Source organism: Salvia hispanica, chromosome 6 (assembly GCF_023119035.1).
Source record: "Salvia hispanica cultivar TCC Black 2014 chromosome 6, UniMelb_Shisp_WGS_1.0, whole genome shotgun sequence".
Classification (NCBI taxonomy): domain Eukaryota; kingdom Viridiplantae; phylum Streptophyta; class Magnoliopsida; order Lamiales; family Lamiaceae; genus Salvia; species Salvia hispanica.
The window spans coordinates 36,882,591-36,943,538 of record NC_062970.1 but is presented as its reverse complement, the minus strand read 5'-3'; the positions used below and the strand labels follow the sequence as shown (position 1 = coordinate 36,943,538).

General features: G+C 37.0%; 8 protein-coding genes, 1 long non-coding RNA gene and 1 other non-coding gene across 15 annotated transcripts; 6 read left to right on the top strand and 4 right to left on the bottom strand.

Moving 5' to 3' along the window:
• Positions 1-6,571: 6,571 nt before the first annotated feature.
• On the top strand, positions 6,572-8,703 carry LOC125191783. The gene is made up of 3 exons (XM_048089195.1): positions 6,572-6,648; positions 7,107-7,463; positions 7,947-8,703. Exons 2-3 carry the CDS (start codon positions 7,107-7,109, stop codon positions 8,523-8,525), a joined length of 936 nt encoding a protein of 311 aa, XP_047945152.1. The 5' UTR covers positions 6,572-6,648; the 3' UTR covers positions 8,526-8,703.
• A 1,007-nt stretch (positions 8,704-9,710) lies between these two features.
• Positions 9,711-12,262, top strand: LOC125196734 (probable polyol transporter 4). Its single transcript, XM_048095346.1, has 2 exons — positions 9,711-10,146; positions 10,627-12,262. Exons 1-2 carry the CDS (start codon positions 9,912-9,914, stop codon positions 11,991-11,993), a joined length of 1,602 nt encoding a protein of 533 aa, XP_047951303.1. The 5' UTR covers positions 9,711-9,911; the 3' UTR covers positions 11,994-12,262.
• Positions 12,263-12,341: 79 nt separating this feature from the next.
• On the bottom strand, positions 12,342-15,056 carry LOC125194111. Of its 4 annotated transcripts, none has more exons than XM_048092155.1 (7): positions 14,929-15,056; positions 14,197-14,263; positions 13,853-13,933; positions 13,385-13,428; positions 13,211-13,320; positions 13,086-13,138; positions 12,342-13,002 (listed from the first exon to the last, which is right to left on the bottom strand). In XM_048092155.1, exons 2-7 carry the CDS (start codon positions 14,252-14,254, stop codon positions 12,887-12,889), a joined length of 462 nt encoding a protein of 153 aa, XP_047948112.1. In that variant the 5' UTR covers positions 14,255-14,263; positions 14,929-15,056; the 3' UTR covers positions 12,342-12,886. The 4 variants fall into 4 exon arrangements, 3 of the variants coding, with proteins under 3 accessions (XP_047948112.1, XP_047948111.1, XP_047948110.1); XM_048092154.1 differs by having other exon boundaries at positions 14,197-14,276; positions 14,929-15,014; XM_048092153.1 differs by lacking the exon at positions 14,929-15,056 and adding an exon at positions 14,309-14,439 and having other exon boundaries at positions 14,197-14,230.
• LOC125194113 lies at positions 13,393-14,993 on the top strand. 3 transcript variants are annotated; one of them, XR_007171715.1, is made up of 7 exons: positions 13,393-13,534; positions 13,620-13,751; positions 13,826-13,944; positions 14,020-14,230; positions 14,309-14,545; positions 14,666-14,772; positions 14,856-14,993. It is a non-coding gene; the product is annotated as an uncharacterized LOC125194113 (long non-coding RNA). The 3 variants fall into 3 exon arrangements; XR_007171716.1 differs by having other exon boundaries at positions 14,867-14,897; XR_007171714.1 differs by having other exon boundaries at positions 14,309-14,772.
• Positions 15,057-15,156: 100 nt separating the features above from the next.
• LOC125194110 (lanC-like protein GCL2) lies at positions 15,157-18,208 on the bottom strand. The gene is made up of 6 exons (XM_048092152.1): positions 17,955-18,208; positions 17,041-17,219; positions 16,272-16,383; positions 16,070-16,186; positions 15,663-15,980; positions 15,157-15,600 (listed from the first exon to the last, which is right to left on the bottom strand). Exons 1-6 carry the CDS (start codon positions 18,159-18,161, stop codon positions 15,262-15,264), a joined length of 1,272 nt encoding a protein of 423 aa, XP_047948109.1. The 5' UTR covers positions 18,162-18,208; the 3' UTR covers positions 15,157-15,261.
• A 1,875-nt stretch (positions 18,209-20,083) lies between these two features.
• Positions 20,084-21,699, top strand: LOC125196695 (clathrin light chain 1-like). Its single transcript, XM_048095305.1, has 3 exons — positions 20,084-20,559; positions 20,916-21,069; positions 21,153-21,699. The coding sequence occupies exons 1-3, from the start codon at positions 20,228-20,230 to the stop codon at positions 21,576-21,578; spliced, it is 912 nt and encodes a 303-aa protein (XP_047951262.1). The 5' UTR covers positions 20,084-20,227; the 3' UTR covers positions 21,579-21,699.
• A 19,132-nt stretch (positions 21,700-40,831) lies between these two features.
• On the bottom strand, positions 40,832-43,334 carry LOC125193574 (expansin-B3-like). The gene is made up of 3 exons (XM_048091399.1): positions 42,772-43,334; positions 42,079-42,208; positions 40,832-41,422 (listed from the first exon to the last, which is right to left on the bottom strand). Exons 1-3 carry the CDS (start codon positions 43,209-43,211, stop codon positions 41,225-41,227), a joined length of 768 nt encoding a protein of 255 aa, XP_047947356.1. The 5' UTR covers positions 43,212-43,334; the 3' UTR covers positions 40,832-41,224.
• Positions 43,335-53,523: 10,189 nt separating this feature from the next.
• On the top strand, positions 53,524-57,064 carry LOC125192616. The gene is made up of 4 exons (XM_048090240.1): positions 53,524-53,679; positions 55,040-55,148; positions 55,224-55,361; positions 56,870-57,064. Exons 2-4 carry the CDS (start codon positions 55,058-55,060, stop codon positions 56,884-56,886), a joined length of 246 nt encoding a protein of 81 aa, XP_047946197.1. The 5' UTR covers positions 53,524-53,679; positions 55,040-55,057; the 3' UTR covers positions 56,887-57,064.
• Positions 57,065-57,396: 332 nt separating this feature from the next.
• LOC125191923 (tetraspanin-19-like) lies at positions 57,397-60,509 on the bottom strand. The gene is made up of 6 exons (XM_048089359.1): positions 60,113-60,509; positions 59,848-59,947; positions 58,937-59,017; positions 58,759-58,863; positions 58,334-58,516; positions 57,397-57,766 (listed from the first exon to the last, which is right to left on the bottom strand). The coding sequence occupies exons 1-6, from the start codon at positions 60,262-60,264 to the stop codon at positions 57,755-57,757; spliced, it is 633 nt and encodes a 210-aa protein (XP_047945316.1). The 5' UTR covers positions 60,265-60,509; the 3' UTR covers positions 57,397-57,754.
• A 74-nt stretch (positions 60,510-60,583) lies between these two features.
• TRNAV-UAC lies at positions 60,584-60,656 on the top strand. Its single transcript has one exon. It is a non-coding gene; the product is annotated as a tRNA-Val (tRNA).
• The last annotated feature ends 292 nt before the right edge of the window (positions 60,657-60,948 follow it).

Below are 60,948 nucleotides of genomic sequence, written 5' to 3'. Positions count from 1 at the left end.
AATTAAAAATACAAGGAAAAACACAAAATCAACAAGTAAACTACCTAAACATGCATTGAAAACAACAAATGAAAAGCTGAAAATTAAAGCACTTAACCATGATGAAAGAAGCTTAAAAAAACAACAACAATGGAGGATGAAATACAAGACAAGAAATTAAACAACAAACATTAAACTTAAAACATGCAAAACTAATTAATCTAGGTGATTTAAACTCTAAACAAGAACACAAGAACTACGAGTAAATGCTTTAACACTAGAGAAATTAATACACCAAAGCTCTTAAGATCAACCTCCAACAACCATTAACTAGAGAGTTAAGATGTTGGAAATAAGTTTCAACACAAGTGCTACAAAGAAACTAAAGCATTAAAGAAACTAAAATCTACTACAAATTTCAACCCATGGTGAACAATGATCTTCGCAGCCTTGAGTTCAAACCCTCTTCTTAAGGAAGAGAGTAAAAGCTTTCTAGAGAGAGTGTCAACTAAACTAAAACTAAAGCTAAAGTGATAAAGTTCCTAGTTGTTGGTGACTAAGTCTTTTTAATACATATCCAATAAAAGATATTCTCTTTCTTTTTTACTCTCCAAGGGCAGATATGGGCGTGTGTAGCAAGTGAGAGTTGTCCTTGATAAGTGTGTGGAAGTGACTTTAGTCATTTTCCCGTCAGGTTCAAACTGGCCAGTCCAACAGCTTGGGCAGTTTGGGTCTTTTTTGCCTTCTTTCTCCACTTTCTTCTATTCCTTGTCAGTTTGCCCTCTTTTTTGCATGTTTTCCTCTTGATGTCTTCATTAAGCAGCTGCCAAACTTAATGATGCATTCCCTGCCAAAAGAACATCTTTTTCATGCAAATATTCAACTAATAAGTGCGAAAAGTGATCAAATCCGAGTGACGAAAACTAGCCTATCAATGCTACTATCACCAGACCTGATATCACTTTTGCTGTGAATAAGGTAAGTCAGTATATGAGTGCTCCTCTTGATACACATTGGAGAGCAGTTAAACGAATCTTGAGGTATCTTTCTGGGACAATAGATCATGGCCTTCACATTACAAGATCAAACTACAGAATCACTTCTTTTTCTGATTCGGATTGGGCTGCTGATTTGGATGATAGACGTTCTACTAGTGGATATTGCACATTTCTGGGTGATAACTTGGTTTCATGGTGTGCCAAAAAGCAGTCAGTCGTTGCTCGTTCAAGTACTGAAGCAGAATACAGAAGCTTAGCTCATGTTGCCTCTGATGTCACTTGGTTTCATTCCTTGCTAAAGGATCTTGGAATTAAAAGAGAAGGTAGTACAGTTATTTGGGTTGACAATCTAAGCGCCATATCTTTAGCTTCTAATCCTGTACTACATGCTCGAACAAAGCACATTGAGATTGATGCTCATTTTGTTCGAGATAAAGTCTTAGCGAAAGAATTGGAGCTGAGACATGTTCCTACTATTGATCAAGTAGCTGACATTTTCACTAAACCTCTAAACCGGCAATCCTTTGTGAAGCTGCGTGCTAAACTCCGTTATAGCTCGATCTTCCCTCGGATTGAGGGGTGTATTAGAGAACATGTTCAAGATGTTGTAAATGCTACCCTTCAAATCAAAGCAGTGCATGATGTTAATGAGTCGTGTGAAGAAGATTATAAGTTGCCTGCACAAGAAGATGAGAAGTGAAAGAAATAATTATGGTGTCTTTTGCAATTCCTTTTGTTGTTAATTTGATATAATTACTTGTGTCTTTTGTGATCCTAGATCGATCAGCAGATGTGTATTTAAGCTATATCAGCTTCTTGACAAAATTGAATCAATACACTGTATTCAGCAGTTTACATATTCATATTTCTCTTCCAATGGTTCCCAAGCTTTTCTTTTAAAAAGCACATCGATTCATACATATAATCCAACAATAATATTCTTCAAGGTGTCCGGACCCTATAAGAGCATCCACAATAGGAGGACACTTTCTTCTGGACACTTCTCTATTTTTGTCCATAGCCAGTTCTGATTTGTCCACGGCCACAAAAAAAAGTTTCTGCAGCAATAGTGGACACTTTTGTTAGCCACATTTCACTTTATTTTTATTCTTTGTATATTTTAATTCATTAGAATTTATATTTTAATTCAATTAGAATTAAAATTATCGGACTAAAAATAATTAGAAAACGAGATAATAATAAAATTAAAAAAAGCGATGAGACCAAATATTCGTTGTATTAATGGATACCGGAAAATTGTACAACGAACATTTTATAAAAAAAAACATATAAAAACAAATAAAAACACCGCCACCATCTACTCGGTGGCGGAGTCGGAATCCTCTGCCTCTTCTTCGTCGCCCACTGCCGCCGCCGCCCCGCTTCCCCCGCGCACGGCGCCGCTGAACCAGACCACCCCAGGTCCTCTCTGATCCTACACATGAGCTCATAGTATATCGCCTTGGTGACCGGGTCGGTCACGGACTCGTAGAAACGACAATTTTCTTGCAGTTGTTTCATCAACTGCACATTCAGGTTCTTGTTCAAGACCACATGGGGACCAGTGCCCACGGACTGAGCTCCAGAAGGCGGCTGCGCGCTACGCGATCCAGACGCGGCCGCCGAGTAGCGGGAGGAACTTGCAGGCATTCTGGCGCTGCGGATACTGGCCTTTTGCCCCGGAGGGCGTGAGCGCCTAGTGTGTGTATCAGAGGGCTCCTCCGTTTGGACGTCGTTGAGGTCGATTGATTGTGAGCCGCTGCTGCTGCTAAGTTCCCGTCTCTGTTGCGTCTAGTGCGCTTCGCCCCTTGAGCTTCGGTCTCCTCCGCACAGATGGACTTGAATTTCGGGCAGTTCTCGAGAACGAGAAACTCCTCCCACTGGGTGAACTTAGGCTTCCATAGCGCGTTGTATTGGGACACAGACAGAGCCTTCATGTCGGCTTCGTTGCGGCCACTCTAAGCGTTGATAAGGTTGTTGCCATAGATGCCCGCGAACTTCCTGGTGGGTGTCAGAATCCTCCCAAACTTTTTTCGGATCTATTCCGCGTCACGCGGTTTGGCGCCTCTCGGCTTGAACTCATTGTAGGTCAACAAAACGCGCTTCAAAAAGCCCATCTCGGTCTGATCGGTGCCAACTACGGGGTCTGATGTGACGGCATCCCATGCCCTCGCCACAACAATCGACTCCTCTTTGGTGTAGTGCACGGACCGACTCACTACTGCCGACTGGCTACTGCCGCTGCCGCTGCCATCCTCGTCGCCGCCTCTCCCACCACCGCCGTCGCCGCTGCCTCTCCCACCCCCGCCGTCGCCGCCTCCGCCTCCTCTCCCACCGCCGTCGCCGGAACATCTCGTCGGCGGGGTGTCCGGTAGACCCGGACTCATCAGCCGCATCATCTGCTCCAATGTGAATCTATCGAAATCAGACAAAGGAGACTGGGTGCGCTGGAAAGAGTGAGAAGGGGTATCCGGATGCGGATGGTTGGTCGAGTCCATAGTGGGTCGATAATCCCCGAATGCCGATCGACCCAAATTCCTCTAATGCGAGGACTGACCCCGATATCGGGTTTGTTGCCACGACGGGGATGTCGGTGACCACGACTGGAATGGAGGGGGACGGGGACTCGATCCCCGGGGAGTGGGACTCGATACCCACAGCTGAGATGGCTGGGAAGAAGGATAGTATTCGTATCCCGATTCTTCAGTGCCGGGTGAATCTTCGTCTCTCCCGTGCATTTTGTATAAATTCTGTAGAGTGAAATTGGATGTGGAGTGAAAATGGGTGTGGAGTGAAAAACCCTAAAATGAAAATTGATGGGATATTTATAAAAATAAGCAAAAAAAAACAATTAAAAATTAGAAATTAAAAAAAATGGAAATCGGCGACCGCCGCGGCGGTTTCGCCGTGCAATAGATAGCCGCGGCGGCCGCCGCGTTTCTCTCTCCTGCGGCTCGTCCTCGGCGCATTCGGGGCGAAAGCCCTTCCGCCCCACAAAAGTTGTCCGCCTCCGGGGCGGCCTCTTCCGCCACAATACACAGCCGCGGCTTAGCCGCGATCGGGGCACCCGCCGCGACGCCCCTACTATGGATGCTCTAAGATTTTTTCACTGGATCTATGATAGGGACATGATATTCAATTTTATTCTATAAGAGAGCTGATATTCTCTTCGTATATTTATTTAGTTTATTTTATGTTTTAGTATTATTTAGTTGTTATGTTTTTATTTACTTTCCACTCTTCAATTTTCTGGTATTAACCCCGTGAGATGGATTTTTGATATTCAAGCATATTTTGACTATCATTTGTTCTCTGATTCCGATCGTCTGTTCTTTGTGAGGTTATTTTTTGACCATCCAGCATTCGTATGACTCCATAAGTATTGATGCTCGAGTCCTGATTGTTCATGGCAAGAATTCCCGGATGCTGTTTATCATAACTTTGTAGTTGACTCATCATCTTTTTTTGCAATAGTCTCGATGATAGAATCATATGTGACCTTCTTTTCAGCCATAGCCTCTTTTTTTGCTAAATATGTAACTGTCTCCATTATTTTGTTGAAAAGTTTATTAGTCCCAACGAAGTAAATGACCTCATTAAAGTTAATGATAAAACAACATCCAAAAATTCTTGCCACGAGCAATGAGCGTAGATACACGTGGAGCCATACAGATGCTGGACGGTCAAAAAATAACCTCACAAGAAAATAAACGAATCAGCATCAGATGATAATCAAAATATTCCTGAATATCCAAAATCCATCTCAGGGATTAACACCAGAAAACCGAGGAGGAGAGTTTGACAGCAAGACGAACATGGTGGGTAGAAAGTAAATCAATTGGAGGATGAGAACCTAACGAAAACACCAATTTGATAGGAATTAACGAGAGGTTAATTTATATGGAAGAAATTATTATTTGAGAAAATATTGATGAAGAGGAAAATAGCGTGACTTTGTAGAGAGAAAGACCCTAGTAGAGGTGATAGGGGGCGTTTCATGCCGAAAAAGAATGAGATTAATATTTTAATTCTTTTTAAATAAAAATAAAAGACTCCACACATATTTATAATATGTGGGATATAAAAAGATCTCTATAAATTAAGAAAGCAAATAAACTCCTAAAAAGTAAATCAAAACATAATAACTAAATAATAAAATATGTGGGAAAAAGATCTTATAAATTAGGAAAGCAAATAAAATCCTAAAAAGTAAATCAAAATATAATAACTAAATATTAAAATATAAATAAACTTAATAATTATATGGAGAGATTATCAGCTGCCTTCTGGAATAAAATAGAATATCAAGTCCCTATCAATATATCACGAATTACCTAAATATATACAACTATTATTATTCATCGTATTTCTCACAAATGACAAACCCACGTCATTTATGTGCTCTTACATCCTTTTTATTCAATATTTTTCTCATATACACATGCCGATCTATATTAATATTACAACTAATTATTCACAAAATAGTAAAATTTTACACAACACTAATTACTTATTATGCCAATTTGTTTCGACTAAATGTTGAGTATTATTACTCCTATTTCTGACATTAATGTTTTTTGCTTACAAATTAGTACACAATGTATATATATACCGTACTACTACCAATATCTCAGTTACTCCTATTTCAGCCTCGACGTCAAAATATGATTCCGCCACTGCATATCCATATCGTTTATGATGTAAATATTGATCCGTTGTTGGTGATTTTTCATTCTACTTGAAATTTTCATGTGCAAGTGACACGTAAGATTCTTGGTGAGAGTGGCATTTGAATTAGGTGTGAAGCTTTTGCAAGGGAGACGATGATGAGAATTACCGAGATGGAGATGAGAGTGGTTCCTATCATTCAAATTACTCCAATGTCGACGACGATTGCAGCAAGACTGATTCTTTGAATCCCACCTGCCCTCAAGGTTACAAGTAAAAGAAATTATCATACATTTTGCAATGACTAAATTTACAATTCACTTTTGTATAAAAGTATATTTAGGTTGGTATTGTTTGGAACTGATTGATGCACCATCCGATCATTTGTAAACAAATTATTCTTATTACATTAACTGATATAGAAAGTTAAGCACGGATATTGACTTAAATGAAGTTACTTCATTTGCACCTAATTTGCATATGCATGAATGTCCATTTGCCACAAGTAATTGGTAAATAAGAGTATAACTCATGATGTACTTTTTCCCATTCTTTTTGTCAATTCTTGTTTAGTCTCTTTCTCTAGTTTCTTTTCATAAACAATAGAATTTATGCTGATTTCACTTAGGCTGTGTTTGGGAGTATAGAATTGGGGCTATGGAATTGGAATTGGGGACTCTAATTCCAATTCTATTGTTTGGGGTTAAAAAATTATATAGAATTGGAATTGAATTATAATTCCAAATATTTCAATTCCATTCTTTCAATTCCATGATTTAACAAAAGAATTCGAATTCCAAATTTCAATTTCCGGGTCAGAACTTAAAAAGGCGCGGATCCTATTCGGGTCAAAATAGAAAAGCGGGTCATAGTTATTTTCTCCAATTCGTTCTGCTTCTTCTCTCCTCTCTCGCTCCTCTCTCGCGACGGTCTCTTTCTCCGCAGATTCGACGGTCTCTTTCTCTGCAGATTTACCTCTACCTCTGTTCAAACGATTATCAAGGTAATAATTCCCCATCTAAAATTCAAGTTTACTACCATCTTTTATGTTATGGCGTGTTTCTCTTGTTTTTGCATTTGAATTTGCAAAGTAGTTAAACTTCAAGTTTTTTAAAATCTGGCAAAAAAAATTCAGATCTCGATTGTATTTGTTAGCTAGGTTAATTGTGTTGAATTGGGTTTTTTCTTAGTCGACGTTTTTGGCTTTTGGATTTCTATCTAGGGTTATTTTTTTCTGATCTCAATTATAATTGTTAGCTAGGGTTAATATTTTCGTGTTTTTTAAAATCTGCCAAAGATTTGATTTGAGATTATTGCAGTAACACCCATTCTTCATCTTCGGCTTTTCTAATTCATCTTCTACTTAGTCTCACCAAAATCCCATTAATTTTCCATTTCGCCTCTTCTCCTAAACCCAAAGTATGCTTTCATATTGTTTTATTGCTTTCTTGTTTGTTGTAGATGACCGCTGAGCCACAAGCATTGAAAGAAAAATCAAAATATTTGACTTGGACTCCCGAGATGGATAAAATTCTTGGAGCCAGCTTTATAGAGCAAATTAATCAAGGAAACAAGCTTGATGGAAAATCGGCTTGGAAGTCTACCTCTTGGACAGCTGCCATAAATGCACTTCGGGTGAATCTAAACGTGAAGGTGGATAAGCCAAATATTCAAGCTCGTTTAAAGACTTGGGAGAAACACCACGATATCTTGCATCCATTGCTGATATCATGCAATTCTGGCAGTCCAATCACATGGGATTACACGATGGGTAGAATTTTGGTTCATGATGAAAATGTGTGGAATGAACGACTAAAGGTAAGTTCATTTCTGTATATTCTTGTCTTTGCGCTTGATAAGAGATTATTATCTTTAAGTTTTCAATTGATGATATTTAGTTTTTACTAAACTTTCTGAACTTAGTTTTTTACTTGCTGTTGTTATCTTTGCAAGTTTATATAATGACAATGATATAGTGTTTCTATGTCATTATTAAATTTCAAGAAATGGACTTTCTGATCTGTTCATTTCTCCTAGTGTTGTTAGTTGCTTTTAGTAGTATGATGAGAGGTTTAATATCTGTAACAGTGCAGAACTAGTTTGTTGCTCTACACTTATGTGATGTTGTTGAGAATAACTGATGGAGGTTAGATGAGAAAAAAATTGATTCATATACTTTTTTTCATCCATTGTTTAATTTATAGTAGTAAAATACACATGAAGTCGGTGAGACCTCGGAAATTTCTTGAACAATAAATTCAATTGAATGATTCGAATCTTGCATGCACTCTTGTTTTGTAGGCAAATCCAAAACTTGCACCTTATAGGAAACGAATTACTGTAGAGAATTGGCATGATATTTGCACTCTTTTCTCTCAAGATCGTGCTGATGGTCATGGTTCGAAAACATTTCAAGAAAATACTAATGAGGAGGTTGATATTGAGGTTGATTCTGCTACCGTTGGAGAATCACTCGATATGAGTGCTGAAGAAGCTAATGCTATGACAGATTTGGTGGCCCGAAAAAAACGAAAGGAGACAACATCTTCCTCAAATTCTCTAGGGTCAAAGAAGAAAGCGTCATCGACTAAGGTCATATCTGATTGTGTGCAACGAATGAGTACTGATTTTAGTGACTATCTAATGGTGGAAAAGAATAAGTATGAGCTTGTTGTGGAGCAGAAAAAACTTGATATAGAACAGAAAAAGCTTCTTATAGAAGAGAAAAAGCTTATTATAGAAAAGCAAAAAAAGATGAATCCCCAAGAAATATTAGCAGAGTTGAAGACGATTGATTTAGATGAGATGCAGTTGATCAAGGCTCTCGATTTGATGATGCACGATGGTATATTATTCGATACATTTGTGGGTAACCGGTAGAATTAAAGTACAAGTGGCTTAAAGCTCAACTTGATAAGTGACATTCAATTTGAACTTTATTTGAATTTGAATATGTTATATTTACTCTAGGATACTTTGTTTATGAAGAATAGCACCTTTGAATGTATAGTTGAAACCTTAGTATCTGTTTTGATATTGGTCTTTTACCACTTGAGCAGGATGCAAATACTACTTTAAAATCTCATAAATAGAAGCAAGATCATGATTTTTATATTACTATATTTATGTATAATATCTTAGATTTCAAAATTTATCATTTTGCTTCTGTTAATGTATATAATGTCACGTACTGATTTTATTTATATATTAGCTTTAGAAGATAAGAAAAAAAGTTTATTTATTTATTTAATTTAAATGTATGATATTATAGTATATGGATCTAATTGAATGTGATAGTAATTATCAAAAGATAGTGAATGTTATTTTAATAATATTTATACTAATTCCAAATATATGTCAATTTTTAAGTAACCAAACAATGGATTTGGAATTATAATACAATTCTACATTAATTCTGTAATATTGCCAAATAATGGATTTAGAATTGAATTGGAATTCAATTCCACTCAATTCAATTCCATAGAATTGCAATTCCAATTCAATTCCAATTTTGTGTTCAAATGCACCCTTATTTTCTAAGTCAAGCATCAGTATAAATCAACATACCACAAATATTTCAGCACATTTTAATACTCCATAAAAGATCAAAAGAAGTCTAGAAGAACCAATGACTCAATTTTAGGCCAAGTTAGCACATTCTATATAAAAGGGTCAAAAAGAGTCTAAAAGAATCTGCCGAATCAATTTCAGATTTCAGATTGAGTTTGACTGCATAATATTGGCCCTAGAAGTTTTCAGGGAGTATGTATTTAGGACTGACCTAGCCTGGATTTAATTTTATGCAATAGTTCGAAGTTCGAACCGGATTGAAATGTTGTGAACATGAATCAATTCATTTCTGTTTGTTAAAGATCAATGCTTAGATGAGTAACCTATATAGCTCAAGGGAATAACGCAGTAAAAGAAATTTACCATGCGGGTAAACAGACACATCTATATCTATTGCTTGGAAAGGTCCATCAAACCTTAGACAAGTAAAAAGTCAAGAACGTGTGACGGCATTTACAAACCTTAATAAAATACATAAGAAAGAATTAAAAAATTTGGATTTTTGACATGAACCAAAAAGAAACTCCCACTTGTAAATTAGTAAAAGTCTTCATCACTCCCGATTTCAGATCTGGGAACCAAGTATAACTCCCAATTCCTCTCCCCCAACCCCTATCACCTGTCTGCAGTTTCAAGAATATAGCTGAAATTCTTGAAAAAGATCCCTTTTTTCGGTTGGAATCGGCAGTTCTGGAGATGGGCTTGCCTAAAATCCAAGAAAATGGGAATATGGAGGTGGGTTTGTCGTTGGGAGCCAACAACAAGTATAGAAGAATGGATGATGATTCTGAGTTGAGAAACGGTGATGATTTTGGTGAGGATTATGATGCTGCACAGCATCACCGACAGATGGAGAGAAGTAAAACTACTAGGAAATATGTGTTTGCTTGCTCTGTTTTTGCCTCTCTCAACAGCGTGCTTCTTGGTTATGGTGAGAGAAATCTTGATTCTTGATCCCACATTTGCTATTTGTCAGCTGTTTTTGCCTCTTTCTCTTCAACAAGGATGATTCTTGCAGTTTCCACTTATCTCTTATGGGTCAAAGTCAAAATTTGATCTTGATTTATTGATTCACGATCCCACAATTTTTTTTGGTATCAATAATTCTTTACTTATCTTTCTTCAAATGGATGATTATTGCAGGTTCCTGTGATGGGTCGAAATCAAAATTTGATCTTGATTTATTGATTCTTGATCCCACATTTTGTTTCATATGGTCAAAGTCAGTCTTTATGTTCTTGATTTCTGAATCTTGGTTTGATTTTTGTAGGTTGATGTTGTTTGAGTGTTAATAATGTGTTGTTATGAATGTGGATTTCTAACATTTGTGTGTCTAAAATTATGATGATAGTGTAAGAAAGCTGTTGTTTGATAGGTAAAAACTGAGATTAATTAAGCTTTTGATTTTCAGATGTGGGAGTAATGAGCGGAGCAATCCTCTTCATTCAAGAAGATTTGAAGATAACAGAGGTGCAGCAGGAGGTTCTCATCGGAATCCTTAGCGTCATGTCCCTTTTAGGCAGCCTAGGCGGCGGCCGGACCTCCGACGCCATTGGCAGGAAATGGACTATGGGACTGGCCGCCATAGTCTTCCAGCTCGGTGCGGTCGTGATGACCATCGCCCCGACGTTCCGAGTCCTGATGATTGGGAGGATCTTGAGCGGCATTGGGATCGGATTCGGGGTCATGATTGCGCCCGTCTACATCGCGGAGATATCCCCAACTGTTGCACGAGGCTCGCTCACCTCGTTCCCGGAGATCTTCATCAACTTAGGTATCCTCCTCGGATATGTCTCCAACTACGTGTTTTCCGGGCTTCCTGCTCATTCGAACTGGAGAGTGATGCTTGCTGTTGGGATTCTCCCATCAATCTTCATTGTGTTCGCGTTGTACATCATCCCCGAGTCGCCTAGATGGCTCGTGCTGCAGAATCGGGTGGATGAAGCGCGGTCCGTGCTTCTGAAGACGAACGAGCACGAAGCAGAGGTCGAAGAGAGGCTTGCCGAGATCCAGCTAGCTGCTGGACACGGGAGCAGCGGTGGGGGGCCCGAGCAGAAGGCCGTGTGGCGAGAGCTGCTCAGCCCGTCCCCTGCTCTTGCGAGGATGCTTATCGCAGGTTTCGGGATCCAGTCGTTCCAGCAGATCACCGGCATTGATGCCACTGTCTATTACAGTCCAAAGATCTTTCAGGCTGCCGGGATCGAGGATAAGTCGAATCTCCTCGCTGCGACCGTTGCAGTCGGAGTGACGAAGACTGCTTTCATACTCATAGCTATTGTGTTGATCGATAGGGTAGGGAGAAAGCCTCTGCTCTACGTGAGCACCATTGGCATGACCGTGTGTTTGTTTAGCGTCGGAGTAACGCTGTCGTTTTTCGGAAAAGGGTCATTTGCGGTGGCGCTGGCTATCCTAGGTGTCTGCGGCAACGTTGCCTTCTTCTCCGTCGGGATAGGCCCTGTTTGCTGGGTCCTCACGTCGGAGATCTTCCCGCTGCGAGTCCGTGCGCAGGCGTCGGCCCTCGGGGCAGTTGGGAACCGGCTCTGCAGCGGCTTCGTTGCCATGTCATTCCTCTCCGTGGCACACGCCATCACGTTCGGGGGGACGTTCTTCCTCTTCTCTGCGATCTCAGCGGTCTCTGTGGCGTTCGTGTACAAGTGCATACCGGAGACGAAGGGGAAGTCACTGGAGCAGATAGAGCTGCTGTTCGAGGACCGGTACGAGCTGCAGGAGAGCGAGGTTCAGCTCGGAGACGCTGAGCGTCTGGTGCAGAAGGAGTAAATGCATTTGCTGAAGACGGATGTTTGAAGACCCGCCAACACCGATCACGAGACTGACGGTGGTCAGATTGTTTAAGCATTCAGCTTGAAGGAATCAGCTGGTTTTGTAGGGAAATTGCAGATAACTGAACTGCGAGAGAGAAGCCTATTTGTATAGTTCATTCTTTGCATACGTCTCTTGAATGTACAAGTATTAGAATTTTTGTTTGTTACGCACATAATAATCTTGTTTATCATTTATCCTAGTTTCTATGTCTTGAATCTTGATTCTTTCCTGGTGCACACGAGTCAGCAACAAATTCAACATGCGCCAAAATAGTCTCTAATTCATTTTTCACGTAGATTAGAAAAAGTCTCATGGCCTTCATAAAAATGTAGTACTAGTACATGATTGTGCTATTTTCCTCCACAACTTATCTCACGAGGTAATCTCAGCTAAAAAGAAAGCAGGCTACATATCCGAAAATAATAAAGAAGTAATTTTGTGGAATAGAAGGAATAAAAATGTATCCTAATGTTAAAAAATAATGATCTATAAACTTATTTTGACTTTTCTTAGAGTCGATGCCATTGCCAGATAACGTCCATTTCTTTGGATTCCCAAATTTTATAATTGATATTTATTTTCGTAGGGACACGATGCATCCGTGGTGTTACAAAACTCTGATGTGTTCACTCTTTACGCACCATTACTTTTTTTCGGACGAAGACATTTCGAAAGTTCCATCTTTAGTGTTTTTCTACCTAATCCCAGATTTTTGCCGTTATATGTTAGGACTCGCATCAGGAAATCAAAGGTGCCACTATGTCTAACTTCCTCTTAGCCATTGCCTTTTGTGGACTAGTTTGCTTCTCTGCTGGACAAGATGCACTTCCAGCCAACGGGACCTTATCTCACAGAACCACGATTTCGAGCTCGGCTTCTTCTCCCCCGGCTCGTCCAAGAACAGGTTCGTGGGGATTTGGTACAAGAGGAAACCGGACGTCGTTGTTTGGGTTGCAAACTGGAGCTATCCCATCGTAGATTCACAAGGAGTGGTGTTACGAATAGGAAGATATGGTGCATTAGTCACAAGCAGAGATGAAAGCATACTTTGGTCGACGAATTCGTCAAGAGTGGCTGCATCAAATCCGATCTTACAGCTCCTGGACACCGGAAACCTCGTTCTTGCAGTAGACATAACGGAGGAAAACTACATATGGCAGAGTTTTGATTACCCGAGGGACACAAGATTGCCGGGGATGTTCATGGTGCACAGCCCAGCGGGGGAGGATAAGTATTTGACTTCGTGGACGAGCTCCGACGATCCTTCACCGGGAGATTTCACCTACAGGATAGAAAACAAAGGGTTACCTCTGATGGTGATTAGAAGGGGGAATGTGAAAATTTACCGGAGCGGCATGTGGAACGGGGTTTACATCAACGTCCCGACCTTCTACAACACCGTTTTCAAGGGCAAGATTGTCACAGACAAGGGCAGAACAACGTATATCGATCCTTATAACAGAATATCTACATTCGCCTGCCGGTTTCTGAACTAGGTAACTCCATTTTTTCCCAGCAATTCAAGAATTCGCCTTAGCCTCTACATATCCCGATTCATAACTTCTATTTCCCCCTCTATAGAATCAATCCGTAAGTCAGACAACAAGAAGAGGAGGCATGCAAAGTTAATAGCAGTATCGGTTGCTGTGGGAATTCTGATATCTATCTTATCCTGTGGAGCTATAGTTATAGTGAGACGACGGAGGAGAAGAGGTAAAAGCATAACATTCACACCAGCATTCTTAATAGTCAAAGGCACTGAATTCGTCTTTTATGAAAAACTGTAGGAAGAAAATATGAGGATTTAGAGTTACCTCTATTCAGTTTCGCGACAATAGCTGCTGCAACAGACAACTTCTCCGAGGAAAGCATGATTGGAGAAGGAGGTTTTGGCCCTGTTTGCAAGGTAAAGATTCATGCTAGATTTCTAAAAACGTTTGCATAATACGTTCTAAATGCAATTATAATATGCAATAAGCAGGGAAAATTATCAGCGGGCGAAGAAATAGCAGTCAAGAGGCTGTCGGGAACGTCAAGACAAGGTCTTGAAGAGTTCAAGAACGAGGTTATTCTGTTTGCTAAACTACAGCATACCAACCTAGTCAGACTTTTGGGATGTTGCATTAAAGGAGACGAAAGGATGCTGATCTACGAGTACCTGCGGAATAGAAGCCTCGATTATCTCCTTTTCGGTATGGCCCAAGAATTGTATTCATTTTCTATCTCTGTTCAAAGAAACTGAAGTAAACTCATGTTGATATCTTGTCCAGATCATAGCAGGAAAGAGAGCTCACGTGGCCTAATTGGTACAACATTATTCTGGGAATCGCGCGCGGACTACTCTATCTCCACCGCGATTCCAGATTAAAGATAATCCACAGAGATCTCAATACGAGCAATGTTTTACTGGACGAAAATCTGAATCCGAAGATTTCAGATTTTGGCCTAGCAAGGACTTTTAGAAGCGACCATTTTATGGCCAGAACTAGAAGAGTTGTCGGGACATAGTAAGCTTTCTTATCATTCTATTCATGAAATTGCGAAATCAATTATCTCATTTCCCAACACGACAACTTTGTTTAGTGGCTACATGGCACCAGAATATGCAATTGACGGGCAATTTTCAGTGAAGTCGGACGTCTATAGCTTTGGAGTCATGATACTGGAGATAGTTGGGGGTAAAAAGAATAGAGGATTTAACCATCACGTCCATGATCATAGTCTTTTGGGACATGTAAGAGGAAAACAATAAGAAATCATTCTCTTGCCATAAATAACATACAAATCTTTTCTTAAAAAAAAATTACAAGCGAATAGCATTTTTGTAGGCATGGTTGCTGTGGAAAGATTGCAAAGTGCTAGAATTGATGGATGAAAGTTTGATTGATACCTTTGTTGAACCTCAAGTGAAGCGGTGCATACAAGTGGGCTTACTTTGCGTCCAGAAGCTCGCGGAAGACCGACCAGCCATAACGTCCGTGGTCTTCATGTTAGGATGCGAGGAAGCAGCTATTTCCGACCCCAACAAACCTGGTTTTTTCACAGAAAGGAGTTCCAACGACGTTGAAAACCAAATATCACGCAAAAATGAATCACTCAGAGCAACAATAACAATTAGTGAATTGGAAGGCAGATAGATATAGATTAGAAAGTGCTGAAATAGTATTAATTTATACAAAGCATCCATAAACATGTAATCGAGACGTTTTATTAACAGATATCATCAAAGTTCATAGGCTGGAAATCTAGCATTCTTAGGCTGAACCATATCCAAGAAGAGATGAGCCATTCCACCAACGCCTTCGAACAGTGAAAAGGGATTATCTCCTCCATGCATCTCACCCATCGACATGAGAATGTGGGCTCTGTCAAGCAAGAAGCAGGCAAAAGCTTTGGCTCGGTATAGATACTCGACAATCCCAGTGAGGCGATAGAGGGCAAGGAACGCATAAGCGTTCCCGCTGATGCCATGACAAATCCCAAGCCGTTTCAGCAGGCCGCGGTTCCAAACCACTTCTGCTGCATCCATGGCAGCTTTTAAAAACTCCCTCTCCCCAAACACCTGTATATGACCAAATCATTTATACATTATCAACAGAAAAATTGAATGAAATATTGAATCACCTCAGCAGCTTTGACGAGCGTAAGGGTGACCCCAGGAGCTCCATGACACCAGTGTACTAGAGCGTCATGTTTCTTATCTTCTTCGCCAGCAGGGTAGTTCCCACTTGGGAGCCGATGGCTGATCATGTACTTGAGAGTTCCTTTGACATCTTCGAGCTCGTCCGATGTTAGTTCGAATTCCATCAGAACATGTATGATTCCAGCCAAGCCATGAGCCGCACCCCAATACCTTTCACCGTGCCATTCGAACATCAATGGGCACCTTCCCTGTTTTCCTAGTTTCCTTCCATTCCTGATGATCTCTTTCACAATATCACCCTGCCATCATCATCCAAATCGTCTCTTTGAAAAAAATAGCATTTTTCTTGAATAGAACACAAAATGAAGGTTTTAACGCGTGGACCTACCATGTAGGTTGCCGGAATAGTATCCTTGCCGCAATGCTTATTCATAAATAAACAAGTCCACAAATACCCAGCTCTACCATACAACAACTCGTCCTGGAGATCTTTCGACAGCTTTATCTGTTTTTGCACAATGAAATTCTCACTTAACTGGTGCAGTTATAACAACTAAAGATCTAAAAACATCCGCCAAGGAAATTTTCACCTCTTTGAATTGGGAGAGATAGTAATCGAACAACTTGCAATTGTCGACATGCTTTGCAGCCACGGCTCCCAAAGCACATACTCCGGCTCTCCCACATAAAAAGGTTACATCCCTGACTCCATTCATACCTAATGATTATGGTGTTGCACAAACTACAACTTCATGTTCGACGAACCAATTGTGTAGTCTTGAGCTAATTTGGGATAGATACAAACACTAAAGAGAGCACGGAATAATGTACAATGTCCCAACACTGATCCCATCATTTTCTATTGATTAAGCATTCATGGAACGAGTGCATCCAGTAGCAACTATGTATCAAATTTTGTGCTACTCCTATATTGTGTCCATGACTTATGTTTTCTCTTTAAAAAACCCCCAACTTCGCAAAACGTTTAACTTATGTCCCGCTTGACATGATCTGACTATGGCTATGATACATTGACTCAGCTCGGTGGATACTTATATGTATTACAGTTTAATTGGGGCGGATTTTTGGGGGTTAATCATGTTAACTTATTTATTATCCACCTAAGAATCCGGCAAGCTAACTCAGCGATCGCCACTGGATTATGTATGTCAAGCAAACCTAAGTTTGAGACATTTTTCTGAAATTCATTAAAAATTTAGAGAAACTAAACGTGGATAACCCTAATCTTCCTAATGATTAACTTAGAGTCTTTGACAATCAGCACAACGAAGTATTACTTGTGGACAAAACATAAATAACTTATGAACTTAATAAGCATAAATGAGATTAAGGTACAACCTGGATTGAGTTGAAGCAGAATCGCAGGCCTTGACAATCTCTAAGCATAGACTCAAATCATACTTGTTACCAGTCACTTGGAAAGATTTGAAGAGCAAATAAGCAGTTCCCAATGTGCCGGCATAGAGAGAGTAGTCTTTCACAATTCTCCCGCTCAGCCCCCACGTCTCCACCACAATCTGTGGATATAAAACCACTTCATATAACTCTAAGCAACATCACATTGAAACAATCCTGACACTACAAGCTACTTCATTAGATGTCAAAAACGAGGGGTAACACTACCTACCACCAGTTTGCTAGTACTATGTGTTAAAGCAAGTAAAAAAGAAATGAAATTCAAGTTGCAGCACTCTATTTACACGAAAATTGAAGCGTGTAATTTGGATCAGCAGCATAACACCATACTAGCAGCCTATATCAATCTATACATGAGTTGTACTAAAGTCTATATCAATCCATAAAGGAGTACTCCATAATTTATGACCTAAACTGTAAAGCTTGTTTAATTCATAAACCCCAAGTTCAATTTTTTAGAAAAAGCTCATGACTGTTTAATCATGCCTCAATTTATTTTTCAAATGGTTCATAATTATTTAAATATGCCCCGATCGCTTGTAGATTCATTTTTTCAACATTCCAGCTTGATAAACATGTTTTACCAGCTTGACGTAAGCCATTATTAGACAATTATAGAAGGCCGGTGGGTTTATTTAGAAAAGAAATTGAAAATCAAAGGAGCGCTTAATTAAAACCTTAACATTTTCCTCTGAGGAATTTCATCAAACAGGTTGTGGGATTTTGGCAGTCTGATTATTAGTATTTCGAAGAATGAGCAAATCAAGTTTAAGCATAATTGAGAGAGTTAAAAGTGAAGGAAAAGAAAAGGAGGGTGGAAGCAATGGGGATAGTACAGTTTGTTTGAGGTCGAGGGCTGCACGCTGTAGCTGTGGAGAGAGAGAGGAGTATGGCAGTGAGAGAAGCCTCAGGAACGAGTCGCGAGTGCCCTGCGGGTGAATTTGAACCCTCTGGCGATTTTCGGTGGGTTCCTCCTCTTCGATGATGTTGGGGTTTTCTTGCAGGAAGTCGGGCATCTCATTCGGGAAGAAGCGGTCCGCCATTGTTTGTGTTTGTGTTTGAATACGGAAATGGGGTTGACTTACCTGAAAGTGAAAACAGCAGTCAAGGAAGAAGAGGTGGAATGGAAGTGGAACACGTTGACAAGCTTCACAAACGTGGCGTTCAAGTCACCTGTTTCGGAATTGATACATCACACTCATCCACCTAGTGCAGCGCTCTTGTCCCACCTTTACCTTCAAAAAAAAATATACTGTTTCAAAAAAAGTACTACTATAGAGAACTAAATACTAATACTACCTCCGTCCATCAAAATTTGTCCCATTTTTCCATTTTCGTCCGTCCTTTAAAATTTGTCCCATTTCATTTTTATCATTTTTAATAGTGGACCTCATATTCCACTAACTCATTCTTACTCACATTTTATTATAAAATTAATATGTAAAAGTACATAATCCACTAACTTTTTCAACTCACTTTCCATTATATTTCTTAAAACTCGTGTCGGATCAAAATGAGACAAATTTTGGTGGACAGAGGTAGTAACAAACTCCAAGGAAAAAAATATATAGAAATATAAATTGTTTTTTAATATAAAAAATAATGCATATAAGATTTTACTTTCAATTGATGGAAAGATAAAAATACATTTTTTACAACAGGAAAGGATATAATTTCTTCTCAAATAAATACTGCAGTTATAAGACTTTACTTCTACTTTCGAAGATGTTCTTAGTTATATCATCATTGTCATCATTGTAATAGAAATAAAATTAAAAAATTACAAATCTTAAAAGCAAAAACACCAAAAATCCGAGCATGCAAAAGAACCCCATCAACGACTCATTGGGTAATACTTTTTCGGTCCGGCTTCGGTCATTGGCTTTTTTGCCCCTTTCTCGGCTTCAAACGAACTGTCATTCAACCCCATGAATAGATTTGGCGAAACAACATTTGGGTCGACTTCCAAATTCGCCAATGCCTACCAAGTGCCAACCTTATGTTGGACAAATTAGTGTTGTGAATCGTAGTGGCTGAAAAGCTCATTGAATCGACGTTCATTAAATGAATTCGAAAATATAGAGAGTAAATGAGGAATGAAATAAAAAGTGGAGCGGCACGACTTCTCGCTTGCAATGGGTGGCAAGAAACACCCACACCGCACTACCCTAAGCGCCCCCCTTGGCCCGCCCGGTGTGGGTTGCATCTGGAATTTTTTTCTATTGTGAATGCATTAATCCAATATTCTATAAATTATTAAAAACAAATGCATTGAAAAAAAAAATGAATTTAAGATGAATAGTAAAAATTGTAGAACTATTAAAATCTACAATAGTTAGAGCTATCAGTTTAACATAAAATAAAGACTACCCTATCTTTCACTTTCTAAACATTAGTTAAGCCATTAAATTTTTTTTTTTAAGAAATTGATACTCGACATACTCCACTATCTAACTAGCTAAATGAATAAACAATAAAATAAGCTAGCAAATATTAAGAGTGTTAATATTATAAAAAAAATAATAAACGTTCAAAAAAATAGTACTCCCACTTAAGATATAATAGTACTATATAGTAACACAATTCCATTAGGAAGATGTTTTTTTTAATGAAAAATAAATTTTAAAGATCCCGCCTAAGATATAATAGTACTATATAGTAACACAATGAAGATGTTTTTTTTAATGAAAAATAAATTTTAAAGATCCCGCCGCATATGACTTGAACCCGAAATCTTTAACCTTGAGAAATTACTTTTCTATTGATTGGCTTAACTCATAAACACCCATTCGTAAGATGGATTCATTCTAATCAATTTGGACAAGCTATACACGTCATATATTGGATATGCGAGAGGTGTGACAAGTGTTTTAAATATAGTCATCTATTTAATTGTTCAATATGACAAATATTCCTCTAAAAATGTCGAAGATATATTCCCAAATATATTTTGAAAATATGTTGAGCTATTGAATTGTTCAAGATGGCACATATTCCTCTAAAAATGTCCAATCCAATGCCACAAAAGAAAATCCAGAGTTAGAAATAGCTTAAATGCACCGCTTTCTTCTCCAAATCTCATCACACACATAGATTAGGTTTCGGAAAAATGGAAGGATTCGACGAAGATGTCTACGTCGGAAACAACGGCGGCGCCGGGGACGACAACGCCATGCACTACGGCTACGAAGGCGGCGCCCCGCCACCTACACCGCCGCCGATGGACGGATTGTCCGGGAACGACAACGACGGCACGGAGGGCTACGGCTTTGGCGGCGCACCACCGACTCCGCCGCCGATTGAGGGGTACGGCCAGGAGAAACCGTACAACCTCTCTGCCGACGATGACGGCATCTTTGCGGAGGCGGACGCCGGCGGCCCGCTGCTGCCGGATCCCAGCCAGATGCGCGAGGAGGGATCCGCCTTTCGCGAGTGGCGCCGGTCAGCTAATTAATTTAATACTATTTGTTTTTATTATTATTAAAAGAAACGTTTTACCCGCTGAAATCACATATCAGCTAATTAATTAATTTATTAATCTCAATTGATTTATATAACCATTTAATTCATAGGAAAATGAAACTAAATTCAAAGTTTGTGAGTGTGTTAAATTTAATTTCAAGTGTTAATTAGTGATTTATTTATATTATTGATTTTACTAATTCAAGCAATTGTATAGTAGTAATATGCATGCATGTTGATCTTGGCACTGAATAAAATCATTCCCTAGTTTGATTCATCGTCTAAAATTCATGAATTTAAGCCTGTACTATTGTTTTATTTATACATGTAAATAGTCAAAATATGATTTATTTGGAAGAGAAAGAGAAGAAGGAAAAGGAGATGAGGAATCAGATCATTGCCGAAGCTGATGAATGGAAACGTAAATTCTACGAGAAGAGGGATCAGACGTGCGAGACCAACAAGACTCACAACAGAGAAAGAGAGAAAGTAAACATTCATTTTTTTTTAATAAAAAGGATCCTGACTTATTAATTGAAGGAAAAACGTGTTAACTAAGCGTTAATTTGCAGCTATACTATGCACAACAAGAGAAATTTCACAAAGAAGCAGACAACCAGTTCTGGAAAGCGATAGCGGATATCATACCCCGCGAAGTCCCCAACTTCGAGAAGAGGCGGGGAAAGAAAGACGACGAGAAGAAACCTTCAGTTTTCGTCGTCCAGGGGCCGAAGCCTGGGAAGCCAACTGACATGGCGAGGATGCGTCAGATCCTCGCCAAGCTCAAGACGAACCCTCCGCTTCACATGAGGCCGCCTCCCCCCAAGGAGGAGGGCAAGGATGGGAAGTCGGAGGCTAAGAATAGTGGGAATGAGAAGAAAGACGGGGCAGCAGATGAGGCCGCCTCGTCTGCTGCCAAAGCTGCAGCAGCAGATGGATCGCCGACCGGCGGAACATCTGCTACTGATGGAGGCAATGAGAATGTGAAGAAGAAGTGACCGATTGATTAAAGGTGTTGATTCTTTGATTTTTTTTTTATTTAGTGTGTGTGACCATTTATACATGAACCATTTTAGTTTCTAGTGTTACATATAATAAGAGTGGATACTACTTGATTTATTAAGGGTTAACCTTTTTGAGGAATTTTGCAATAATGCTTCTATGGCTGAGTAAAGCATTTTTGGGAGGATAAATCAAAATTCACTAATAGTTCGTGTTAGTATTTCATAATTGGTTATATTTTTTTTTATGTATTACTCCCTACGTCTCCGATTAAAAGTCACACTTTGATCGGATACGAGTTTTAAGAACTGTAAAGAAAAGTTGGTTGAAAAAGTTAATGGAATGTGAGATCCATATTTTTATACTATTAGTTTTATAATAAAATGTGAATGCATTGAGTTAATAAAATGTGAGACCTATTTACTATTTATGGTAAAAATAAAATGTGGCTCTTAATTAGGGACAGACCGAAATAGAAAAGTGTGACTCTTAATCGGGGACAAAGGAAGTATATGAGAACATTATTTTTGTAGTGATTCAAAAGTATTCCACTACAAAAATAGGAGTAATTTTTCATGTCTTCTGCAATAATGTATGGTAGTACTAATATTTAATTGGTGCCGAATTGGTATCACACCAATTGGATCTCGTGGAATGACTAAAAGCACATATTGGTGTGATATTGCCTAAAAGTCAACATTTTAGGTAAATTTATTTTACTTGCATATAGTAATATTTACCAACACGTATGATTGAAATCGACATGACTTGCTCTTACATTATTAACGCTCAAGCAAACTGTTAGAAATGAGCCACTCACCCCTTAAAAGGCCTCATAAGAGGGAGGGTTATCCACACTTATATAGATTAGATTGGATCATCACCAAGTCGATGTGGGACAGAAATTGAGAGAATTTAACAGATAACCCTCCCCTTATGAGGCCTTTTAAGGGGTGAGTGGCCCATTTCTAATATGGTATCAGAGCGGGCCCAAGTCGATGATGGTTTATCTCTTTATCTCTTCTCTTGCCTACCCATATGATGGATAACCCTCCCCCTTATGAGGCCTTTTAAGGGGTGAGTGGCCCATTTCTAATACAAACCAAACAAAAACGAGGGAAGTGATTAATATTGGACTTTTGTAGCATAAGAGAAATTGACTGAGATTCTTTTCATCGCAATATTGATCGAATTTATAGTAGTAATATATTCTTTTCACCACTATTTAAATTGTGGACCTTTAATGTTCCTACAATTTGGGCGTTCACATGCAAATTTTATCATATTTTCTATTGGATCGTATTCTATCTTAAGTCTATCTATTTTATTTGTATTTATTTTGGTGTCTTTTGTATCGTTTTGGCATTATAAAAATTACTATTTGGTCATTGGAAATAAGAATGTAAGTTTTATGTCACACATATATGACATGTGATAAAATCTTAAATAAAATTGGATTTTTAATATGATACATTAACTTGGTATAAGACACATTTTTACCTAATTAATTAGCTATCAATAGCTATCGAATCCACAGAGACAGATGCGTAAGTAAACATGCTAAAAGACCTGGAAACTATTTTTGGCTGTTGCCATGCAATTTTCTCGGGGTTGAGATTTAATTCCTGGACTCGGGAGATTAAATGTTCTATCCTAACAGCTAGATCTAGGCAGAGATAACAGAACATGCATAATGATGACCAAATGCGCTTGAAATTACTACTAGACCTGGTAAACGGCTTCCTAAACTATCCTAGACACAGGAACGAACAACATGTAGAGACCATTTCCCTAAACGGCATAGTACGACGGAAAAGCTGCAGATTAACCAACTAAAGGACTAACTAACAGCGACATCATCTTCTCTAACTTTTATCACGAAATTTCAGAAGAAAAAACATAGCAAAGCAAGGATCGAAACAGGGCAAACGAAATTAAACCGATAAACGCAATTAACTACTGAAACTAAAGCAGATCTACGATTACTAGGCGAGGTAAACAAGTAAACAGAATTTAAATATCACAACCATGCAAGCATGAACAGATCTAAACGCTTAAACGCTGGATGCTTCATCCACTTCGGATCCAAGCCATCCACAACAATCCAACTCAATTTCCATCTCCGATCTTCACAGATTCAACCAGATTCAACTGATCAACTACAAATCTCCATGAAATATAAACTCCACCTCAGATCAATCAACAATATCCACCAAAAACAAATAGATAATGCAACAATAACATAACCGAAACCAAAGTAGCAAATTCCATAGCAAAATAACGCAATATCCAACGAGAACGTAACAAAACACGACCGAGCTTCGAACAACGAAGACTCGGGAAATCCAAAACATAAACAGAAAGCAATAAAAGGATTGTATCTTCGCCTCCCTTGGAGACGGTGTACACAACGATTGATTTTAAAACGTGAACCCCCTCAATGATTCCCCTAAAGTGTGTGTGTAGAGAAATGGAAAAGCTAAGCTAAGAGCTGATTATGCAGAAAGGAGAACTTTTTTCATATTGAATGCGTGCTCTTATTTATAAGGGATGGAGCTTCTAGACTCTTCCTGGTGTTTCCCATTTTGCCCTCCATGTGGATGCTCCTCCGTCTAGTAAACTCTTCCCTTTTTCTGCTCACTTTTCCCGCCAGCTTCTTCCTCCATGTAATCCTCTCTTTCTTCCCGGGGTTGGCATTTTCTCTACACACCTGGCTTATAAAACTTTGTTAGACCCAGGAAATCACAGAATTTATCCCATAACCAATGCATGAAATTAGCCTAATCAAACTGCTCACACTTAAATCATACTTGTCCTCAAGTATAAAGACAAGAAAAAGAAATAAGGCGAATTTCAATGCATGGTTATTCCATGACCGACTCCTAAAGACTCCTAGACCTAGACACCCTACTGATATACAAAAGAAAAGGAAAGAAAAACAAACACTTAAGAAAATAGAACACATAGGCATGAACTAGTTCAAACTTTTAAACAGTCGCCCCCACAAGCTTAAGGTCAATCAAATAGTCTACACACTCCAAATCCTCCCCTTCCCTTTATCTACCTAGTCGGTTTGTCAGCTTGTCCAGATGGCCTATAGCTTACTAATTGTTGGATTTGCTCAATCACTCATTCCTCACCAGGGATGTTAGGATCGATCACTCTTAGTTATTTCCTGCCACTGATGCCTCGGGTTATGAGAATTTCTCCTTCTATCCTCCTTTTCTATTTTTTTCTTTTTCCCTGGACTTCGTCCAGCTTATACCTCCTCATTTTCTTGGACTTCGTCCAGCTTATACCTCCAGGATATTTATTTTTTCTTTTCTTTATTTCCCTCCTCTGGACTTCGTCCAGCTTATACCTCCAGCATATTTTTTTTACTCTTTTTTTTATTTCTCTCCTTTATTTTTCTTCCTTCTAAATTCTTCTCCCTAAGGCACCTTCTATCGTTCTTGCTTCTTCCAAACCGATTTCAGCTTTTAAAAGAAAGAGGGCTCAAAGTTGTCGTGCATCATATTCTCAATTACTCTTACTAAGGGAATCTTGCCTTATGATTATCACCGGTTCATGCTAAACACGTAAAATCTAAATAAAAAAAACTAACTCCTAGACCTAATGACTCTTACGCATGCTGAGCACAAACTGCACTAACTCTCCTACCCCCTCCCACTTCACTCCGACTTGTCTCCAAGCTATCCTAGTGAAGATGGGAAATAAGGGAGTTGGTGCATACAATCAAAATAAAACATAGAAAACAACATACTCAAAAACACAAACAAACTTCTCACACTTAGACCGGGCAACGGGCTAAGTGGGAGAAGACAAAAATACAAAACAGGAAAATAACATGCTGATGATACATGTAAACTTCTCACACTTAGACCAAGAATTGGGCTAAGTGGGAGAAAATTATAACAGATAAACAACATGCTTACTTAAACAAAAACTTTTCACACTTAGACCAAGGATTGGGCTAAGTGGGAGAACACACATAACAACAACTACACATGCTCAGCACAGGTAAAACACAAACATATAAAAGAAAAATAAAATAAAATAACTAAAAAAAAATAATTTACTTGGTCAATGGGGGAATTTCAATTCTGAGTCTGGCTCTCCCTTGGGAGCCAGACCTGGGTAGTACGTTGGGGCGGTTCTCTTTCAACTTCTTCTTTGCCGATGACGCTGGCGCTTCCTCCTCAGCTATCACAAGTGTTTTAGACAGGGGCTTCTTCGCAGATATAGACGCAAGGGACGATGATGTCAGTGGGGCTACCAAAGGCTTAGACTGGGGTGGGAGCTGTTGGTGTGATGAGCTTCCTGTTGGGACTACCGCAGCGGAAGACACGGAAACCAAACAGGTCCTAGACCGAATCTATTTAGATGATTATGCATTCGACTCCAATTTCATGCAATTTACATAGATCTATAGATATAACATCAAATAAACACATAGTCATGCAATTTGATGTAGATTCGATTGTTACCTCATTTTGATCCATCATAGGATCGAAGTTGCTAGCTGCACCACCCGGAGATCCTTGGTTTATCGACCGTGAATCTTCCAACCTATTCCCTTGTCCTTGACCACTCATCCGTGTGGGCGGATCTTGAATAATCAATAATAGTCTTGAAGAGATCTAGGGAAAACCAATACAAACACGAAATTGTCTAGATCTAATCCTATGAATTAGGATAGATCAAGAACAATAATCAAAACCCTAATTCTCCCACGTGCCAAGGCACGAAAACCGAGGCTAAGGAGAGAGAGAGAGAGAGCCGGCGACGGCTACTAGGGTTTAGGGGGAGGAGTGTTGTGTTGAATGGTGTGCTAGGGTTTCCACATCTCATCACTATTTATAATGGACTTGTTGGGCTAGGATGAGGATCCATGGAATGACTTAAGTGTTGGGCTCACCCATTAGATAAATTACTAATTAAATCAAATGACCCATGATTTAATATATTATCAATGGAATATTATTTTGTTCCACTAAAGAATAATATTGCACTCCCACTTAAATCACCAAATTACAAATAACTTGGGTCCATTTTATTTTATAATATTTCCCGCGTTTAAGATTATCTTGATCCATCAATTTAATTCTTTTGTCTGCTATGTGACTAGAATTAAATTAATTCTCCAAAGAGTTTTTCTAGTTTGAAACTTTATTTATTATTCGTGGAATAAATTCCAACTGCGCAGTTTTCTGAATAATAAATTCCTCTTTCAAACACCTCTTGGGGATCACCCCTTAGGGATTTAATCATACCACACTGGGCACGCGAATTCTATGAAATAATATTCCAATACCTTCATGTTATTCAACTACTACCACCCAAGATATCATGAACTTGAGTTACGTACAAACTCTAACATATTGATAAGTCAAAGTGGCGTTTGATTGAATAAACAATATTGATATTAATATCATAGACTAGAAAATACTAAACTTTCTGAAATATATTCTTTCAGTAGATAGCAATAAAGAATACATTTCGGATTAGATCCTTTCAGTGCTTTACCACACCGGTGTTACTAATCTCTTCTTAGGTAAGAGAGAATTATCACAAACACCGCAACCGTACCAATAGGTAGCCAAAGCCTATCTAGGTTGTGAATACGTTTTTCTTCTTACTAGATCTAGCCAAGTTCCCTACTGGAAAACTCATGATGAGATTCATCGAATTTCCCTACTTGACCTTCTTAGTAAAAAGCCTTAGACTTGTTTATTATATTTCATTAATAAACCATTATATTATATTATTTATTCTCATAAATAGGTAAACAAGTGGACGTGGCATTTCTCGTATACATGCACAAGCTGACTGTACAAAGGCATGTACACTCGAAGCATCTTTTAGTATACAAACTCCAACACTTCCCTGACCGGGCTGCCTGACCACTTTACTGGGTCCAGGTGGCAGCTTCTTCTGGGCCTGGAAAAACTTCTCCTCCAACCACTCTGTCATTTTCTTCATAATTTTGACCGCATCGGTCATCCTATCATTTTGGGTAGACGACCGTTTGACCAGAACATCCAGACTCCCTTTGATTCCCTGCAGCTCCTTCTTGACTCCTCCGAGCTCCTCTCTTATCACAGCCATCTCTTTCCGCAGCTCTTCCACGTCCGCAGTCATCACATCCTCTACCAGGTCCGGTTCGCGTTTCACCTTGTCCACATTAGCCCCTACATCGTAGAAGCAGACCTCTTCTCCCTCCATGTACAGTAGCCCCTTGTTAAAGAAATCCAGACCAAACACCTCCGGTGGCTCACATATTGTCACATCTGGTTCTGCCTTTCCAAACTTCATGATATAATTACGTTTGATGTAGGCACCCAGCAAATGACAAGTGTACATGTGGCGAGAGGGATTTGCGGCCATCTGATGGCAGGCTTGTGCTAACTAGTAACCCAGGTGGACTTTAATACGCTTGGACATGCACCATATGAAGTATAACTCGATAGTGGTGAGGGCAGAGCTCGCGGTTCCCATCAGATTGTATCCGATAAACTCCTACGCGAATCTTAAGAGATGGTTTGTGATGTGTAGGCCCTTCGAGACACTCGTCTTGAACTTTCCACTCCTTTCATGTGTGATAGACTCTCATGCGGTCTGCGGCATGAATCCTGGGGTATACTTCGGCGGTCCAAACATCCGCTCATTCTAGATTCCTTCATCATCCTCAGCACTCGTAAACAACCCCATCCGCAAAGACCATTCTTTAATCATCATCCCGTGCTCTATGTTGAAGAGGCGGAAGGAGATCGCATCTGCATCCGGGTCAGTGGTTGCCTTAAGCTTGAAAGTCGAGAAGAATTCCCTTGCTGCTACGAGTGGTACCTCCTGATCACTATGGTTTAGCAACCATTCGAAGCCAATGTCCTTAATGAAGTACATGAATTCTTCTGCTGACTCGATGTATTCCAGAGTCTTCAGATCAAAGCGCTTCCCTGATTTGGCCAACTTGCCCACTGCACTGCTGTCTCTGTATGTTTGGGCTCGCTTGGGTCATCAAACTTCGCCATGGACGTCAGCAATTTCTTCGTAACCCAGATCTCTTCTCGCTCGAAGTTTGGCACCTCTTCTTCTTCAGACTCTTCCTCTGACTCGCTCTCAGCATTACCAGGTCCAGAATATTTGGGTAGTGTACGAGGAGATTCCCTAACGGAGGAGGTCCTTTGTGACTTCCTGGTCTGAGGAGTGGCTGCCTTCTTGTCCTTCCCTTTGCGTTCCATAGCCACTCGACGCTCCTCAGTAGCGTCTACCTCTCATTCGGACCCAGGTGTCTCTCCCTCCTGCACACTCCCTGCCCTTGGGGCAAGGAATCTTGATCCCCTGGATTGTTCTTCGTCGTCCACCTCATCTAGCAGACTCCGTCTTGTCTTTCTCCTGAACTTCGTACATTTTACCCGTGAGTCCTCTGGCACATCGTCCAGATCCACAATTTCTAACGGCCTGTCATCCTTGGACCCTTGTTCTTCAGCAATAATGGAGACCTCATCCCCTCCGGACTTTTTAGGGATTTCTCCCTCAGCAAACATGGTCGGGGTTTCCCCCTTAGATGGTTTCAGAGTCTCCTCCTCAGGTTTTTCAGGGATTTCTCCTTCAGACACGATTGGGGTTTCCCCCTTGGATTTCCCAGGGATCTCTCCCTCAATAAACATGGTCAGGGTTGCCCCCTCAGATTCAGACTCGGGGTTTTCCCCTCCACAGACTTCAACATAGGGGTTCCCCCCTCATTAGACATTAAAATAGGGGTTTCCCCCTCATCAGACTGTACTACAGATGTGTTACCTTCCCTCGTGGCCTCATTCCCAGAGTCGTCCACCGTCATTCTATCAATCTCGTCCGCGAAACCGCTAACGCCCTCCTGTTCCTTCTCAAGTCCGCCACCCTTTTCTTGTTATCCGATGTCTGGGCTCGGCCCAGTCTCTGCATGTGCTCGATCTAGGGTTTGGGCTCCCTCCCTCTGAGTGTGGAACAGGCAGTTGGGATGTCGATTCGTCAGGAATCATCTGCGGTTGTTGGCGGAACGCCTAAAAACAGGAAAAGAGTCTCATGGCCTCCTCTTTACTGCCAAATTTCTCCTCCAACTCCTTCAAGAACGCCTCCTCCTCAAGATTTCCAATGGTAGGGGGTTCTGGAACGAAAGTCGGCCGCCACTCCGAGCGTATATCGAGGACTGGAAAAGTCGACAGAACCGGCAGCTTTTTGGACGAATCGCCGGACGGTGGATTGGTGGCGGGGTTTTCCTTCCTCGCAGCAGAATCCTGTGCCTTCTCCATGGTTTTTTCCTGCACAAAACTCGCAAAAACTAGGGTAAAATTCGGGTTAGGGTTTGAGAGAAATTGGGAGAAATTAGAGAGAGAGAATTGTGAGAGTAGAGAGAGAAAAGTCAGTTGAATTTTGATTTGAAAGGAAAGAATAAAGGTAATGGGCTTTTCAGGGTGGGCAAGCGAACAGTTGCATGGTGATGTAAGCAACCGTATGCCCCCTAGAAAAGCGGATTTTGAAATTCGAATAGTAACCGTCTTCCCTCCAAATTCTCACTGTGAAAATTCTTCCTCCCCCTAGCAACTCACAATTCCATAAAAACAAAGGTGAAACACCAAATTCTCGGGTCGAGGAGTATGAGTGACAAAATAATTTCCCTAGAGATTTTGGTGCTTCGAAAATATTTTTGGAAGATTAATTTTTTTTGTTTGAATTTTCTTATATTAGAAAGCAATTAAACTATTTACACTTGCAAACGAGTATTCTCAAGATTCCTTAGGTCAGTGTACAAATAAACTTTTATTCCTCATTTTAATTGACCTAGGAGTTCATTGAAAATAGTCATTTGTCTGACTAATTAGGAAATAATAGCGGATGCATGCAGTGGCACTTCTTCCACCACTTGCAGATCTGCATTATCCCTATATACCTTCACCTGGTGTCCATTGACTAGGAAGGGAACAGAATTTGGGGTGCTTCCTCGGATTTCCACTGCTCCATTTGCTCGAAGGTCAACGATGGTGTATGGTCCTATCCATTTGGATTTCAACTTCCCAGGCATCAGCTTGAGCCGAGATTGAAAAAGAAAGAAAAACACTGTTGATCGGTGTATATACCTCAAGGTTAGTGGGAGCAAGTTCATATTTTTGGTTTTGTATGTTGATGTTATATTGCTTGCTAGTAGTGACATTGCATGACAGTAAAATTATCTCTCTAAAAAAATTCCAACATAAAAGATATGTGTGAGACATCCTACATCACAGGATAGAAATATCGTGTATATCTTGTGATCAATCACGTGGACTTTTGGATTGCCTCATAAAAGCTACATAGATCGAATCTTTTAGAGATATATGGCATGAGTGTATGTTCTCCAAGTGTTGTTCCAATTCATAAAGGTGACTCAGTTTGAATCAATGTCCAAAAACTGAATTAGAACTTAAAGAGATAGAAAATATTCCTTATGCATCTATTGTGGGAAGTTTAATGTATGCTCGAGTCTGTACTACCAGACATTAGCTTTGCGCTCAAAATGCTAGGTTGTTACCAAAGTAACCCTGACATTGATACTTAAAGGGGCAAAAGATTATATGCTTACATTTAGGAAATCTGATCAACTAGAAGTGATTGGATATTTCGATTCAGATTATGTTTGATGTGTTAACTTTAGAAAAACAAGTTTTGGTTACATTTTTCTTATGGTTGGATGAACCGTATCATGGAAAAGTGTAAAGCAAAGTTCTAATTCAACATCCACCATTAAAGTTGAATTTATTGCTTACTATGAAGCATTAATGATTGCAAAATTTTATTTCAGACCTTGATATTGTCTCCTCGATATCCATGTCCTTGAAATTGTATTGTGATAATAGTGCAATCGTATCTTTCTGTAAGATTGACAAGTATTCAAAGGAGCTAAACACATGGAATTAAAGTTTCTTGTCGTGAAAGATGAAGTTTTGGGAACAAAGAATATCTATAAAATATAAACACACAACTTATAGTAGCCGATCCATTGACTAAGACGTTACCGCCTAAGACATTTATGTAATAAGTTAACAGAATGGGTCTTGGGTATGGAAACGTCTAATCTTTATGTTTTCATGTTGGTTCAGACACTTAAGTTATGGATATTTTAAATTAAATAAAGTTGTTTCTACTTTTCCTGCATAAACTTATTATTGATATGCATATATACGTTTTTAGTATTAATGCAGGAGGTCTTGAAATAAGACAATTACGGACGCGGTGTCACTTATAGTTATATTAGAGTGGATATTGGTGATGTGGTGCATGGAAGGAACTATATCGATTGAATGATATTCGCCCGCTATGACCCGCATTAGTAGTCTCTCTAATATAATACTTATGTTTTCCAATGATGAAAGTATTTATAAAGTCCAGTATTATGCGCGTCTTATGTTAATTATATCTATTTTACTGTGGCTCTGTCACGTATGACAAGTGGGAGAATAAAAAACTTTGTGTCCCACATGTTCGCCAAGTGGGAGAATGTAAGTTTTATGTCTTACATATGTGACATGTGATAGAATCTTAAATAGAATTGGATTTTTAATATAATACATTAACTTGGTATAACACACATTTTTCCCTAATTAATTAGCTATCAATAGCTATTAATATAATGGGAGGTTTTCCTAAATTATAATCATTCAATTAGGCATAATATATTCCCTAAATTAGTCATTATGTTTGACTAAATATATGTTCCTATACTAATAAGGAAAAGGAGAATATATTAACATAATTACAGTATATGTATGCGTATTTGGTTTAGTCATTAAGTGAAGGATTATTTGATTCCTTTAATTATTAATGGACGCATATATATATATATATATAGTTGTGATCAATGTCGAACTAATTTTAAAGACCGAACTAGAGACTAAATCTGGGCCATTAGATCTAGTTTTTTTGATGAGATGTGCTGCTGTGAAAATTTTTTCGGCTTCATTACAAACCCATTTTACTTCATTATATAGGTTTACTACTTCATTTTGTACTTCAAATGCTTCTACACATACTTCATTTCAATAATTTATTACATTATTCCATGTGTTTATTAAACCATATTAGCGCTATGGCATTGGTGATAGATATTGTAGAGAGAAAGAACGGCACCCGACGGCAAAACCACATTTACATACTGGAATGAAGTAAAAACCTACTGGAATGAAGTAAAAACCTACTAGAATGAAGTAATATATTCTGGAACGAAGTTAAATCTTCGTAACATGTTAGTATGACTTATTTACCTTCAGATGAATTAAAATAGGCTCGTGATGAAGGTGAAAATAATTTATAAATTTTTGTATCGTATCCATAAAAAACTTGATCTAAAAGCCCTAATTTGGTAGGGTTCGGTGGTTCGGTCTTTAAGAGTGGATTTGTGGATAATAGGACTCTATATATACATATATATATATATATATATATATATATATATAGGGGAGCATTAAGCTCCTTTTACCCCTTTAGATACTATTTCCTTCTTAATATCATCCATTAGATTGATAAAATGAATGGACTAAATTAAAAGGGGAAAATTGATCCCGTGTTGCATTATTAGGTTCATTCTGTGCATTATATGGGTATAATTGTAAAACAACAATGAATAAAAACGGAAAAAGCGAGAATTCAGCGCCATTTTCCATCTACTCACTCTCTCTCACTCCAACCGCCTCACTCCTCAAACCCACGATTAAATTTCGTTTCCTCTAATTCCCCCCATTTCCAAACCCTAGCCGCTACTCCAAGCCACCGGAAATCAACACTACCGTCGATTTTCGCCGTTAAATCAAGCTTCTGCCGCCGTTTCACAGTCGAAACCTCACTCCCTTCGCGCGCGACCTTCCAGTTCAAGTCGACAACAAGGTAGGGCTTTAATGATTCAATTTTTCGTAATACCCACTCTTAATCGCCTATTTTCACCGCCGACACACCACCTAATCATCGATTCAATGTTTTCTCCCAAATAGTTTCAGGTTTTTCGCACTTGTTTTGTTCGATTTTTTTGTAAATCGTAAAATTGTGTTATTTTGTGTTAGATTTCTGTTCATTATTGAAGTTTGTAGTTAATAACTGGTTTACAATTGTGTATTGGGCGATTTTGGAGAGAAGATTGTATCCCAATTTGATTTTTGGTTTGTGTCACGGATCTAGGATGACGAAACGAGGAAGGCCCTTCAGATGCCAACCAACCCAGACTGCAGGTGAGCAATGTGGACAGCCTGTAATTGAGTGTATCTTGTATTTATTTGTGCATTATTTCATGCAATGTGTACATTATTGTATGAATTGTTGTGTATTATGTTTTTGTTTGAAGCTACATAAACCAGTTTGATAAAATGGATGTAAATGAGTGAATGTTGTTATCGTAGGTGCATTGTATGGTCCTATTTGTTCAGTATTGTAGGGAGTTGTTAACAAAATTTGTTATTGGTTTAATATTCATTTGTGCATAACTAGGTATACATTATGGATTTTTGTTGAGTGAATGTTATATTATGTCGTGCATTATTTGATGGAATGTATACATTATTGTAGGAAGTTCTGTGCATTAAGTTTTAGATTGAAGCTACATCCGTCTGTTTAATTCAGATGTTAAATGTACATTATGATTTTAATTTCAACATTATTTGATGCTATATGTACATTATTGTAGGGACTGATATACATTATGAATTTAGTTTTAATTCAGATGCATTATTTGATTATCTTTGTACATTATACAGTTAGTGTTGTGCATTAATGCGATACATTAATTCACAAATGCGATACATTAATTCATTGGTGAATTATTTGATTACCTTTGTACATTATACAGTTAGTGTTGTGCATTAATGCGATACATTACTGATTTTTGGACAGCAGCGAAGCTGCCAAGGTTGGATATTGACGAAGCAGTGGATGATCTTCTTGCAATTGCAATTGCCCAAATGTTCAGGGAGAGATTGGCTGAACAGCAAAGGGCCGAGGCTAGTTCGTCTCATGAAGACGCAGAGAAGAGGAAGCCGAGGGGAAAGAAAGTCGATCACCTCTACTGTCGACAAACCCCCACCGAGTTCATTGCCTGTATAAATTGCCTAACTCCACGGCAGAAGGAAGCCGTGAATGAACTGGATTGATCGTATGGATAATCATTGGAAATGCTACTTATATTACTTTTAGTACTATGTTTTTTTTGGATAACTAAATTTGGTAGGGAAAAAAATGACTTGTTGCCATGTCTGTTTTGATCCATACATAGTATGCGGAACTACTTGCTAACAGAAGCATATTTTGGTACTAGTATCTGATGTCGTAAACACAACATATATAATGGATGTAATGAACCGAGTAATGCACATAATAGCATTATTAATGCAAGGCTATTATTCGATAATGCACGTTAACAAAGTAATGGAATAATGGTATAAATAAAGGGAGTAATGCACAAAAAATTATTATTAATGCAAGACTATTATTCGATAATGCACGTTAACAAAGTAATGGAATAATGGTATAAATAAAGGGAGTAATGCACAGAAAATCATTATTAATGCAAGACTATTATTCGATAATGCACGTTAACCAAGTAATGGAATAATGGTATAAATAAAGGGAGTAATGCACCGAAAATCATTATTAATGCAAGGCTATTATTCGATAATGCACGTTAACAAAGTAATGGAATAATGGTATAAATAAAGGGAGTAATGCACAGAAAATCATTATTAATGCAAGGCTATTATTCGATAATGCACGTTAACTCCCGAAAAATGCAAATTTATTATGCATAAAATGTTCACAGCGCTAGAATTAATAAAACTAAGACAACGAAACAAATAATAAAACTGAATACAAGACGAAAACTAATTTTTTAGATACAAAACACATCAAGCTTTCCTCTTGCCTTTACTAAGCTCTTTCTCCTTCGTCATCTCTTTAAGCATTGGACAGTTTCTAGAGTCGTGATGACCCAACTCATCGCACGCCTTACAACGTCTAAGAGGCCTAATAGCCTCTTTTACAGCCTTTTCTCTCTTTGAAATCAGTCGGCTCGCGGAGCTTCTAGCATGACCCTTGGTCTTTACAACATCCGAAGGATGGACCTCTACTACTTCAGGCCTTGGCATTCCATAAAACTCTTCAATCATGCGCCTCTTTTCAAAGGCCGACGTTGGAGGAGTTCATAAGTTCATAACATACATTCATTTAGTTCATTATGTAGTGAATATAGTTCATTATTTACTCCAGCAAGTTTTTATCGAATAAAAAAAAAAATTAAAAAAAATTAAAAAAAAGTAAAAAAAATTAAAAAAAATCTAAATAATAAAAAAAACGTTTTAATTTAATAAAATATTAAATTAATTGTAAATTAATCATAACCATAAGATTGGGAAAAATGAGTGGTCCTAATTTGGTCTCTAGTTCGGTCATATATAGTCCCATTAACCACAAATCCACCCTTAAAGACCGAACCACCGAACCCTACCAAATTAGGGCTTTTAGATCTAGTTTTTTATGGATAAGATACAGAAATTTATAAATTATTTTCGCCTTCATCACGAGCTTATTTTAATTCATCTGAAGGTAAATAAGTCATACTAACATGTTACGAAGATATAAATTCGTTCCAGAATATATTACTTCATTCTAGTAGGTTTTTACTTCATTCCAGTAGGTTTTTACTTCATTCCAAGTACGTAAATGTGGTTTCGCCGTCGCGTGCCGTTTTTTCTCTCTACAATATCTATCACCAACGCCATGGCGCTAATATGGTTTAATAAACACATGGAATAATGTAATAAATTATTGGAATGAAGTATGTGTAGAAGCATTTGAAGTCCTACTGGAATGAAGTAAAAATCTTATCCAATGAAGTAATAACGTTTCTGAATGAAGTAATAAACTCACTTGAATAAATTGCATTTTTAAATGTTAATCAAGCAAAAACCCACGTCAATGAATTTGAATGAAGCATATGTTGAATCATTTCAAAACCTACTGGAAACAAGTAAAAACATGTTGTAGTTTCAAGGTATTACGTACAGAATGAAGTAATAAACCTATATAATGAAGTAAAATGGGATTGTAATGAAGCCGAAAAAATTTTCACAGCAGCACATCTCATCAAAAAAACTAGATCTAATGGCCCAGATTTGGTCTCTAGTTCGGTCTTTAAAATTGGTTCGACAATGATCACAACTCTGTGTATATTTATATATATATATATATATATATATAGGTTTGTGTTAAAATGACAACACCTCTTAAGGTAACACCATACCACCAATCCTAGCCAATCATTTGTACACATAGACGAATAATCAGCTGCCATGTGGCAATTATAAAAATTGCTCAAGGGTAAATTTTCGCGGACTGCAATATCCAATACGCTAAACTGCAATTTTTCCCGCCTGCAATATCCAATACTTATGGACTGCAATCTATAGATTGCAGTCTAGTGTATTGGATATTGCGTCTAGCGTTATAATATTGAAGTCTAGCGTGGTGTCACAGTGTCATTTTAAGAGTGTTGTCATTTTAACACACCCCTATATATATATATATATATATATATATATATATATATATATTTATGGTTTAATATATTATGGACTATAAAAATTAAATCAAATGGTTATGATCAATTATTTAATTTGATTTTGGTATTACTTGGTAAAAAAGAAACGTCCTAATTAAATAGTCACTTTGATGGAAAGGGCTTTAATGTTTTATTATTAGGGTTTGTCCTCTCTCTGCCTATATATACAAGTGTGGTGATCCCATCAAATCACACACATTAAGCGAACACATAAATGAGGGAAAGAGAGAAAAACAAATCCTTGGAGTTGGAGTTGCGCCACTACGTTGAAAAGAGTTCAAGGAAATCGTCTCCTCCTTCCTCAATCGCTTCCGCTATGGATCGCCAAGGTATATTTCAATCCTATTATGTTTATGGTTTTACGTGAAATACATGTTGTTCAAAGATCTTGTTTTATTTATATTCAATTATGTAATAGAGTGACATGCGATGGAATTCTAAATAGAATTGGATTTTGAATGTAATACATTAACCAGGTACAAGACACATTTTCCCTAAATTACTTATTATTATTGGGACGTTTCTTAATCACGTGATTAATTAGCTATTAATTGACAAAATCAATTAGTAGCAAATCGTATATGATTCTTATTACAATTAAGGAAATGAATATAGGGGCATGTTAGGGTGCCACTACCACTTAAAATAACATCATACCATCATTCATAGTCAATCATTTGTACACGTGGACGAATAATAAGCTGTCACGTGGCAAAAAAAAAAAGTTGAAAAACTCGGCCAGCAATTTGTTGCTCTTTATACAGGAATTTTTCTTGTCCAACAATATCCAACACGCTATACAACAATCTATAAATTGTTGTGTAGTGTTTGTAATATTGTTGTGTAACGTTTATAATATTGCTGTATATATGGTGTCACGGTGTCACTTTAAGAAGTGTTGTCATTTTAACACAAACCAATGAATATATTATTATATATAAATTAAGTGTGACCTTGATTGGGGATGTATCGAAATGAAAAAGTGTGATTCTTAATCGGGGGAAAGAGTAAGTACATGACAACATTATTTTTGTGGTGGAATACTTTTGATTCCACTGCAAAAATAGGAGTAATTTTTAATGTCTTCTGCAATGATGTATAGTAGTACTATTATTTACTTGGTGCCGAATTGGTTTGGTATCACAGCAATGGGATCTCATGGAATGACTAAAAGCACATCTTGGTGTGATATTGCCTAAAAGTCAACATTTTAGGTAAATTTATTTTACTTGCATATAGTAATATTTACCAACACGTATGATTGAAATCGACATGACTTGCTCTTGCATTATTAAAGCTCAAGCAAACCAAACAAAAAACGAGGGAAGTGATTTTTGGACTTTTGTAGCATAAGAGAAATTGACTGAGATTCTTTTCATCGCAATATTGATCGAATTTATAGTAGTAATATATTCTTTTCACCACTATTAAAATTGTGGGCCTTTTATGTTCCTACAATTTGGGCGTTCACAGGCAAATTTTATCATATTTTCTATTGGATCGTATTCTATCTCAAGTCTATCTATTTTATTTGTATTTATTTTGGTGTCTTTTGTATAGTTTTGGCATTATAAAAATTACTATTTGGTCATTTGAAGTAAGAAGCCAACAACTTCATTGGTTGTGCTGCAGCCTGCTGAGTGCCGAGCATGTGAGAGTTGAAATTAACCACAGCTTTTGTTGCATTCATATCTTCTGACAGAAAGGAACTTACTCTCAATACTTAAAGCGCAATTCAATACTTAAAAGAGCAATGATAAATAACCAAATTTTGTACAATCAAAATAATATTATATTAGTAATTTTGATGTGTTAATTAAATATTAAATTAATAGATATAGTTAGTTAACAAATTAAAACCAATTTATTAGTCTTTGACCTCGTTTTTAATTTTTTATTTTTATATTTAAATTATTTCTCTATTATTTTTCAAATTTGTATTAAAGTATGTATTAATTACCTTTTATGGTTCAAAAAAATTTAAAAAATTATACACAAATACCATAATATTATGCACATTCCCTATACTATATATATGTCTATACTTTTTAATTAAATGCATAAATAAATTACTTTTTTACTCAAATAAACCAATTTTTGGTTGTACAAAATTTGGTTACATAGACTTATTGATACTTAAATTGCATTTTTTTGGAGTATAGTCGTATACTATACTACAATAGATATAAATTACATAAAATACTAGTATTAAAATAAATAATACTAGCAGTACGTATGTTCGGATTAATATTTACACTGAAAGTGCGATTTATTTTTTAAAATTAAATAAAGTGATATGAAAAGGTGGGTTTGGTCTAGATGTGATGTGATAATTCAATGTAATTTAGAGATTGTAAGCACAATTATTCGTCATTGGAAAAATGAATTTAGTCTACATTTGAAAATAAATTAAAATCAACTGATCAGTACGAGTCTTATAAGGGAGTCTATTGCAAGCTAGTGCAGTTTAATTCTTAAGTTGAGTGTATGTAAATTACATACACTCAACTTAAAAGATTGATAAATATTTCAAACAGTTGAATCAAATCATATACTGATTAACTGTAGTTATACTTAGCAATTGAATTCTAATTAATGTAAACCAAGCTTGAAAACTTCCATATTGGGGAGCAAAATGGACGAATATTAGTAGCTAATTAAGAATGTTTTGACGCAAAAAATCAATTGTATGTTGAAATGAAACCAGCTTCGATTTACAACTAAGTTAGACTTCCTGCTGCTTCTTTCATGGAGAATTAATTCATTTCCCTTCTATTAATTGAGCTCAGTTCAATATATGTGTATGGAGGAGAGAGGCATCATTTGAAATGATGATAAAGGAAATAGATTACCTTTACCAATAAAAAGGTTAAATTGACTAAAGTTATCTTGTAAAATAAAAAAATTAAAAAGAGTAGAATAATGAAAATATAACAATTACTCTTCAATTATTCTTTTCTTCTTTATTTTGGTATATTTAATTATTTGATATTGCTACCTAACATAAAAAAAACAATAATTTTTAAAATCTCGTACTAGTGTCATTTATTAAGCATGTCATCTTCTCCGCTACTGTCGGTGGAGTAACAAAAAATATAAAACCTGGAGTTATTAAAAAATCATAAAAATAATATGATATCCGTGAAAGATAAAAACTGTTAATTATGCGGGCCCAAAATGAATGTACCCGCCTAACCGCCTTTGACCATGTTCAATACACCAAAGACAATTTTTTTGGCCAATAAAGTTTTTTGGAAAAATTATTCTATTCGCAGTATTATAATTGTTGAAGTCTAATATTTTCTCTGTTCTAGAGTAACTATCGCATTTAGTGTGCTAAATAAAAAGAAAAAAATAGTTAAATACTTAGTAGTAGTATATTAACTGAAAGAAAAAAGAATTAAAATAATAATGAAGAGATAGACTAGTCATTATATGTATTAATTACAATAGTACATTTTTTAAAAAGGTAAATATAACAGATTTTGTGGGACAAACAAAAATAAAATAACATTTATCATTAATTTGATAATTTTGAACGGATGGAGTATATATTATGAGCGGACAAAAAATACGAAAAAGAAAGGGACATGGTGAGTAAAAAAAGAATGTGTAATCCCCACATCACCTACAATTTCCTTCAACGAAAACAAATATGATTGCATTTATATTATATTGCAATGAAACAAAATACAACCATAACTTGTGCAATGTAGAAAAGTAGCACCACTCACGAACTAGAATTATATAGTACCCCCACTCTCAATCGCACTCTCTCCTTTGGAGAGGGCTACAAACACTAAAAGCAATTTCATGCTTCGCACACTACACTTAGTAGGGAAAAAAAAGATAAAAAAAAAGCTTCTAAGGAATCGCACAAAACCCTCTGATCATCGTCCGTCTCCTCACCTCCCAGCTTAAAAAGAAAAAAGCTAACCATAGTGCAACTTTTCTTGGCCACTTTTCCTTTGAAGGGATTAAAAATATATAGGACTTTGATAGAAACTTGGTATAAAAAGTTACTACTGAGAATCAGTGGTTAAAATTAAGGCGGGAGGTGTAGGTAGCCCTGGGAGCCCAGTTTTGAGGGATCACCCCCCTCGCTGACAAGGTTTTTCCGGTGGATAGGGTTGTGAGCTTGACGGAGAATGGCCCTTGTAGAGGGCCACCGATAATGCACCAATTTGCACCCCAAACGTGACTCATCTCTAGCCATTGGTTCGAGTTGGCCTGCAATATATACACAAAAATAAAATAATATCACACCTATTTAAGACCTAATGAAGTGTGTGTGATGCACTTAGGATTGTGACATGGCACTAGAGAAGAGAAAGTGGAGCCCTTTTTTTGGTCAATGGAAGGATAAAAGAGAATTGGCCTAACATTTAAGGCATGTGTGAAAGAGAAAAGTTTTCCAAAGAAAAATGATTATAGTTAAGTGAATCTCTTTTTCAAAGGCAATTACACCTTAATATTGGAGATACTAAAGTTAGCTAAGTGTCAGAGGCATGTGATGCTAGAGATATAAAGTTCAATAAATAGAGCATACTATATCAGATATCTGTATAGACAAATATTCATATACTATAAGATAAAATAAAATAGAATGTAATATAAAACCGTTGGGATTTTGGAATTATGCTATAAGTATTTTGTTTTTTCTCTAGAATTTCATATGATGGTCTTCTATGAGGAGATGAGGTTCTTTGCCATGATAGGTGTGAAAGTTGGAAACTTTGTGAAAGAAAATCCAACTAGAAAAAGGGGAACGCTTCTTTGACTATGGTAAATAATAAATCAACCAAAAAATAAATTTCTGGGTCCCTAACTGGAAAATCAACTTTTATATACTGAGATATAAAATGTAAGAAGCGGAGAATTGTTACCTCTCTTATGTGCATGGATCCGACATCGCCATCTCCACCTTCAAATTCGACTAACAACGAGAGCCAGTAATTAGTTGATCCTTCGTTAACATGAAACGCAATGTTTCTGCCCGGGTACTTGCACGGAGTCCTGTACAAAGTACTTTCATACCATTAATATAAGTCTGTAACCATAACTATAATTAAATTCTACATATTTGGTAGCTACTTAATCAGATCCCAGTATTTGTCTGCTAATTTATTGGCAACAGAATATTTTCCAGAATTCTTTAAATTATTCAAACAAGAGATACAGTCAAATTTTGACCAAAAAAAGTGCAAACATGTGCGCGGGTTTTCTCATGAGTGTCTGCACTCTGCAACATACCATTTCTAAATAATGAAATAGGGATTCTTAATTCGTTAACCAAATGCTTAATTATCATTAATAAAACCTAATCATAATAAAGTGACAAAACAGAACAAGACCGTTAAAGAAGACTGGATAAAGAGATGATGTAAAATAAATTTGTGTGAAAATATGAGCATCATTTCCAGGCACAATTGTTTAATACCTATGCAATTTTTTAATGAACTACTAGAATAAAAAATAATTAATTAATAATGTTCACCAACATTTCCCATTAAATAAATATTTACAATTTTAGCAAATGCATTTCACGAGTGTTGCAAAATTAACAGACGTCACATTACCTCCGAAAGATGACGGGGATTTCGCCGCGATTGCGGAGCTGGCCGCCGTCGCCGGACACAGCCAGCCTGCCGAAGGCGGCGCCGCTGAGGTCGAAGTGCGTGCGGCCGCCGGAGCAGTATCCGCCGGGGCACTCGTCGGTGATGATGACGGTGACCGCCCGGCGCGAGCAGATCGAGCGGTCGAGGCACCGCACCTTATAGCACGCGCCGCAGCCCTCGCCGCCCTTGAAAAGCACCGGACTCACCGCGCCGACTCGAGCGCGGAACGGCTTCACGTCCACCAGCGATCCGTAGCCGCACGCGCCGCCGTCGCTGCCGTCGCCCTCGGGGCTCCCGTACCAAGTCGCCGTCGCCGGAGACCAATGCTGCTGGGTCACCGCTGCCGCAGCCACGGAGGAGAGCAGAATGCAGGAAACGAGGAAATAACACGGAATCCCCATAATGTGGCAACAGCAGCTAATTTCACGGCTGTAGAGGAACTGAAGAGACTGAGCGATATCAGTGTGTTTTTTTTTTTTTTTTGTTTTTCCTATTTTGTTTGGTATTCCGAGAATATATAAAAGGGTGGAATTTGGAGGGACGATATGGCCCATGACGGTGGTGCCATAGGCTTTTGGGGTGGGACCCGGCGACAGTTAAGGCGTTAAATACGCAGTTCAGCATCCACGTGTTGGGAGGGTAGTTTGGTCATTGGGGTAAAATATCCCTTTCAACCTTCTGCCGTTATGTTTGCTTTCCTTCTTCTCTGGAGCATGTTGATGAGTAGGAGTTTTATTTTTGTGGGGATCGAAAAAACCGTAGAGTTGAAATCTCAGTTTGTTTTGCTAATTGGTTGCAGTCACAGACACAAGATTTTGATGGTGGGAGGTTGGAACTAGTGTTCCTACTTCCTAGTATTACGGTATTTTTGTGCCGACGAATTAGAGAAGCAATTACAAAAGATAGAGATACGTGTAAGATGATTGTTGATAGATGTAACACCAATGTAAAAAAAACAACTTTGTCGAAAAAGAGATTTTTTAAAAAATAAATAAAATAAACATGAATTATTGAAAGAAAGACAGACTTGAATTGAATTCTAAACATAGCAATGTAAAAATATAGGGAAAAAAATGATATAAATAGTGGAGTAACACATAAAATAGAAACATCAATGTAAAATGTAAGAAAAAATTTAGTAATTGCTCTTATAGTGAGAATCGACTCTCAATCGTATATAATAAAGTACTATAATATAACTTTTATAAGAATCAAACTCAAAGGAAAAGTAAATAAGAAAATAAGAAAAAATAAAGACGCAGGAAGAATCAATTAAAAAGGGTAAATCCTTAAATCAGGGGGTTGGTTTTGCTGTGAATCGAACTCTCGCCAATCATGGCCGAGAAGAAGCCAACTACGCTACCGAGTTATTTAGCACTATTGTTAATATAGATAATATATACTCATTTGTAAAATGGTTGGGGGTTCCATGGGTCCCCCATGATCCTATTTAGGTATGTCGTTGGATGGTTGTGAAATCAGAAAGTGATGCATATAAGGTATTTGTGAGAATCGAAGATGGTTATGTATAAGAATTTTAATTAATTGAATGCAAATTTATTACTCCTACATGATCAATATAATTGCGAAATTTAGTCAAATTCTACATTATTTTGAACCGTACAATATTTGAATGATAAGTAAAATTTAAAAAATACATATTCATCCCATTTAACGAAAATTGTCTTACCAACTTAAAAATTTTAGTTTTTTAGACACAAAACAAAATAACATAGTTTAAAGCTTCCGCAGCATAGCCCGGTTGGGGATGGCTTGCATGCAGCCTAATCGGTGGGCCAATTGCAGTATGGCCCGGGCGGGGGCAGCCCTAATTTCAGCTTGACTTGGGGGCAATAGCCTGATTGGTGAGTTGTATATATTAAGTTCGGTGGAAAGATAATAAAGAGAAAGTAAAGTAGGACACAAAATAAAATAGGAATGGGAAGTGGAGAATAATAAAGTATAGTAGTATAAGAGAGTAATGTGATGTTTCTTACTAAAAATTAAAATCAATCCCTAGTGAGATAACAGAAAAAAGTAAATTAATCATTTTCAGACATAGAGTAGGATGTGTACTCCATGAGATGTGTTATTTTTTGTCTAACATGTATGAAATAAATGAAGGAAAAGAAGATTTTTTTTTTAATTTAGTGTTAATGGTTAAAATTACTTTTGATATTAATGGTTGAAGTAAAATTATTTTTTACATCGTTTTAAAATTGATTTTAGGTTTAGTGTAAGTTTTGAAGATGATCAAAGAAAATGGACAAGAGTTTATGATGTCCTAATTTCGAGTTCTATTATATTCCGATTTTTCTTAAACGTTAAAATATACTCCTAGAATTTTACATGAACATATCCCATTAAGAGAAAAATGGACCAGTATGTGAAATAATTATACAATCAATCAATGTTTCATTTTGTCATTGTTAATTCTCCATAACACTGTAGCTCTTTTGTTTTGTTCTACTAGTGTTAGCACCACTGACGGACCCAGGTGGGGTCGAGTGGGGTCGACCGACCCCACCGTCGTCCGCCGAGAGCTGTCGGAGACTCCATTAAAGGACCTTCGAGATCCGGCGCAACTCTACCTTCGACCCCCGGAGCTCCGCCTTGACGCCAAGAGCTCCACCGTAATTCTTCATCTTTTGAAATAAAAAAGAGAGATAGGTGAGAATAACAAAGAGATGGAGAGGAAGGGGGAGGGGTTGCCACTATGGAAAGGAGCGATGGAGAAGTGTTCTAAATTCTAATTCTTACTTTTGAATGAAATGGGCTGAACAATTGGGCCTACTCTTAAAAGTGATAGTTATAGATTAATTAGAGTAATTATAATTATAGTTATAATTATAATGCTCATTTTATTAATGACAATTTTATCATATTTTTTATTTATTTATTTTTTTGTAAAATTATTGATAAATATCAATAAGATTATTAGTTTTACAATTAAAGATAACTTAAAAAAATTAAGTCAGAAAATAAACTATTTAAAGTAAATATTTTAAAAAAAATAATTATTTAAATATTATATTTATTATTATTTTCTAGTGTATTTGACCCCACGAGTTTTAATTCCTGCGTCCGTCATTGAGGAGGAGGGAGTAGTATTTTATGTTAACATCATACAAATTCCTCCAAAATCTCAAATAGAGGGAAGAAATAGAAAAAAAAATGTCAAAATAGTATAAATACGGAGTATTGGTCATTTAAGTTGCGTATTGGTCATTCTAATGTACATCACTATTTACATAATTATGTCATTGAGCCCACAAGGACATTTGACATTTATACTGCATTTGGTGTTTGGTTGAACTTAATGATTTTTAACAATCACTCTAACATTACTTGATCCCACATACATGAAAGAGAGAACAACTAATTTATTTTCAATTAGTACTACTTATTTTGGATTTTCCCCTTGATTAACGGATTCAACTGCATGTGAATACCTTTTCAAAGACTACGCCTTGTAACTTTAATAAAGCAAATGGAAAGGATAATTTTAATTATTTTATCATGCCAATATTTTACATATGATTAACTAAATGACTTTAAAAAGAAAAGCTGCGACTTTATTAATTTGTTTGTTTTTTTGTGGTAGGCAAACCGTAACTATATAAAACAGTATCTCGTGGGATGTGAGGCATAAGAGCATCCACAATGGCGGCTAGCGCATCGGCTAGCCAATTCGCGTCGCTAGCCGGTTGGCTAGCCGAACCATTAGAACCGGCCAGCGGCATTTCGGCGAAAAAACAGGCGATCGCACGCCGATTTCCAGGCGCTGGCCGCCATTGTGGCGTGCCGATCGGCGAGCTATCGGTCAGCGCAATTTTTTATTTTTTATTTTTGAAATTTTTTGAAACACTATATATACGCGATTTTAGTTTCATTTTCATTTGCACCACTTGTTTTAACGAGTTTTTTCTCTCTCTAAATTTCTGTACAAGAGCAACGAGCAACATCGAGCGATGAGTAACGCGGGTGGTAGCGGTGGTAGTGGTGGGGATGCTGAGGAGTACGAACGGCGGATGAACGAGGCTATGGAGGCCTACATGAACCGCGAGATAGAGCGGTACATGCAAAGGGTCGAACAACCGGCGGTACCTCGCCCTCGACCCGCTGTCCACCGCCGAACAGTGATTGATCGGGATCACGTAGCTGCACATCAGCGGCTATATGCCGACTACTTCGCTTTGGAGCCGCGGTTTAACGCAAACATGTTCAGGCGGCGTTTTAGAATGCGCAGGTAGTTGTTTATGCGCATCGTTGACGCTTTGGAGCGTCGATATATGTGCTTCCGCTTCAGGCACGATGCGGCTGGCAGACCCGGCCACACCCCTATTCAAAAGTGCACGGCGGCAATCAGGCGGTTGGCCTACGGAGGCGCGGCAGACATGTGGGATGAGTACCTCCACATTGGTGAGACGACTGCTCTGTAATATCTGAAGTTTTTACGTCAGGGCGTGATTACAATTTTCGGTGATCAGTACCTTGAGCCCTATCCCCCAAGATTGTCAGGATCTGATGCGGGATGCACGGGGAGCAAGCATGGGTTTCCCGGGATGTTAGGCAGTATAGATTGTATGCATTGGGAGTGGAAGAACTGTCCAACTTGCCTGGAAGGGGGCCTACACGACCGGCTACAAGGGAAAGAATCCCACGATGATCCTCGAGGCCGTAGCTGATTACCGGCTGTGGATCGGACATTCGTATTTTGGGGTAGCCGGGTCGAACAACGAACCTCAACGTCCTCAACTCGTCGCCCCTCTTCAACGAGCAAGTGTCAGAGCATCGGTCCGGCCGTCTCATTTGTGGCCAACGGCAACCGACATGATATGGGCTACTACTTGGCGGATGGGATATACCCTAGGTGGCCCGTCTTCGTGAAGACGATCAGGCACGCAAATGATGACAAGGAGGGCCTACTTTGCGGAACGTCGGAGTCGGCGCGCAAGGACGTGGAGCGCGCATTTGGTGTGCTCCAGTCTCGATGGGCGGCAATTAAGGTTCCAACGCGTTTGTGGGATGTCAAATGCATTGCTGATATAATGTATGTCTGCATTATCATGCACAACATGATCGTCGAAAACGAAGGCGTACAACTGACTAATTGGGCCAATGACGATACCGATGCAGCCGGTCCAAGCCACGGCGTGGCCACCCCCAACGTACGAAGGAGGGTACCTCACGATGAAGTTGATGCTCATATTCAACTCCAAAAGGATTTAATTGAAGAGTTGTGGGCACAGAAGACTGCACGGCGATAGTTTTTTTCTTTATTATATTATTTTTTTTAAATGAATGTACTTTTTTTAAATGAAACTAATGAATTTTTCCATATATGTCTCGTAAATTTAATTCCGTAAATGTAGTTGTTTTTGAATTATTTTTATTGTGGCTAGCCTATTTGATTAAAATGATGATGTGACAGGTGGATTTTTAGTACTGATGACGTGGCAGAGAGAGAAAGAGTGGCTAGCCTGAGACTAGCCTATAGCTGACCTAAAGTGATTGTGGATGCTCTAATACCAAATCTTAGTTCTTAGACATCTTTAAAAAATCTTCTTTTGATTGCACATCTAGAAACTTTAATTTGTTAGAGTACTTCTTAATTGACTTTGTTTTGTGAGATTTATTCCTACCCAAGTTTACATTCTGCATTTAATTTCAATATCATCGTATGTGTATTTCCCCTCCCCCCCCCCAAAAAAATTGGTTTTCATACAAAACTATCATCTCATTTGCATACTTGTTAAATTTTAAACCATGAAATAGACATGACTTTCACATATTTTCTAAAACATTTGCATACTTGTTAAATTTTAAACCATGAAATAGACATGACTTTCACATATTTTCTAAAACAGCAAAATTTTGCATTTTTTAAATTCTTGTTGAATTACCAATCTATCTATCAATATATAAAGGAACAGTTTTTTGGATGCTTATATGGCACACTTTTTGGCGGGAAATCAATTCATTGGCCAAAGAAGAGGCAAATATTATTGAGTAAAAATTGGTCCAACAAAATGCAGATAAAATGGCTTCACCAAGAAGTTTATACACTTATAAATAGAGACACCATTAATGTAATCTGCAACATCCTAAAAAATTGTACAATAACCATCTCTGTTCCCCACTTTATGCCTTGTTCAAAGCCATGTCAAAAGCCAGTTCGAGGCCACTGTCTCATCGCCGGCCGTCGGAGGACAGGTGCACCAACCGGAACACCGTTCAGATTTCAGACACATGAAGAACTCCATGGCACCGTTGAAGAATGGCGGAAGGAACGCCGATGAGACATGGCTGAAGGAGCACCGACGCACATCACAGCGAGGGCGCCGAGGCTATCGGGGCCAAGCGGGCGGCGAAGCAGCGAGGCGGATGGAACGGTGGTCATAGCAGCACCGATGAGGGAGAGAAATAGAGAGAAGGAAATGGTGGCGCCTCCTCTGTAGGTTTGATGTGAGGGAAATGGGGGGCGTGTAGGTTTAGAGAAATATTTAGGGTTTGAATGTGTATAAGTTTATGATGTAATTTAATATATTTTATATAATAAATCATAATAGTTTGTATATAATTTTATATTCATGCTAGGTAAGTAATTGGCATCTTTTTAATTAAGTAGGGCTTTAATTTAGACGTTGAACTCTATTGTTATATCTTCAAAGTTGGGCTCTAATTTTGACTTTTAATATTTGTTAGAGTTTTATGAGCTTTTTAGTATGTCTTACTGTACAATTTTAGAGAAAAAAAATACTAAACTTGCATAGCACAATATATTATATACTTTAAGAAATATTCAAAAAATTAATTGCACAAAACGATAGTATTTGGGTGATTGGAATTCATCGAATAAGATAATGACAAAATAATATATATCTGTAATCTTACTCTTTGTGTAGAACAACAAATAAAATTAAACACGTATGAAAATGTTAATAAAAGTATAATAATTAAAAAAAATTACTATACTACATATTATATTCACATGTAACGTATTAAGAATACTATTCTTAAATTAATTGTGTCGACTCAATTTATTTGGAGTGGATTTTTGTTGGAGTGGCTAAATGATACTAAAACTAACAAGGTTATTTTAATATATATCCATAACAATATTAATAATAAATTAATAGTTATAGTAATTAATATTCAAATATTTTTACGAAGTACTTAGTACATGCTTATCTTCTCCCATAAATTCTAACTAGACATTATTGTTATTGATTTATTTTACTTATTATTTCCATCAAAATTATTTAAAGACAAAGACTAAGTTACTTGATGTTTTAATAATTTATTAATAGTTTAATTTTATAAAAAATATAAATCTAAAAATATAATCAAAATATTTTATAATTTTCATTTATAATTTTCTTAAGGAATGTCGTTAATATTTCTATTTAGCATCACTTAAATGAAACAGAGAATTTAGATTTTCATTTATGAAATGGTATTAATTCCTTAAACAACAACGTAACTATTTGCCGCAAGTATCATAGTAAGAATTTAAGAAAAAATCTGCAAAATAAAAGGAAAAATAACTTACTCCTTTGACTTTCTTTTCAATGAGTGCGGGCAAATAGCTTTATGAATGCAACTTCATGTATATGTTCATCTCTTTCTTTATGCTTTTGGGAGGTGTGAGTCTTACCGTAGATTAGATTGCTGGTGGGTATTGTGTTTATTGTCATTTTGCTTTATTTTTTTAATTAAAAAAAGTTGAATAAAATTGGAATAAAAATAAAAATAAATTTCTACTTCCCCAAATATTACCGTTTTACTACCGTCTTTTTCATTCAATTATTTTTTGTTTCTTCTCACAAATTACAAATGCATTAAATTTTATTTCGAAATGAAAATCTTTTTGTTCAAATTGCAACTAGAGTATCATTCTTATTTTTTTTTATAGTATATATAATTATATTTTTTTTAATTGTTTACAATTTGTATTCTTTAGCCGAATTAATAACGATGATGAAAATCGAAATCAAATTAATGTCTCCAAGTAATTAAACAATATTACTAACTTTATAGAATAAATTATGAAATTATATGAAATTATTAAATAATTAAATTTAAATCTAATATGGAATTGGATTAAATTAAAAATATTTAAAATTAAATTTAACATATAAAGTTTGTATGACTTTTTCTAATATAAAGAGTAGTATAAATTTTAAGTGATTAAATGTTACTCCCCCGTCCACAAAGAATATGCACTTTGAGTTTGATACGGGCTTTAATGGAAAAATTGTAAAGTTAGAAATGTAGAAAGGAAAAGTAATTACTCCCTCCGTCCCGCTTAAGATGACACGTTTTCCTTTTTAGTTTGTCCCAACTAAGATGACATATTTCCTTTTTTGGTAACTTCTCTCTCCAATTAATACACTCAACCACTTTTTCTCACTCCTATTAAAATATTCATCTTTCTTTATCTCTCTACTTTAATACTTACATTCACCTTCACTCTCTCCAATTAAACACTTTAACCAATAACTTCTAAAACCCCGTGCCGGCTAAGCAATGTGTCATCTTAGCCGGGACGGAGGGAGTAAAATATTGTTAGTGGGAATAGGTCCCACCCCATTATAGAGAAAAAAGTTATCGAAATTAGAAAGTGCGTATTCTTGTGAGACGGACTAAAAAATAAAGAGTGCGTATTCTTGTGGGACGGAAGGAGTATCACTTAATGCGTAGTGGAAAGTGGGTGGAAGATGTTTGTGGAATGTGGGTCTTACTTTTTATATATCAATTTTTTATGTACTAATATTTGTTGATTGAATTAAATCACGAACTATTTATTCATTCAAATAATTTTCTTATCTTCTTTTGTATTTAGGAATACCTGTTTCTTTATTTGTATATCTTATTCTATTTAATTCACGCATGTCCTTTTTTGTTTTTTTGTTTTTTTTTATTTTATATTACTACCTCCGTCCACCAAAATTTGTCCTAGTTTTCCATTTCCGTCCGTCCCCCAAAATTTGTCTCATTTCACTTTTACCATTTTTGATAGTGGACCCCATATTCCACTAACTCATACCTACTCACATTTTATTATAAAACTAATATATAAAAGTAGGACCCACGATCCACTAACTTTTTCAACTCACTTTTCATTACATTTCTTAAAACTCGTGCCCGGTCAAACCGGGATGAATTTTCGTGGACGGAGGGAGTACTATACTTATAATTGATACTAAAATTGTATAATGCAATTGCATGCTGAATATGAATGGTTTCATTACGGTGGCTTAAAAGCATTACCAATGTTTGTTTGTTGTTGTTTATAATGTTTTTAATTGCTTATAATTTTATTAATACTATTTTAAATTAATTCATATTCTTAAAAGAAATATATTTTTATATTATTATTTTTCCTATATCCTTTATTTTGATCTATTTAACTGTAAATATATTTTCATTATTTGAATTTTTTTTGTCCCGTGCATAGCACGGGTGCTAACCAATGACGGACGCAGGAATTAAAACTCGTGGGGTCAAATACACTAGAAAATAATAATAAATATAATATTTAAATAATTATTTTTTTTAAAATATTTACTTTAAATAGTTTATTTTCTGACTTAATTTTTTTAAGTTATCTTTAATTGTAAAACTAATAATCTTATTGATATTTATCAATAATTTTACAAAAAAATAAATAAATAAAAAATATGATAAAATTGTCATTAATAAAATGAGCATTATAATTATAACTATAATTATAATTACTCTAATTAATCTAAATCGAGAAAAATGTCAAAAATTATGATATAATCAATCAATTTTAAAAATTGCAGGATTCACCATTAATGATCCAACTTGGTGGATTTTTTGACAAATTGCTCTTTGTTTTACTACTATTGATTTCCACTATAGGTAGTAACTGAGTGACCTCTTGATATCGAACGCTCAACCATAAAGGTATTCCAATTTCTCTATAACTAATAACCTGGTCTTCTTTATTTTGGTCGGTCAACAAAATTTAGTCTTTTTTGGTTTTTGTAAGTTGCTCTTTCTAATAAAGTAATTCTCTTTTCAACTAACAGTAATATATATTCTTTTCATATTTATGTAGCTGAGTCTGTATTCTTTTTTGGATTGTCCCAACTAGCTATGCTAAATTTTTTTTTGGGCAAAAAGTCAAACTTCTTTTTCCTCTTGCACATTATTCTCTATTGGTACTTTATTATCTCTTCATCTCTCTATCTCTTTCCTTTCCTACTTTATCCTTCATTCACTTAACTCATTTTTAATATAATTTCTTAAATTTCATGCCAAAAAATGTCTTTACTATAAAGGGATAGAGATAGTAATAACTATTTTCTCTTTTTCATACTCCATCCATCCTCACTAAGTGAGAGATTTATTTTCACCACGGAATTTAAGACAATAAGGTTTCATTAGTTAAGTGAATGAGAATAAAGTAGAGAGGAAAAAATAAAAGATAAAATATATAAAACAAAAGAAATGACTCGTCTATTTGGAGATATTCTAAAAAAAATATGAGTCATTTAGCAAGGGACAAAGGGAATAGTATTTTTAATATTTTTGTGTTAAAACTGGTGTCGTTAATAATGTAAACTTATAAACTATGGAAATGATGATGAAAGAGTTCTTAAATTTTATCAACGGTCAAAATTAAATAAGTAATGAAACGTAATGCACGATTAGAAGAAATTAAATACGGAGTAATTCTGTTTGGTTTTGTAGCCGTACAGTTGGGCCTTTTCAAAGTAAAAGAGAAGCCCGACTGAATTATTCCCATAAAACAAATTTTTATTTCTCTACCATTCCCTCATTTCATTCGATCCTACAGTTTCTGCTCTCTGTGATTTTCCTAGCTCCGCAATTCAGGTGTTGTATCGTTCTATGTTATTAACTTATTTTTACCTGAAACGAATTCATTTTCAATATAGGGTTTGTTACTTCCGTCTGGATTAAATTATGAGTTTTTAGCTGTCTCAATCTGGATTTCTGAACTTTTAATAGTAGGAATCATAATCAGGTCTGTTATTGTTGTAGTCGTCATTTCCTAGATCGATTTGTGCGCTGCTTTGCTAGAGATGCTGAGTTTGATTTTGACCTGCTTTGTGTTTGTATTTAATTTTTTTGTAATTTCCTGCTTGAGTTCAATTTTATGGTTTTTGGGCAAAATTGCCGAGACCTTTTTGGTTGTTTTAATGGCAGTTATTAGATTGTATACTAAACCATTAACTGTCATGAACTTTCGATAAAGGACCTGAAAATATTGACATTGTACCATAATTATCTTCACTGACATTTTTGGTTGATAGAATGCAAATGTATGTAGTTGCTAAATTTGTGAAAATCACATCTTCTTATCCTTCTTATACTCCTTCCTAGTTTCTTCATGATGTTCTTGCATAACTTAGTTGCTAGTATAATTTAACATTCTGTGAACCAAAAATCTTAGCACCGTTATTTTTGCTACAATGGCAATAGTTTGGGTTTTTTTATTGATGGCATTATTTAAAAAAAGTTCAATGCATTTTGGGACTGGGAAAAGTAGTTTAGGATTTAATATGGTGATTACACTTGTTTTCAATGCTTTTTTTTGTTACTTCATACATTTACGATCTGTCTCCTTCAAGCATGAGTTCTTGAATGAACACTTGTGTGGCTTTGAATTGTGATAAATGATAATAGGGTGTCAAATGGAAAAGGCTGTTTAACAATGTCTCTTGTTATACTGTGATCAAGTATTTTGCATTTTTCTGTGGATCAATGTATTGAGACTAACAATGTGTAAAACCCGTGTGTTAGTTCATACATATTTACTGGTAGCGTCAAATTCACTTGAATTAAAAATAGTATTTAATCTTTGTCAGCAGCTGGAGGCCTTTAGCATGAAGTAATTTTTTGGACATGTTAACTAATAGTACCATGGACTTCTGCTTTCTGATTTTGCATATAATGGTTGATAAATATGAGTCTTGATCGTTCATTACTCTCATCTCAATCATAAAGACTGTACTTTAGTTCAATAAAACACACTAGCTTTTTCAGGCCTGAAACCCAAGGCTAGTGGGGTAATGGTGATAACAGTAGGACCTCCACACTTTTGTGATTACAAATTCGACTTTGAATGTGGCACATACTGCCCCCCCAAAACAATGTTTTAAAAATCACCCCTAATGAATGCATTTGGTTGTGGTCGTCATTGGAATACAACTGAGTGAAAACTTGCTGGCAGAGAGAATAGTGGGAAGAGATGCCAATCAGCGCAACTATGTTCGGGGCCCTGCTGGGGGTGGGGACCCAAATGTACTCTAATGCTCTCCGCAAGCTCCCTTACATGCGCCGTAAGCGTCCTTTTCTTTCATTTCTTTTGTACTGGTTATTTTATCGAAATAAACATTCTGAGTGCCCAACTGCAGATCCATGGGAGCATGTGCTGGGCATGGGTTTGGGGGCGCTATTTGTTAACCAATTGATCAAGTTTGATGCAAAGGCTCAGGAGGATCTTGACAAATTGCTCATCAAAGCCAAACAAGCCAATGAACGCCGCTACTTTGGTAATATATTCACCCTCCCTGTTCCTTTCTTAATCACACCAAATATAGTTGGAATTGGTAATCATTCCCATTGGATTTGCTTCCCTTTGTTCTTGCCCTCTCATATATTCATAATCTACTAGGGTGTAGTTGTATTATATGGCTCCTATAAATGAGTTTAGTTTTAGGTGAACTTGAATTTTTCCTCACTACAATAAATTTCAAAACTGCACATCCCCTTTTGATATGCCTAACCATGTTCCTCTTTTTATACAATCGACACTTTTTACCTAATTAAGTAATTAATTATTGATCTTGTGATGATGAAACTTGAAATCTATGAATTCATGTATGCTTGCAATCCTTTTCTCTCAATATCTGAGAACCATTGGCTCTTAGCTTGCACTATCATTGTTCTACTTATTAACGGAGTATTTACTACTGCGGAAGTTTAAGATGTGAGTTGTGCTATCTTGAGTGACAACTGAAAGTCTATTGTGGATTATTAGGACTCAGTTTCAATGCATGTAGCTACCTTATTAATGCCATTGATGGTATTCTTGAGTGGTAGGGGATACTAAAAGGAAACAAATTGGTAGAATAGATTTTTACTCACACGTGAATCAAAATTTTAAGAGGGAGGGAGAGATCATTTCATGGACCATGATAAAAAAAAACCAATCCTACTGTTGTGTAATAAGGCTAATATAATTTGTTGACTTTACTGGGAGAGTTGTGAACAAGGTCAAGGTGTAGAAATAAATCTGGAAATGAGGCTAGACATAACAAGGTTTGTTTCACCATTGCAATAATCGAAGAGTACATATTCAGGATGTCTGCTACCAGACTTCATCAAGCATGTCTTTGACTATTTTTCTTTTGTTACAATGCAACTTTTCACACTGATTTTGGGGATATGAGGGAGGTATATTAGTTTAAGTTTCAAACAGTAAATTCCATCTTCTACTTTCAACTATTAATGTTATATGAGTGAATAGACATCTTGAGAGTTGATTCAGCTTTGTCAATAACTAGTAGTCTCTAACAAAAGTGATGAGCTCTAGAAGTAATGATCACGCTTCACAGCCATGGGAATACAATGAGGGTCATACTGAACGCTTAATTTCTAGCCATGTAGTCGCGTCCTCCTTTTTTTTGTGATCCTACTGAAGGTTGCCAATATTTTATACTCCCTCCGTCCCAAGATATTAGACCCCTATTCCACTTTGGGGTGTCCCAATACACTTGAACCATTTCTATTTATGGTAAAAATTTACTCTACTACCAACTTCACTTACACCACTAAACAACTATCTCCTAAATTCCTGTGCCCAAAAGAAAGGGGTCTAATATCTTGGGACGGAGGGAGTATTATTTATCTGCTGAAAAAGTTGGTACCTGAGGAGATAGTCGGCTAGGATTAAATTCAAGTTTTAAAGTTCTTTTTTTCTGTAGTGTAGTCTGATGGTATGGGTTTCACTTCATTTAGCCATTCTTCACTCCATTACGTTTGGATATTGTGTTTGCAGATGATGATGAAGAATAAAAGATGTGTGAAGGGTCAAAGCTCTTTTGTATCAGAATTACATGTCTGCAATCAATTGTTAGCCTAGTTTTGTAACAGGCTTGTGTTGCTCGGTGATCTTCTTGCTCCGACTGTTTGTTTGAGAATAAAAATCTGTGGTGCAAATATTTGCAACAAATATGTTAAATTAATTTCTACACGCTTCATGCTTTACAAACTTACGTAAGCATACAGCTTAAAAAGTTGAGTGTGCGGAAGTGGAAATTTCTTTGTTTATAAAGCATCTGCAATCTCGCTCAGAAGCCAACTTTGCCATTTGAATAACACTCTATTTTGAAATCTAAAGAATATGTGGGCAGTCTAGTTAACAACTTAGTGTGGAAAAATTAAAAAAGTTCAATATGCGCTGTGCAAGTAGGATTCAAACAATTTCCAAATTTAATAAATTGTTTGGTTTTACTACAGAGGCACGATCAGATATACATAGAATCAAGGGCACGAACACGCAACATAAAATCAAGGGAACGAACAAACAAAGAAATAACAATCATGACATATAATGCATGTCAAAATGTGAACAATTAAACAACTAGTTCTAAAATGACAAATTACACTGCTTAAAGAGAGCTGCACCTAAAACAACAGGTGAACAGCTATCAACAATACTAGGGTTCTGTTCATCACCCAGTCGATATGTCTAATGATATTCACAGATGTACCACTTGATATAATTTGGCATAAAAATTAGCGTGTACAAGGTTGGTGGAGATGATGTCGACCAACTAAAGCTCAAGAACACTCTATCGACTGCCAGAAACTAGTAAACTTGATGTTTTGAGACGCAATAGCCTACTCCCACTGTTTGTCTGCACACTCCCGTTTCATTTCTTTACCTGAGGGTCTGGATAGGAGAATAATAAGTCATCAAAAACTATTTAAGAGGTCTAAAAGAATTTAAACAAAACACATCATTTAGGTATTTGCAGTGGGTGAAGTGAAGAAAATCTTGAGAAGCAGTTGCATATGTGAAGTTTCTATTCCAACTTAAGCAAATACTTGCAGAACTGGTAAGTGTATAAAATGAGGTCATTACTATTGCCTCTAATTAACTAGCAAAATTACCAACGTTTTCCTCTTTTTCAACATTTGGTTTTTTTCAATTTTGAGTTATGAATAGTAAACTTGTCACTTCTTTCTTGCTATCATTAAGTTACCAGATGACCAAATTATTGTTATACCATTTCTAAAGTTCCTCTTATGGAACATGTATATTTGTAGCATGTCCATGGTTCTACATCATACATCCTGAAACTTTTTTAATACAAATCAGCAACCTTGTTACTTTGCAAAAATAGACATTGATTTAAACTATGAAAAAGAGGAAGCCGAGACAAATTTGAACCATTCACAAATTTACATTCCGGTCATGCAAGTGTCATGAGACCTTTGAAATTATAAGTGCACGTACCTTACTGTTGGACCTAACAATCCAGGAATCACTTTTCCCGTATGCCGGTTCACTACCATGTGGAGGGGCATAATTCTTCAGCAGGGGCACCCTATCTGGTAGATACTCATCATCACTTTCATAGTATTTCTCAGAATGTGGACCTAAAGCTTTGAGTACCATAGCCAATAACATGCTTAGTCCCTGCATGCATAAATAATAACCTTAATAAGAGGCTGACAAAAATCAAGTGGAACAGGATGCTGTCCATATAAGTACTTATTGAAAATTATACAGCAAACATGACTTGGAAGGCATATTACTACATGGATAGCCTCTCATTAATCTTTCGATTCATATTTTGAGGATTCTGTTCATAATTTCAAAGTAAACAGCCACGCACACACATTTAAAGGGAGATTGTGCATGCGAAGAAAAAAGCTAACCTGCACAGCAACCACTGACAAGCCAATCCATTTACAGATGTCAAAATTGTCCTTGACAAAGTCCTTCAACTTATCGAGATTTCCAGTTGCATCTGCTGGGAAGTCCTGACAAACACTCAAGTTATAATTAAACAATTTCTAATATCAATGCAGTGTAAGCATTATTAGTGCAAAATACCTCTTGCCAATTGTGGTTTAGGAACACATCTGCAGTAACTGCAGCTTCCAGCAGAAAAATCATGAAGACAAAAGCCATGTACTATGCTGGTTAAGGTCAACATAGAAATTTGATACATGCACTTTGCTAAATGTTTGATAGACAGCGAGTAGAGGTATAGGGAATACTATATCTTCATAACACCGACTAAAACCACTCCATAACACATCAATGCAAAGTTTATGATAAACAAAGCATGAATTCCCAGACCTATATAATGCTTCAGGGAAGAAGGCAAAGATGCAACTGAAGCAACTATTCTACAATCAAGATAGTCTTCTAAACCAATCACACATGGCCCAGCTTTAAAAGGTTGATGATGTTAAACTAGAATCAGCATTACCTAGGAGCATAAATAACAAAGTGAGAATGAATGGCAAGTTAAGTTAGTTGCAGAGATCTTGTTATGTGTATTTAATAGAATGTGCAAGACCATTCAATTACTCCACCATCAATTTACGCAAAATAGTTCATCTAATTTATAAACTGAATCACAGCTACTGCATTATCCAAAGGAGTACAGAACCAAACAATTTCAAAAACCAATGGCAACTTGCTAGCATATGATTTAACATGAGAATAGGAAATCTAACTGTCTGCGTATTCTCACCACCCATAACTAAGTTATCTCAATAGAGCTCATTCTTGAAAAGAAAGGGCAAATTTGCTTCACATAAACAAGAACTCAAATGCACCAATGAGATGACAGCCCTGTACAATGTAATTTCATTCTATGCATAACTGCTCAAAGTTTTTAGTTCAAGATAGAATGGAATGAAGGGATTATGATTCTATCAATGATCACAATGTGTTGCCGGATAAGTAAACAAATGTTACAACCAAACAAAACCAAACCCCCCGTGAAAGGATACAATGTACAAGCAGCAGCCATTGGCAGTCTCCGCAGCAATGTGACCTGAGCATGTGATGACGCACAAACTAGCACCAATGCCCAGAATAGCGTATATAAACCTGTATTAAGCAATAAAATAAATAAACAAATAGCTAATTACTTCATACATACGCAGAAAAAACACATGAATACCAATCCTCACATAACACCCCCATAATTTCCAATATACGTTAAATTTCAATGCCAGCTGCAATACCGCATCAGTATCCATGAAATCCACTTACCACGGAACAGGGACGTCAGTAGATTCGTCGGTGCGGAGCCAGACTCTGAACATCCAAAGCGAGTAAATCATCATGGCGATTCCGACCATTCCGAGGAGCGAATTGACCAGCTTCAGAAGAGATTGAACGCAGCAGCGAGCCATTCGACCCATTTTTTTATTATCTGGTTTGAAGGAAATAATTCAAATTACCACAGCTCCCGAAGAAATTGATCGGCGATGTAAAAAATTGGGGATCGGGAGCCGCGGCGACAGAGGGGAACCCTAACTCGGAGAAAATCAAAGTCAGGGTTAGCGGTAGATGAAATGGATAGAGACGAAGAAACAGAGGCGTAGTATATGTATGATATATCCCAACTCCCGATCGATCAGAAATGCTTCATTTTCTGTTGCGATTTTCTCGGTTTCCAGAATTTCACGCTGCTCCGCTATTATAATTTGTCAAAGTATTTGTCCGTTCCAAATCACAAGCGTTGCTGTGGTGTAGTGGTTATCACGTTAGTCTTACACACTAAAGGTCCCCAGTTCGACCCTGGGCAGCAACAATTCTTTTTCGTGTTTTAATTAATACGCCATTATATTATGAACAATGTTATATTCGTACAATTCTTTTCCTTTGTCTAATAATTATGAAAATTATGAGAAATAGTATTATCGGTGTTTTTTGTACACGGTGTAATCTAATAGAGTAATATTATGAAATATTATAATCGGCCTTTTGTGTGTACATGTAATCCAATCGAGTAATATTATTGTAATATTATGCTCCAAAGTGTATTGTTTATATAATTCTTATAAATATAATATTTACAATAGAGTACTATGACAATCATGAAA

What these genes read in the sequence shown, in the direction of transcription:
- LOC125191923 (XM_048089359.1), bottom strand. Translation starts at nt 60,264, where the DNA reads ATGGGTCGAATGGCTCGCTGCTGCGTTCAATCTCTTCTGAAGCTGGTC. An exon ending in ACTGACGTCCCTGTTCCGTG is followed by an intron (nt 59,948 to 60,112) that starts GTAAGTGGATTT and finishes TGCTTAATACAG; the next exon opens with GTTTATATACGCTATTCTGG. An exon ending in TAAACCACAATTGGCAAGAG is followed by an intron (nt 58,864 to 58,936) that starts GTATTTTGCACT and finishes AGTGTTTGTCAG; the next exon opens with GACTTCCCAGCAGATGCAAC.
- LOC125194111 (XM_048092153.1), bottom strand. Translation starts at nt 14,353, where the DNA reads ATGTTGTACCAATTAGGCCACGTGAGCTCTCTTTCCTGCTATGAT. An exon ending in TCGAGGCTTCTATTCCGCAG is followed by an intron (nt 13,934 to 14,196) that starts GTACTCGTAGAT and finishes CCTTGCAAACAG; the next exon opens with GGCCAAAACCTCCTTCTCCA. An exon ending in CCGTTCCACATGCCGCTCCG is followed by an intron (nt 13,321 to 13,384) that starts GTAAATTTTCAC and finishes TCTATCCTGTAG; the next exon opens with GTGAAATCTCCCGGTGAAGG.
- LOC125196734 (XM_048095346.1), top strand. Translation starts at nt 9,912, where the DNA reads ATGGGCTTGCCTAAAATCCAAGAAAATGGGAATATGGAGGTGGGTTTG. An exon ending in CAGCGTGCTTCTTGGTTATG is followed by an intron (nt 10,147 to 10,626) that starts GTGAGAGAAATC and finishes TTTGATTTTCAG; the next exon opens with ATGTGGGAGTAATGAGCGGA.
- LOC125196695 (XM_048095305.1), top strand. Translation starts at nt 20,228, where the DNA reads ATGGAAGGATTCGACGAAGATGTCTACGTCGGAAACAACGGCGGCGCC. An exon ending in GCCTTTCGCGAGTGGCGCCG is followed by an intron (nt 20,560 to 20,915) that starts GTCAGCTAATTA and finishes ACATGTAAATAG; the next exon opens with TCAAAATATGATTTATTTGG. An exon ending in ACAACAGAGAAAGAGAGAAA is followed by an intron (nt 21,070 to 21,152) that starts GTAAACATTCAT and finishes GTTAATTTGCAG; the next exon opens with CTATACTATGCACAACAAGA.
- LOC125194110 (XM_048092152.1), bottom strand. Translation starts at nt 18,161, where the DNA reads ATGGCGGACCGCTTCTTCCCGAATGAGATGCCCGACTTCCTGCAAGAA. An exon ending in TCTGCTTCAACTCAATCCAG is followed by an intron (nt 16,384 to 17,040) that starts GTTGTACCTTAA and finishes GAATGGAGTCAG; the next exon opens with GGATGTAACCTTTTTATGTG. An exon ending in CGCTCGTCAAAGCTGCTGAG is followed by an intron (nt 15,601 to 15,662) that starts GTGATTCAATAT and finishes GGTCATATACAG; the next exon opens with GTGTTTGGGGAGAGGGAGTT.
- LOC125191783 (XM_048089195.1), top strand. Translation starts at nt 7,107, where the DNA reads ATGACCGCTGAGCCACAAGCATTGAAAGAAAAATCAAAATATTTGACT. An exon ending in TGTGGAATGAACGACTAAAG is followed by an intron (nt 7,464 to 7,946) that starts GTAAGTTCATTT and finishes CTTGTTTTGTAG; the next exon opens with GCAAATCCAAAACTTGCACC.
- LOC125192616 (XM_048090240.1), top strand. Translation starts at nt 55,058, where the DNA reads ATGCCAATCAGCGCAACTATGTTCGGGGCCCTGCTGGGGGTGGGGACC. An exon ending in CAAGCTCCCTTACATGCGCC is followed by an intron (nt 55,149 to 55,223) that starts GTAAGCGTCCTT and finishes GCCCAACTGCAG; the next exon opens with ATCCATGGGAGCATGTGCTG.
- LOC125193574 (XM_048091399.1), bottom strand. Translation starts at nt 43,211, where the DNA reads ATGGGGATTCCGTGTTATTTCCTCGTTTCCTGCATTCTGCTCTCCTCC. An exon ending in ATCCCCGTCATCTTTCGGAG is followed by an intron (nt 42,209 to 42,771) that starts GTAATGTGACGT and finishes TACTTTGTACAG; the next exon opens with GACTCCGTGCAAGTACCCGG. An exon ending in GATCCATGCACATAAGAGAG is followed by an intron (nt 41,423 to 42,078) that starts GTAACAATTCTC and finishes TATATATTGCAG; the next exon opens with GCCAACTCGAACCAATGGCT.